At 33.1% G+C, this 64621-nt stretch overlaps 7 protein-coding genes and 1 long non-coding RNA gene across 9 annotated transcripts in view; 4 read left to right on the top strand and 4 right to left on the bottom strand.

Annotated features, from left to right (window-relative positions):
- The window catches only part of LOC140052612 (uncharacterized), a 17205-nt gene extending 10525 nt beyond the window's left edge, over positions 1 to 6680 (bottom strand). For both annotated transcript variants that reach the window (XR_011845636.1, XM_072098258.1), the window contains exons 1-10: positions 6606 to 6680; positions 6059 to 6140; positions 5068 to 5150; positions 4025 to 4201; positions 3820 to 3888; positions 2999 to 3131; positions 2274 to 2368; positions 1478 to 1557; positions 913 to 1045; positions 274 to 326 (exon numbers count right to left, since the gene is read on the bottom strand). Coding sequence is in view for 1 of the 2 variants with exons in the window: in XM_072098258.1 (XP_071954359.1) it covers positions 274 to 326; positions 913 to 1045; positions 1478 to 1557; positions 2274 to 2368; positions 2999 to 3131; positions 3820 to 3888; positions 4025 to 4201; positions 5068 to 5150; positions 6059 to 6140; positions 6606 to 6677 (977 nt within the window). In the remaining variant the exon portion in view is untranslated. The remainder of the gene's footprint in view (positions 1 to 273; positions 327 to 912; positions 1046 to 1477; positions 1558 to 2273; positions 2369 to 2998; positions 3132 to 3819; positions 3889 to 4024; positions 4202 to 5067; positions 5151 to 6058; positions 6141 to 6605) is intronic.
- Positions 6681 to 9016: 2336 nt separating this feature from the next.
- On the top strand, positions 9017 to 13897 carry LOC140052053 (uncharacterized). Its single transcript, XM_072097433.1, has 7 exons — positions 9017 to 9266; positions 9979 to 10230; positions 11174 to 11305; positions 11404 to 11547; positions 12037 to 12168; positions 13234 to 13380; positions 13590 to 13897. The coding sequence occupies exons 1-7, from the start codon at positions 9038 to 9040 to the stop codon at positions 13895 to 13897; spliced, it is 1344 nt and encodes a 447-aa protein (XP_071953534.1). The 5' UTR covers positions 9017 to 9037.
- A 1599-nt stretch (positions 13898 to 15496) lies between these two features.
- Positions 15497 to 19029, top strand: LOC140052459 (phosphatidylinositol phosphatase PTPRQ-like). The gene is made up of 9 exons (XM_072098069.1): positions 15497 to 15660; positions 15790 to 16071; positions 16202 to 16492; positions 16614 to 16895; positions 17025 to 17315; positions 17471 to 17752; positions 17887 to 18177; positions 18316 to 18597; positions 18725 to 19029. The coding sequence occupies exons 1-9, from the start codon at positions 15540 to 15542 to the stop codon at positions 19027 to 19029; spliced, it is 2427 nt and encodes an 808-aa protein (XP_071954170.1). The 5' UTR covers positions 15497 to 15539.
- A 114-nt stretch (positions 19030 to 19143) lies between these two features.
- On the top strand, positions 19144 to 27203 carry LOC140052014 (tyrosine-protein phosphatase Lar-like). The gene is made up of 16 exons (XM_072097387.1): positions 19144 to 19424; positions 19554 to 19844; positions 19968 to 20249; positions 20379 to 20669; positions 20808 to 21089; positions 21248 to 21538; positions 21963 to 22204; positions 22485 to 22545; positions 22866 to 22969; positions 23272 to 23482; positions 24012 to 24102; positions 24592 to 24838; positions 25121 to 25178; positions 25290 to 25395; positions 25923 to 25978; positions 26136 to 27203. The coding sequence occupies exons 1-16, from the start codon at positions 19217 to 19219 to the stop codon at positions 26162 to 26164; spliced, it is 2850 nt and encodes a 949-aa protein (XP_071953488.1). The 5' UTR covers positions 19144 to 19216; the 3' UTR covers positions 26165 to 27203.
- On the bottom strand, positions 26781 to 28554 carry LOC140052015 (microsomal glutathione S-transferase 1-like). The gene is made up of 3 exons (XM_072097388.1): positions 28373 to 28554; positions 27406 to 27488; positions 26781 to 27024 (listed from the first exon to the last, which is right to left on the bottom strand). Exons 1-3 carry the CDS (start codon positions 28484 to 28486, stop codon positions 26781 to 26783), a joined length of 441 nt encoding a protein of 146 aa, XP_071953489.1. The 5' UTR covers positions 28487 to 28554.
- Positions 28555 to 29283: 729 nt separating this feature from the next.
- On the bottom strand, positions 29284 to 31258 carry LOC140052136 (microsomal glutathione S-transferase 1-like). Its single transcript, XM_072097562.1, has 3 exons — positions 31053 to 31258; positions 30526 to 30608; positions 29284 to 29858 (listed from the first exon to the last, which is right to left on the bottom strand). Exons 1-3 carry the CDS (start codon positions 31164 to 31166, stop codon positions 29615 to 29617), a joined length of 441 nt encoding a protein of 146 aa, XP_071953663.1. The 5' UTR covers positions 31167 to 31258; the 3' UTR covers positions 29284 to 29614.
- A 1221-nt stretch (positions 31259 to 32479) lies between these two features.
- On the bottom strand, positions 32480 to 34717 carry LOC140052137 (uncharacterized). The gene is made up of 2 exons (XR_011845584.1): positions 34595 to 34717; positions 32480 to 33342 (listed from the first exon to the last, which is right to left on the bottom strand). It is a non-coding gene; the product is annotated as an uncharacterized lncRNA (long non-coding RNA).
- A 1656-nt stretch (positions 34718 to 36373) lies between these two features.
- Positions 36374 to 54435, top strand: LOC140051116 (kinesin-like protein KIF2A). The gene is made up of 18 exons (XM_072096234.1): positions 36374 to 36513; positions 38161 to 38255; positions 39343 to 39514; positions 42853 to 42963; positions 44055 to 44155; positions 44281 to 44379; positions 45020 to 45074; positions 45698 to 45860; positions 46223 to 46313; positions 46960 to 47115; positions 47796 to 47938; positions 48476 to 48597; positions 48898 to 49097; positions 49742 to 49809; positions 50037 to 50163; positions 50526 to 50627; positions 50897 to 50969; positions 51305 to 54435. Exons 1-18 carry the CDS (start codon positions 36459 to 36461, stop codon positions 51445 to 51447), a joined length of 2076 nt encoding a protein of 691 aa, XP_071952335.1. The 5' UTR covers positions 36374 to 36458; the 3' UTR covers positions 51448 to 54435.
- Positions 54436 to 64621: the final 10186 nt, after the last annotated feature.

The raw sequence follows: 64621 nt of genomic DNA, 5'->3' as shown, positions 1-64621 counted from the left end.
TTGGCGTTGTATAAAGAAAGGCTATTTGAGGACCAGCCAGCTGGTTGGTGAGCTTTTTTAAGTAATCTTAGGGGAGCAGTTACCATGAATTATAGCAGCAGACGTTTGGCTGTGACTGACCTTCCTGTTCAAAACACGGCAGTTAACGTTCATGTATGTCTGTGAAAACACGCATATAAATAGTAGGCGTGTAAAGTAAGAAGGGTTTTGTATAAACATAACCTTAGTTAATGTCCATACACGTGAGGTTTATTGAGTAAAATCAAAGCTCACCAATATGATAGCTTTAACATGTCCAAGTTTGTAACACGTTGCATCATTGAATCCTAAAAAGAAGTCAAATATCTGATAAATGACAATTCTATAAGAAACAATTCTCGCAAAATTTTCAACCATTTATTTGATAGAAATGACACATTCAGATTCTTTAATGATTCAGTTTCTAATTAGAAAGTTTAGCAATTATTTGGGGTTTTAGTGTGACATTTTAAGATATTTTGCTTATAAACAATAAATACCTCAATATAGTTATTTGCTTTATATACCTTTAGTTGAAAAATAATATATTGAATGTCTCTGAAATTGTGTTTAAAGCTCTGTCTACACCAATCAAAAATAGTTTGACAAAAAAAGTGTGATGTGCTCAAATATGGTAGTGATATGCCCAATATGGTAGTGTTATCATGTCCATATACTGTACATGGGAACATCACATTTTGTTGTCACACAAAGTTTGATAGTGTAGACAGAGCTTTAGGCATGTCTGTGTATTTTAGAAAGTATCATTTATAGTATAAATCAAAGTACAGTACTGGCCATATTTGACTGCTTTCCAAACAGTAATTTTTACTGTACTTTCTTTTAGTCACAATGTGTTATGAACAAGTTATGAAATATTTAGTGAACTCTAACCTGTAATTTTGGCCTGATGACCTTGACTAATGGAGGGTAGAAAGGGTAAAGGCCAATGGTGAATTCCAATTGCAGTTCAATGTAGTTGTATCCAAACTTTAAATTTATTTCTTTCAAATCTGCAGCAATATCACTGGGAAAAAATATTGTTAAAAAGATATAATGTTATTAATTCAATTCAAATTTATTTAAAGAGTAGCTCCAGGTCTACAATTTCTACAAAATGAAAAAGTGGCTAATTTCATGATGCTTATTCAGCTTTTGGCTTGGTTCTTATTAGGAGGCAATGTTCTTGTGTTGTGTCCTAGTGGAAACCAAGCTTTCCAGAAGAAGAACAATAAGCAGGGATATTACCAATGTTGTTCTAGAAATACCAGAACCTATTTTTAATTACAATTATGAGCAAGCTCACATTTTTTTTTTATAGTTATATTATGTCTACACTATCAAACTAGTCACAAAAAAAGTGTGATGTATCCATATTTGGGCACATTGTTTTGTCGCATACAGTTTGATAGTGTAGACAGAGCTTTAGAAATATAAAGAATTTATTATTTTTGTTTACCTGTCTTCCTTGAAATCAAACAGTTTTGCATGCCATTTGTAAATATTGTCTTTAATTGGGTCAGCAGAGAACTTTAGTTCCTAAAAATATCAAAATTATGGTGACGTTATGTGACTACCAAGATTGGTCAGTGTATTTCATTTCATTTATTTTGTTTCCATAAAAATGCAATTTACACAACGTGGAAAAAGAACAAGAACAAGAATCACACATAACCAGGCAGAGATGATGTATTTTTGTGGAACTAAATATCCTAGGCAATGTTCTATAGAAACAAAGTATTACTATTAGAACAAAGACTGTGCCTGATCTTGTATTATGGACACTTAAGCATGGTTCCCACTAGAACGCAACGTAATGTATCGATGCAAAGTGTTGTATTGTGCAATCACAAGTGGGAACCAACAACGTAACAGTGCTGCAAACATCGCTACGGGAAATCAAATCAGTTTGCTTTCACGCAACAACGCAAGGCAAAATAACAGCGCGTACTCAAAGGTACATGGGGTGAACCAGGTCAAAGTCTACGGCATGCTAACATTGACGCGCAACAAGCAGGTTTGATTTCACACAGGCGGGGGCAAACACAATTATTTGAAGGGCATTTGCTTATGTTGCGTTACGTTGCGTCGCTAGTGGGAATCAAGCTTTAAACACGGAAAAAGACGAGTTAAAAAAAGACTAAATACTGTATGCTAGGGTTTGTGTAAGACATCCTCAACTCATTTTGCAGTCTTCACAGAGTGAATAAGAATATAATGCAGGCAGGCAAAGTCTAAATAAATAAGTATCTGACCTTTGACTCTAGAATGGAGATGAGATCATTAGCAAGAACTCCTGAAGCAGCTCTAGTGCTGAATATCTGTCTAGTACCTTGACTATCACATTTACCTGCATTAAAATAATTGAATATAAAAAATGATATAGTATATTAATCAATTAATATATGTAATAGATCTCATTAGGAGTTTTTGCACACAGTGAAATCGCTGTACAATCTTGGCGATTACAAAGAAGTTTTCCCATGCAATAGAACTAATATTGAACGGCGGCACATGATACGAAACTAACCCATCTTAAAGCTCTACAGTGTGTCAGATTCATTCACATCACAAGATAGATCTCTGAAGAGATACTGCTATAAATATATTATTATTAATTAAAATAATAATTTGCAAAGAAAAAACGATCACATGATGAATTCAGATACTTTATAATTTAGACAAGCTGGATGTTGAATAAAACCAATGTATTTTATTTTACTGTAGAATTGGAAAAAATTTGAAATACCATGTGATACAAAACCATCCAATCAAATTACCAGGGTATATGAGTAATACACTATAGAGTTAAGCTATGTCTACACTATCAAACTTTTGCCAAAATATGGTAGTGATATTCCTAAATGTGGTAGTGATATTCCTAAATGTGGTAGTGATATGATATCATCATGTACATATATAGGCACATCACATTGTTTTCTCACATAAAGTTTGATAGTGTAAACAGAGCTTAACATACCTGGAGTTAAGTGTGGAGCTTTTGAAGATGATGGCATTGTAATCAAACTGTTGTGAATCGGTGAAGCATTTAAACTGGATGGTTGCTTTTTCATTGCTTCTCGTATTTCTGTTTCCTTTGTTGCCCAATTTTTCTATTTTAAAAGACAATCTCATACAAATTTGTAATCTTTTACAATAACAATGACTTAGTAAGCTAATGACTGGTATATATAATACAAGCATAAGGTCAGAGTTTGAGTCTTGGTTGGAGTGTATAGCGGATTTCTTACTTTTATTATTTTACAATTATTAATTTACAACAATATCAGGCAGTTTGAACTCTCACATTTTGCCTTTTTACATTATTTTTAAAATTTCATATGCATCCAGCGAGTAACTCGCCAATTACAGGATGGATAAACTATTTTATAAATTATCATGCTCATAAACTAAGTCTTATTTGAAAGGCTTGGGAGTGGAGTTGAAATAGCTGTGAGTTACAACCCTGGCAGTAGGTCAGGATTGACCCCTGAACCTTGGGATTGGAAGGCAAGCACGTTCACCACCAAGCAGCTCCACTACTGTTAACTGTTTATATTATGTTGTGATTCCATTTACAGAAATCATGTACATCTTTTAAAGAAAGTTTTGTAAGTATATGCTGGTATATAATTAGGTCCTGGGATATAGTTACAAAGGGGTTACAAGATGTCAATTGAGTGAATTCCAGATTAATATTTAGGTTGGGGGAAAAAACATCTCTACATTGCAGGTAGGATTTTGAGGGACTATTTAAGAAAATTTACAGTGATAACTAGAGAGCATAACCAACAAACTTACCCTCAATTTTGTTACTTGTAATTCCCATTCAGTTGTAAAGTATGAATCATCATCCAGCAAAGAAAAATCCTATTGAATTTTTAAAAAAACATATTTTTGTTTTCAAGAACTACACAATTTGAACAAAGGAAACAAATTGGTAAAAATGAAACGAGACATTTTAAGACAGCTAATTTATATACATTGTGGAAAAGGTTGGACCTACTTCGTCGGCAGTTGTTTCATCTTCAGCTGTTGTAGTTTCATCTTCGTCTTCATCCCCTTCAGTCTGGTCTAATGTCAGATCTATGATTATTGGCTTAGCAGGCAATGTAACATGCAAACTTAGTGCTTTGTCTAAGACATCAGTCAGCAAAAGTTTTCTTTTACTGTCTCTGAAAAACTAAGTCAAGAAAGATAATATGTAAAAGTGCAGCTGCTGATCTTGGAATTAAGACTGTTGCTATTACAAAATCTAAAGCGACACAAATCATCATGGTCTTAAGCTCTATCTCCAAAAGGGAGGTTTCGCAACCTTACGAATACGATAACGAAAAACGGATACGTCATACATTTGTGAAACTTTTGAGCTGATCCACATTTCATATTCGTAAAGCGTATCCGTGTTGACAAATATCACTAAAATGCCAGGTCAATTTTGATAAATAGCAGTTTTTAAAGTCCTCACTCGCTTTGATGTTATGCTAGGCCTAGGCCGCCAAGCAACACGTACCTTCGCTTCGCTAAAAATTACCGCAGTCATATTTTGGACGGCGCCCTCAATATTTCGTTGCCATGCGAAACAGATTTTTACTGGCTTACGAGAACGAATACGTGTGCGTGACGTATCCGTTTTCGTTATCGTATTCGTAAAATTGCAAAACCTCTCTACTATCAAACTAGTTTGATAAAAAAAAGTATGATGTGCCAAATATCGAAGTGATATTCTCAAATATGGTAGTGATATGACATCATCATGTCCATATATGGGCACATCACATGAAGTTTGAGGTAGACAGAGCTTTATATTCAACATTGCATACTATGATACTGATATGTTATAATTGTTCTTACTTTTTTATTTATTTTTTTATTTTTTTATTACCATATTATTATTACCTATTTTTTCAATACATTATTTACTCTTTCAATTTTATATTACCAAATTATTATTACTGTATTAATACCTCATTTAATGATTATTACTGTATTATTACTGTATTAATACCTCAATTAATGATTATTACTGTATTATTACTGTATTAATACCTCATTTAATGATTTTTTCCAGAAGAAATGATCATTTCCTGTATCAACATTGAATGTGCATCCGGAGTTGTATCTTGGATAGTCTAAAAAATTTGAAGACAATTTTATGAAACCTAAAGAAAATAATCTACTGATTATTCTAAAGTTACAGAATTATTTATTTCAGACTCAATTGTCCCCTCCCTCATCTACTGTAGGTAACTGTGTACACCTGTATGAGTTGATGATATTCAAAATCTTTTAAAAATTTAAAGGGTCTCACTCAATATGTATATTAGAGAGTTTTCAATTTTTGTGATTGGTCAGTCAGTTGACACAGTATACATTTACCAAAATATTTGCTAGCTTGCTGGGTAGTCGTGTTGCTAGTTGCGCTAAGTTGCGTTGAACTTTCAAATCGTTGAAAATAAATAACGATGATCGAGCCAGACCGCGAATATTTACACATTTTTATGCGATTGTTCATAGTTTCTTGGTTCTCGCATGCATTGCTGGGACATGCGGACATGAAGTTTTACAAAATCACGCGCAGCCGGGCCTGTATTAAAATTGAAAAGTTACGGGTTTTTTATGCTTCAACCCAGCCTAGGATATGCTTTCGCTGATATCTTAATCTAGGCTTTACACTAAAGACAAACATTGTCGCATTGTAAAAATTCAAGAATTGTCAGCGCATACATATTTTTTCACAAACTATGGCGATGTAATTTATGAACCATTTGATTGGTTAGTTTTAATGATCGTTAAACCTTGAAGTTGAACTCGGTTAAACTTCAAAACAAAAAAATAGAATATTTTAACGATTTTTAATGTTAATTTGTACCCCCTTTTCCTGTAAAATCGTTGATAAAATCATACGTAAATATTATAAAATACAAATTCATGATTCTTTTTGTCAGCAATTGTTTTGTGAATTCATTTTGTATAATTACTAGAAGTCGTTAAAAAAAAATGTCCACAATACAAATCAACAATTTTGTCAATACAATACCTTTCGGACAAAAAAGTTTGAACTCATGTTGACCAGCTAGAAGTAGATTAAGGCATACACTTCCAGATTTGTCAACTGTACTCTGAAAAAAAAATTAACACCTAAAATGTTAAGAATTCTTCAAATCTGGTTGTACGATAATACTTTAATAGAGAATGAAATATTGTATTCATATTTATGGTAAAATCTGCAATCTTGTAGCCATGCATTAAATTTACAAGGAAATATGTACAGAGTAGGCCTAGGCCTAGGCCTAGTGCATTTTATCAAGAAAGTAGGGGGATTTAAAGGCAGTTCTGTGGAAACTGTTCTGGTCTGGTTCCTGGTGGGACACGACGAAATGATGTCTCTGTGTGCTAGGACGGGGTGAGGGCCGGGAGTAGTTGAATGACACACCATCATCACTACACTAGCCTACTCTTTATCCTTTTTTTAGGCTAGCCTAGCCTAGGCTAGGCCTACTCCTGTCAAGAAGACTAGCCTAGTAGTTATTATATTGTGAGCGGAACCTGCAACAATATTTATGCACTGTGATCAATATACTTACATCAATCATTATTATGGTTTCGGTAGGATCTTTCGTGAGACCATTCCATGTCTGAAATTCTTCTTCTAACATGGACTTTTCATCCAAAGCATTCATGCAAGCAGCCATCTTCAATTTGACAGAGGAGAAAAAAAAACATGTTATCCTTGTAGCGCCCTCTTGAGACGATAAAAAATACTTAAAGACTTTGTTGGGTGTCTGAATAATAATAATAAATTACTAAACAAAAAGTAGGCCTACTTGGGACTTGTTGGGTTCTGATATTAAAATAAGTTTTTTCAATCAGTTTTAAAAGAAAACAATGTAGGATATTCCCATGAGGTAGAGCCATTCCGCCAATCGAGAGTAGGCTTAACGGATATATAATTTTTTTTTATTTGGCTCTACGCAGCAAGTTTAATAACGGCTGGTGATTCACAACAACTTTCTTTGGAAATTCCATGTGATATTTATGTAGCTATTAAACGGTAACATAAACACTCCTAAAATGATAAACAGGTTATAAATTGGACATTGGTGTGAAATTTAGCCTAAAATAACAACTTGAAACCTACTAAACACCAGATTGTGGCCAAGGATGTTATTACATTATACACTGATGAAGGGCTAGTGTTGCCCGAAAGCTCTGCTAACTTTTTTAGCTGTTTTAATCCATTGAGATCCAGCCACTGATAACTACAGCATTGTCATTTTTTCAGTATTTTGTCTTTGGATTTATATTCATTTAATTATATATAATCTTCATTTAGATACGAGACTGATACACAGTACAATTCGTTCAATCAACATTGATTGTTTTTACACAAGTTCGTGATATAACAAAATAATCAACCACCATATAAATACGAAAAAAGACAGAAAAACAAAAAAATTTAAAATAAAAATTACAGCAGAATCTCTTCCATCTGACATCCTTATATAGGGGACAAATAGCAACAACATTGTTTTCAAGAAAATGATGAAGGGTGTGCCGAAGGGGAAGGGCGTTTCCAATTTGTCCCGTCAGCTATACTTTTAAATCGCTTATCCAGATGTTATACATAGTTAATACTGAAAATGGTTTAAATGTGTCCATTGGGTATGAAAACATAGAGGTTGCCATAAAAATGCTCATTTGCATATGAGGGCTACCTGGATGGCAGAGTGTTGATGCGTTGTAAATGATCAGGGCAACATAATACATTCATTCAACTGAACAATGTTCCTACTTTGTCCCTTCATCATATTTTTTAGCTACAGACTCAGTAGCCTTTTCTCTCATTGATATTCTGATATTTCATATTTGAAAGAGAAACTCGAATCTTTGGGAATACTTTCACATAAAGACCTTTTAAGAACCAACATTTTATCTCTACTTCCTTGTATAATTATTATATCAAGTTTCATATAATGAGTTTTCATTGTCTTCTCAACACTTCAAGACCATATAAAATAACCATGTCACAACCACGTGAAGCTTAGATGCAATTACATTTCAATACATCTACATGTTTTGGAAGAGAAATATTTCCAACCGTCATCCGTGAGACACAAAGATGATTAATATTTATCATATCTTTATGTTTTCATTTGCCGGGATTGTTCTTAGTAAGTTTGTATTTTGTTGTTATGTTAATGTTGTCATGTTAATATGCCATTTTAATATCACATAGTATATTCAGGGAGTTGAACTCCCTGGTATATTCACTTTGACTAAAAATTGAATCGAAAAATCTATTTAGGCCTACTTAAGAAACTGTCATTTAAATTTAAAAATAAGTAAAATTTCTCTGTCAGACAATGGGGTTTTAGTTACATTTAAACGTTTTTTTTTGTCTTTTTATAAATGAAATCATTATTTTTATTCGTTTTTAACTTTAAAAAAAAACTATTAGGTTACGAAAACTACAAAAAGGCCTATTCAACGTCTTATTTTAGTAATCTATATTTTTAATGTTTGTGGGACAACACATATTTAAAATTGTGCGTAGGCCTATACTATCAAACGATTTTATTGACTGGTGACTGGTCACATGCCATACCTGATAGCTATAGATCTGAATGTTGTATATACTTTACTATATTTAGGGATTGCATCAAACATGCAAATTGTAAGTAGTCTTCATTAGGCCTTAATACCACAACATTGTTTAATTAATAATTATCCTTTCTTCAAAGATTATATTTCCTTCGCTAGATAGGATTAAACAAAAATTGAAAACAGATTGTTTGTAACAATTAAGGATAATATATTCTTATACTGTATATACTAACAGGCCTACACAATAATTATTTTGTATACATCCTTTGTTTAAATTAAATTTTATTCTAACATATTCTTTATATCTGTTTTACTAGGCCAAATTCCGGATCAGACATGTTTTAATTCTAAGCCAATTCGCTCACTGGATTTAAACAAGGATACATCCGCCTTTATTGGTAGCTATTTAGATATGAAGGAAACAGAAGTTACCACATCCTTTGGACGAGTAGTTGATACCGGCAGCGGAATGGATTTACCGACGGGTGACGGTAGTGTGTACACTAGATCTTTTTCAAACAAGCGGTATGTTAAACGTCAATACCTGAACGGAGATAAAAGAGTTGGTGCATTTTTTTGTGAGTCAGTAAGATCAGCAGGGACCTCTTCATACATTCCTACAATCACGTTGGCAAGCGATGGTTTGTATCAGTAATTCTATATATCTAATCAAATATTTATTCATGATAATTCAGTCATTGTAAAAGAAGATAAGAAGACCGATAATTGGTTTGCAAAAAGAATATCTCGATTTCTTTTTTACAATTTGTTTTGACATATTTTTCTTGGGGTGGGTCAAACTTAAAGTCTTTCTGATTTATATGACTCTCCCCACACATGATAACTTCATTGCATTTATGTATGTAGGCCTACGGTATGTTATCATATTGTGGAAATAAATTAAATTGAAATTGAAATTGAACTGTAAAAATACATAATTTATTATTGTTATTGCTATATATTTTTTACTAATGTATACTTGAATTGAACAGAAACCCATTGTCAATTTGTCATAGACAATTTGACAATTTAAAAAAAAAGGTAAATAATTTTGTTTTCGATCAGTCAAAGTGAATAACTATTAGGCCTATGTAACATTACAATGTCGTATTCAACAACAAAAACTCAACAAATTAACAACATTTTTCAAGAGGACAATATATCTTAACAGTAACTTTAAAAGAAAAACAAACATACCGCATGTTACTTCAAAAGGCTCAACAAAACAATGATAGGAGGTGATTTGCAAACCTCACCGATTTCCCAACACATACATACACACCTCTGATCCGTATCATTAAAAGCAACCGAGTATGTACCATCAACATAGCATCTTGCTTTTTAACCTTTTAGCATATATTACACCAGGAAAACAGACGCAATCTACAAGTTTTGGTGAAACAGTTACAATAGAAATGAACCAGATACGTGGCAGCGCCTCTGATTTGCGATGGCGGCTGAATGAAAACATCATCGAAAAGTGGTCAGGATTGGATACTGTTTCAATTCCATATGTAACGAAAGCTGATGCTGGGATATATGAATGTTATCTAAACAACAGAAGAAGTGAAGCCAAGCATGCTATCATGAGGCTCATAGTACGAGGTACATATATATTTGTCTACTCTAAATAGGTCGGACAGAAATTATGTAGTCCTTCCTCATGTTCTTAATCTTAATATATTTTATGATTGTTGCCTCGAGACACTCGACTGATGTCACCTTGCTTGGCGACCCAGTGTGGGCCTATTTATAAATGAATGTCAAACAAACTAATTGAGAATTCGCAAATCAGTGAGAATTAATAAAAATATTCAGTGCGGGTAGGCATATTAAGCAGAAAACGAAATAGATCAATTAATAAATAAGCAACCGTTAGAATTAGTAAAATTATGATCGAGGAAGGAGCAGCAGACGCGATGTTACTTGCTTTTCTTGTCCAGCACTCGGAAACAAAAAGTAAGCCTAGCTTACTCTCAAGTGTTAACTATTCATTCAGTTAAGAGTCTTTCACATCAGAAGCTGCTCTGGTTCGGCTCGGTTCAGTTTGCATCAGATTGCGCGTACAGCATTTGGTTAGTCTGGGTTACAGACGGAGTTTTGACATATATATTAGTAAAAAGATAAATATTTAGGCACATATAGCGTTTCATAGGTATACTACTTGAGACAAATATCGAAAAGCCTCGAAACTTAAACCTTAAACTACAGACTACAAGTCTAAGCATTTGGTGTGAAAGACGTACCATCTAAATAATGTAAACAACAAACTCGTTGAAATAATTTTAATTGACATACTGTACGTGTGACCGTTTTTATCGGTCTTCAGAAATGACATGTATACTAAAATTCATTGTTAAAGATATTAGGCTAAGTCAATGTCATTTCCAAGTGATGCGGTATCATTATCAATATCGCAATAATCCATACGATGGTAACACTATTGATCCATAAGCGGTTTTAACTCGAAGCTCAAGAAACTGTTCGAAATCGCATGAACGCCCAATAATACGAACCTTTAATATCTGTTTTAACCATTTCCATATAGGCTGCTCAGAGTCTCAATGGGGACCAACGTGCCAGAACCGATGCCCTACGTGCTACAATGGAGGAGTATGTGACGATGTTACTGGTCTATGTGTCTGTCCGCCTGGTTTCAAGGGTAGTAATTGCGGTGAAGGTAGGCCTATTGTATTATTGGAAATATCATACAGATGCTTGAATGCCATTATGATTACGGTTTTATTTTTTTTTCTTAACTTTCCCCCGTATGATTAGGTTGTGGTAACAACAATTGGGGTTTGTCGTGTCGTAATGTTTGTAGCAGTTCTAACCCGGGTTGTCCTAATGTGTTGATGTGTGTTCCAGACCCAATTGGATGCTCGTGTATGGCTGGTTATACAGGTCTTGGTTGTACAGAAGGTAAAAATACAAAAATATACAAAAATACAATTTCTTTTTTTTTTCAAATCCAATCAAATGATATTATTAAGAACAATAAAATCGTTGTATCGTCACGATATTATTGCCCTTAATCATGACGTCATTTGATTGGACGTGTGAAAATATTATTTTCATCAAAGGCAGCATAAAATGGTTATTCTATATATAGTTGTAGGCTGAAAACCTTTTTTCTTTTGTTTTATGTAGGAAAAATGCATATTATTTAGCGTCGATCGTTATCGTCCTAGTGTAAATGGGCCTTTAAATTAGGACACAGAATGTACTGTAGTTCTGCTGCTTAGATTAGTTTGTTATGAATTGTTTTTTTCTGTCTATTTGTCGCTACTTCGTCGGTTCATTATTTCAAAATAAAAAAAGATAAATACATTCCAAAATATAAAGTAGCAAATATCGATTATGTAATTATAGTTGAATTGTAAAGCATAGGCCTACTCCGTTGTCTTTCAGGATGTAAAACTGGCTATTACGGATCAACTTGTAGTGAAGTATGCCACTGTGCTCCTGGTGTGACATGTGATCCAAGCAGAGGCTGTCCAAATGGACCATGTGAGACTGGATATTCTGGAACAAACTGTCAAGGTTTACAATCCCAAAATATGTAGATTAATATTATTATATTTACTCTTCCCTGATTATATAATAAGCGTTTCACAAGAAAAATATATAACGCCAATGTTTTACCACGCCCTTTCGTCATTATAACGTGAAGGATTCGACTAAAGGCCAATTTACACAGCGAGCGGTAACGGTCAGAGAAAACCGCGTAACTTGTCCCACATAGAATCTGTATCTATTCTCAGCGTGTTTTTTTTTGCTCAACCGCCTGTCTGCTTCTGCGTTTTGTGTAAATGATCATAAGAAATAACATAGATCATATATTGTTGTTCTCCGCCTATATTAGAGAGGTTTCGCAATCTTACGAATACGCCACGCACACGTATTCGTTTTCGTAAGCCATAAAAAAATCTGTTTCGCATGGCAACGAAATATTGAGGCGCGTCCAAAATATGACTGCGGTAAATTTGAGCGAAGCGCAGGTTCGTGTTGCGTAACATCAAAGCGAGTGAGGACTTTAAAAACTGCTATTAATCAAAATTGACTTGGTATTTTAGTAAATTACTTTAGTAAATTACTTTCAATAAATCTATAATTATATTATAATCACGAATCATTCCTGATTCAAATGCAAAATGTGCAAAATAGATCAAAAACTATACTCGTTTTGTAGTTACGAATATGACTGGTGATATTCGTCAACACGAATACGCTTTACGAATATGAAATGGGGATCAGCTCAAAAGTTTCACAAATGTATGACGTATCCGTTTTCGTTATCGTATTCGTAAGGTTGGGAAACCTCCCTACTACCGTTTACTGCTTACTGTTACCGCTCGCCTGTTTAAATTGGCCTTAACAATTATTTACGAAACCAAACAAACATGGTCTACAGAAGTAAAGAATAACATATTCCACAGTTAGATTAAACTCAATCAGGATATGCTTGTATATAACAATGCAAATGTCTTTTGTGTAGTTCATCAACGTTGTACACTTCACATGTTATTGAAGGCAGACCTTCCAAACATTACAAACAATACAGTACACTAAATGCCAACTATAGGTAGCAGTATTTTTAATTTGTAGTGCATAACGTTTGTCCCAATGGATGGCATGGAGAACTATGTCGATATCATTGTCACTGTACCGATAATAGACCATGCGATAAAGACACCGGCAACTGTGGAAGTGTGGGATGTAAACCTCCATGGACAGGGAATAATTGCCAACTCGGTAAGGTCTAGTATTCCACTGATGATTTATAAACAGAAACCCTACTGCCCAATCTGTAATACTGTAAAATTACTTACTGATTATATATTCAAACGTAAAGTATCCCCCCCCCCCCAACCACAACGCATAATTTTGGCGGACAATAATAATTAATTTAATTCTGCTGAATAAACCATTGGGTTACTACAAATATATTTGATCAATTATAGATGGAAGAAAACCCACAACAGTGGAACTTATCATTCCTGAGAGTAATCGCGGAGCTTCGATAACTATCACGTGTATTGTGAAGGCTAATCCAATACCTCCACTTGGAGATATACGAGTACAGAAAAACGATGATGTAATCCTTGAGAATGGTGTGTCTATGGTATCACAAAGCAAGAATACAAGAACCGTAGAGTTCCAAGATGTTAGTGTTGAAAAAGGAGACGTTTTCAATTGCCAAGCATTTTCAAGTATTTCCGGTGATGCTGATGCTAAAATGGGTGTCACAATTTATGGTATTACAGCCTAATGCTATTCCTTTTTTCAGAATTATTAAAAGAAACATACAATACAATAATGTAATAACCTCACTAGTGGCCGTTCGTTATTCTCACCATTCATATTGACATGCAGTAATTCCGACATTTCGTCAATATGCCATTGTCGATGTTACTTCGTCCTAAACCCCGGCTATGCCTGTATTTGAACTATAATGTTTGATCTTGCTAAATACATATTATTATTAATTGCATTATCAATGCTTTTTCAATTAAACAAACTGTTAAAATATTAAATGTTGAGCAGAAAAAAATTAGCAAAACAAAAATCTTCTTAACCGTTAGATCAACCTATAATGACCAGTCAACCTAGAGTAACGGCGTCAGATTCCACGTTGACAATATCATGGATTCCATGGAGTGTTGGCAGAGGAGATGGTCCAGTGATAGGATATTACGTGACATATTCATCAGTGACTGGCAGAACTTACTTGACTCCGTTTATTGAAGGTTCTTTGAGTTCAACAACCAATATTGTGATAGACAGAAATTTGCAGCGCGGGAAAACATACACATTTGATGTACGTGCCGTGCGACCCGGTGTTAAAGGAACTGGTCCACCAAGTCCGTTGGTTAATTTTACAGTGCCCTGTCTTGGTAAGAATCATGTTCATAGCTTTATTGTAGGTAGGCCTACATGATTATAATTATACAAACCAAGCAGCACAAACTAAACATCTATTTACACGTATTTAGAAAAAGAAATCGTCATGTCCAAAATGTGAAATGCGCCGTGTGGCTTTTCGTATAATGAATAAAGAAAGACATGTTTGTGGAATCGTCTAATTCCTAAAAAAAAAATAGTAGTTTGTAATTTGTTATTTGAGCCGTTAGTTTCAAGATATTTTATGTTTAGTTCCAAGCCATGTAGAAAATATTGTTAAAGCTCAAACCAACTTGATGTGGACCGCACCTTCGCCGTTGACCTGTAAAATATCACAGTACCACATTGGTTTAAGATTAACTGTAATAGACCAGTGTCAACGAACAGACAGACAGAAGAAAGTAACAGTTCAGGAAACAGAAATGGACATGTTAATTTTGGAACCATATTCAACATATCGCATGACTATTAGTGCTGAATCAGCTGTGGGAATTGGTCAACAGACTACTGTGGAAGTTACAACTCCACAAAAAGGTAAATACAAAAAGAAATACTTACTTATTTCACGAATATGTTTCTATATATATGTTTTGAGCCGCACTATTACACGTACACAAATAGTTCTTTGATGCTGCTACTGCATGAAGATATTTACCGGTAAAATTATGATATTAATGAAAAACAGAAAATAATGAAAAGAGGTAGAAAATGTTTAGAAATTATGTAATGAAACATTGAATGAATAAATGTTGTGGTGGTGAACCACAAAAGAAAAAAAATACTTACAGGTACATAATGTATTATAATAAAAATCCTAAATTACAACTTTAATTTACTTAGACGCAACGGCACCGCCTGCAAATGTCACACGCAAGAACTCAACAAATCCACGAGAATTGATGTTTTCATGGCAAGAGATCCCATGTGGAGAAAGAAGAGGCGTTATACAAAGTTACAATTATACATTAAGAAACAACTCCAGTGTTGTAGAACAAAATGTGGTCAACACTATGTCTGTGACGATAACACACTTAATTCCATGTACATCTTATACATTCACTGTTAGTGGAAGAGGTTCTGGGAGACAGGGACCAAACAGTGAAATATTTACAGCAATAACTGCAGCTGAAGGTATTACAATTTAATTACAAGATATTTATATTTTCTTTATATATATATATTTCGATAGTTCGATTCCATAGTTTCTACAACTTTACAATCGTTCACACTTATTAAATTTAACAAACTATTTATGTTTAGTTCCAGAACGTGTAGCAAATATTGTAGTAATCGAAACAAACTTGGTATGGGATGCTCCTTCACCTTTGACCTGTGAAATGTTACAATACCACATTCATTTAAATTTGATAAAAATAGACCAATGTCAACCATCAGATAGAAACCACAGTTTTACAGTGAAGGAACCTAATCTGGAGTTGTTACGTTTAGAGTCATATTCAACATATCACGTGACTATTAGTGCAGAATCAGCAGCGGGAATTGGTCCAAGGTCTACTGTGGAAATTACAACTCCACAAAAAGGTAAGTTACCCTTTCAAACAATTTAAATACTATCAAAACAAAAACGGTAAATATGTACATACAGTATTTACCGGTAAATAATGTATTAATACCCATAAGACTTCCTTAAATACAACTTTATTTTGCTTAGACGCAACTGCATCGCCTGCAAATGTCACACTTAAGAACTCAACAAATCCACAAGCATTGGTGTTCACATGGCAAGAGATTCCATGTGGAGAAAGAAGAGGCGTTATACAAAGTTACAATTATACATTAAGAAACAACTCCAGTGTTGTAGAACAAGATGTGGTCAACACTATGTCTGTGACGATAACACACTTAATTCCATGTACATCTTATACATTCACTGTTAGTGGAAGAGGTTCTGGGAGACAGGGACCAAACAGTAAAACTATTACAGCAATAACTGCAGCTGAAGGTATTTCAATTTGATTATAAGATATTTATATTCTTCTCCGATTCCATAGTTTCTATAACGCAACTGTATGCTTCTTTTTTTTTTAGTAATTTACAATTTTAAATGATGTTTCTGCTTTTAGTTCCAGAACGTGTAGCAAACATTGGAGTAAACGAAACAAACTTGGTATGGGATGCCCCTTCACCTCTTACCTGTGAAATGTTACAATACCACATTCATTTAAATTTGATAAAAATAGACCAATGTCAACCATCGGATAGAAACCAAAGTTTTACAGTGAAAGAACCTAATCTGGAGTTGTTACGTTTAGAGCCATATTCAACATATCACGTGACTATTAGTGCAGAATCAGCAGCGGGAATAGGTCCACGGACTACTGTGGAAATTATAACTCCACCAAAAGGTAATTTACCATTTCACACAATTTAAATACTTACATAACACAAACGGTAAATAGTAACATTTTTTTCGGTAAATAATGTATCATTATCATTGTAATGATTTCCTGATTTAAAACTTTATTTTTTCTTAGACGCAACGGCATCACCTGCAAATGTCACACTTAAGAACTCAACAAATCCACAAGCATTAGTGTTCACATGGCAAGAGATTCCATGTGGAGAAAGAAGAGGCATTATACAAAGTTACAATTATACATTAAGAAACAACTCCAGTGTTGTAGAACAAAATGTGGTCAACACTATGTCTGTGACGATAACACACTTAATTCCATGTACATCTTATACATTCACTGTTAGTGGAAGAGGTTCTGGGAGGCAGGGACCAAACAGTGAAATATTTACAGCAATAACGGCAGCTGAAGGTATTACAATTTAATTACAAGATAATTATGTTTTCTTTATATATATATATATATATATATATATATATATTTATTTTTACTTTTACGATTCCATAGTTTCTACAAACTTTACAATCGTTCACACTTATTAAATTTAACAAACTATTTATGTTTAGTTCCAGAACGTGTAGCAAATATTGTAGTAATCGAAACAAACTTGGTATGGGATGCTCCTTCACCTTTGACCTGTGAAATGTTACAATACCACATTCATTTAAATTTGATAAAAATAGACCAATGTCAACCATCGGATAGAAACCACAGTTTTACAGTGAAAGAACCTAATCTGGAGTTGTTACGTTTAGAGCCATATTCAACATATTACGTGACTATTAGTGCAGAATCAGCAGCGGGAATAGGTCCACAGATTACTGTGGCAATTACAACTCCACAAAAAGGTAAGTTACCATTTCAAACAATTTAAATACTTACATAACATAAACGGTAAATAGTAACATTTTTCATTTTTTCTGTAAATAAAGTATCATTACCATTATAATGAGATCCTCATTTAAAACTTTATTTTTCTTAGGCGCAACGGCATCACCTGCAAATGTCACACTTAAGAACTCAACAAATCCACGAGCATTGATGTTTTCATGGCAAGAGATTCCATGTAGAGAAAGAAGAGGCGTTATACAAAGTTACAATTATACATTAAGAAACAACTCCAGTGTTGTAGAACAAGATGTGGACAACACTATGTCTGTGACGATAACACACTTAATTCCATGTACATCTTATACATTCACTGTTAGTGGAAGAGGTTCTGGGAGACAGGGACCAAACAGTGAAACTATTACAGCAATAACGGCAGCTGAAGGTATTACAATTTAATTAATTGATGTTTATATTTTTATTGACTTTTCCAATTCCATAGTTTCTACTTTGCAACCGTTTACAATTACTGCATATCATTTTTTTTGTAAATTATGAAATTTAACAAACTCTTTCTGTTTAGTTCCAGAACGTGTAGCAAATATTGTAGTAAACGAAACAAACTTGGTATGGGATGCTCCTTCACCTTTGACCTGTGAAATGTTACGGTACCACATTCATTTAAACTTGATAAAAATAGACCAATGTCAACCATCAGATAGAAACCACAGTTTTACAGTGAAAGAACCTAATCTGGATTTGGTACGTTTAGAGTCATATTCAACATATCACGTGACTATTAGTGCAGAATCAGCAGCGGGAATTGGTCCACAGACTACTGTGGAAATTACAACTCCACCAAAAGGTAATTTACCATTTCAAACAATTTAAATACTTACATAACAAAATGGTAAATATGAACATATATTTCCGGTAAATGATGTAGCATTACCAGTATATGTCTTACTGAATTACAACTTCATTTGTCTTAGACGCAACGGTATCACCTCCAAATGTCACAATCAAGAACTCAACAAATCCACGAGCATTGGTGTTTTCATGGCAAGAGATTCCATGTGGAGAAAGAAGAGGCGTTATACAAAGTTACAATTATACATTAAGAAACAACTCCAGTGTTGTAGAACAAGATGTGGTCAACACTATGTCTGTGACGATAACACACTTAATTCCATGTACATCTTATACATTCACTGTTAGTGGAAGAGGTTCTGGGAGACAGGGACCAAACAGTGAAAACATTACAGTAATAACGGCAGCTGAAGGTATTACAATTTAATATTAGATATTTCTATTCTTCTCCGATTCCATAGTTTCTACAACGCAACTGCATGCTTTTGTTTTTTTTTTAAAGTAATTTACAATTTTAAACAATGTTTCTGCTTTTAGTTCCAGAACGTGTAGCAAACATTAGAGTAAACGAAACAAACTTGGTATGGTATGCCCCTTCACCTCTGACCTGTGACATGTTACAATACCACATTCATTTCAATTTGATAAAAATAGACCAATGTCAATCATCGGATAGAAACCAAAGTTTTACTGTGAAAGAACCTAATCTGGATTTGTTACGTTTAGAGTCATATTCAACATATCACGTGACTATTAGTGGAGAATCAGCAGCGGGAATTGGTCCACAGACTACTACTGTGGAAATTATAACTCCCCCAAAAGGTAATTTACCATTTCAAACAATTTAAATACTTACATAAAAAACGGTAAATATGAACATATTTTCGGTAAGTGATGTATAATCATTACCAGTATATGACTAATACTGAATTACAACTTTATTTTTCTTAGACGCAACGGCATCACCTTCTAATGTCACAATCAAGAACTCAACAAATCCACGAGCATTGATGTTTTCATGGCAAGAGATTCCATGTGGAGAAAGAAGAGGCGTTATACAAAGTTACAATTATGCATTAAGAAACAACTCCAGTGTTGTAGAACAAGATGTGGTCAACACTATGTCTGTGACGATAACACACTTAATTCCATGTACATCTTATACATTCACTGTTAGTGGAAGAGGTTCTGGGAGACAGGGACCAAACAGTGAAAATATTACAGTAGTAACGGCGGCTGAAGGTATTACAATTTAATATTAGATATTTCTATTCTTCTCCGATTCCATAGTTTCTACAACGCAACTGCATGCTTTTGTTTTTTTTAAAAGTAATTTACAATTTTAAACAATGTTTCTGCTTTTAGTTCCAGAACGTGTAGCAAACATTAGAGTAAACGAAACAAACTTGGTATGGGATGCTCCTTCACCTTTGACCTGTGAAATGTTACAATACCACATTCATTTAAATTTGATAAAAATAGACCAATGTCAATCATCGGATAGAAACCAAAGTTTTACAGTGAAAGAACCTAATCTCGATTTGTTACATATGGAGCCATATTCAACATATCACGTGACTATTAGTGCAGAATCAGCAGCGGGAATTGGTCCACAGACTACTGTGGAAATTATAACTCCCCCAAAAGGTAATTTACCATTTCAAACAATTTAAATACTTACATAAAAAACGGTAAATATGAACATATTTTCGGTAAGTGACGTATCATCATTACCAGTATATGACTAATACTGAATTACAACTTTATTTTTCTTAGACGCAACGGCATCACCTGCTAATGTCACAATCAAGAACTCAACCAATCCACGAGCATTGATGTTTTCATGGCAAGAGATTCCATGTGGAGAAAGAAGAGGCGTTATACAAAGTTACAATTATACATTAAGAAACAACTCCAGTGTTGTAGAACAAGATGTGGTCAACACTATGTCTGTGACGATAACACACTTAATTCCATGTACATCTTATACATTCACTGTTAGTGGAAGAGGTTCTGGGAGACAGGGACCAAACAGTGAAACTATTTCAGCAATAACGGCAGCTGAAGGTATTTCTATTTAATTATTTGATGTTTATATTTTCCTTGACTTTTCCAATTCCATAGTTTCTACTTTGCAACCGTTTACAATTACTGCATATCATTTCTTTTGTAATTTATTAAGTTTAACAAACTAATTCTGTTTAGTTCCAGAACGTGTAGCAAATATTGTAGTAAACGAAACAAACTTGGTATGGGATGCTCCTTCACCTTTGACCTGTGAAATGTTACAATACCACATTCATTTGAATTTGATAAAAATAGACCAATGTCAACCATCAGATAGAAACCAAAGTTTAACAGTGAAAGAACCTAATCTGGATTTGTTACGTTTAGAGCCATTTTCAACATATCACGTGACTATTAGTGCTGAATCAGCAGCGGGAATTGGTCCACAGACTAGTGTGGAAATTATGACTCCACAACAAGGTAAAAAGTAAATGTAACTACTACTATATTTTGTCAAAAGCAATGACATGTCAATAGTTGTCATTGTGTAATGGTATCCAAACGAAACGATGTGACATACTTGGTGATACAGAGATCACTAACAGTAACAGCTTAATATAATTGTCTTTGTAATGTAGTTCCAACAAGAGGTCCACGGGTACGCATTACATCGGTAACGGCAGATTCTGTAAGCGTTGCATGGACAGAAATAGAGTGTGGATACAGGAATGGATTTGTCCAAAGCTACAAATTGAACGTTCTGTCTGCTGAAGACACGCTTATATATTTTACTGAAGTGGAAAGACCAGGATTGAACTGTTCAATTTCATATCTTACACCATTCACGCAATACTTTATCTATATATTTGGATTAACATCTATTGGAAAAGGTGTAACAAGTGAACTACAAATAAAAACTCTTGAATCAAGTAAGAGAAGTAGAATTGAATTAAAATACTTTATTTATACTGGGCGACCTCTTCAGTCAAAGACTGGTCTCCCAGAGGGCCCAGATATGATCAGTGGCTGTGATGTACTAATACACCGGAATAATCCTCTACTCGTCTCAAAAGATGTTCTACTACTAGGTTCTTTAAAGTACACATGAGCTAGATGTGTACACTGGACCTACGGTCTATATTTCTTATCCGAGAAGACTCGTTCTACCACCTCGAACCCCTGCCGATGTTATGGCTACGTAATTAAGCCCACGTAATTACGGCCATTCACTCACAGTAACATTCACACATTTCATAAATATATATATGAAATATATAACAGTTAGTGTACCCTACCATGCAAATTAAACTATACAAAATAAATTATTAATAATAACATTTTCTATTTATTTAGTTCCAACGGTACCAAGAAATGTAATAATTTTTAATATGACAGCATTTTCATTCCGTCTGTGTTGGATATCACCAAATCCAACAAATGGTATAGTGATCGGTTACATGATTAACTACATCACGCTAGACAAAAGGAATCGTACCTATCAACTCAAATATGATACCATAGAACACCATGGTGCTAATACCCGATATTGGTACACTGTTGACAACCTACAGGCAAATAAGCATTACGCCGTTCAGGTAATGTTAATATTGGTTGGTAATGTCAATGACGGTGATGAAACGGCATTTACGTGGGTAAGGATAGCGAGGATGGTTACAATGATAATGTTAATAACAGTGGGGACAAGATAACGATTACTTTAGTGATGATGATGATGATGATTATAGTAATAACAATTATGACAATGATAATTTGTTGGAAGTAGCGGAAATATCAATACCAATTTATTCAAAGACTTTTTACTAATTTATTACTTGTTTACTTTATATATATATTATTATTATTATTTTGTTCTAGGTTGCGGCATTTACATCTGTGGGAATCGGACCAATGAGTCTTGAAACTAAAATTTATACCAGTAAATACCTTTGTTTTATTGTTATTTTCCAGTAGTCCTAGTTTCTAGTTGTCTCTGAGCCTCCCTAAGTTAATCAGCTTATTGAAGTTGAATTATTATTATCTCAAGAAATAGTTTTTTTAAAAACAAATAGTAGGCCTACTTGTGTTTTTTTTAGTTACTGAACTCTTGTTAAAGGGAGGCTCTGCGTTAATATTTGATATTAAACTTATGATTACTTGTTTCTTGAAAATGATAACAATTTTATTTTGTACAAGTCAGTGAAGCACATTTTGATAAGGTTTGAATTAGGCATAATTACAATGTGTTTCTGTTTTTAGAACCAGATATTGTTTACGTAAGTGTTTTATACACGAATGAACAGGCTGTAATGCTATCATTAGAAAATGAACTCAACCCAAGGGGTAGAAACGTTACCTATTATGTAAGTAATTATATTATTATATTTTACATTTATATTAATACTCCGGGAATGGAAATTTTAAGTTTGTTAAAGCGTAATAATAAATGTGTTGTGTGGCTGCAATGCCGGGTTATTGCTATTCCCTGGTGTTAGTGAAAATAAGCAATGCAAAAAACAGCGACTCAAAAAAAATAATTCACAGTTATATGTATAGGCCTAAACAAATCTTCAGTCGTTAATAACATTTATAATGTCTACAATGAATTGTAATGTTTTACATTTTATTAAAGTAATTAATAAATATTTTGTACATTTTTATACAGATTAAATATAGGCAGTTGCAGAAAATATTTGAGCCTAATGGAGAAATATATTTTGACTGGTTTCCAACAATATTGCTTAATGAATCTCCTGAAACGTATTTGTTGAAATATTTGGAACCAGCAACGGTTTATGAAATAGAAATATTTGTCAGAACCTCCGCAGGAGAAGGAGAACCAGTGAACTTCACTGTAACAACTCTAGCCCCAGCAGGTTAGTCTTAGTTTCTGAGATTAGGAAGCTATTCGAAATTGCAACGAATACAAGGACCAGTCATGCATTATTCATTGTGCGCATGCGTAGGCATTGAGATGAGTTTTTACGCTTCATTCCTCATACAGCTTTGTGGATTCTAGGTTCAGACGACAAAACAATAAAGCAATATGCGTGGTCCTACTGTAGGTTTTAATTAAGGTCGTCGCAAATCGAAAGCTCCCTAGTTTTTAAGACCAAAACATATTAATTGAATGTGCGCATGTGTGGGCATTGAAATGTGCTTTTACGCTCCAAGTTCCTCACACAGTTTTTGTGGATTCTAAGTTTAGACGACAAACAACGAAACAATATGCGTGGTCCTAATGTAGGTTGTAAGGTCGTCACAAATAATCGAATGCTCCCTATTTTGAAGATCAAAACATATTACTTAATTGTACGCATGCGAGGGCATTGGGATGTGCTTTTACGCTCGATAGTGTATAACACTATATTTTCACTATATAATATCGTTAATTTTTGTGTATAGCCAAAAGGAAACCGAAGATGACAATAGTTTCCAGATCAGATACGACCATTACAGTAAATTTGAAAACCATTGATGATTATATTTATGTAAGGTAAGATGATTTAGGCTTAGGCTGATTCACAAATTACAATTCTGTATGTTGAATTACCCCTGTATACTCATTTACCGATCGATAATCACAATCCATCTCATATACAGATACAGATGCAGATTCATTTATTGTCCAAAATATTAAAGGAATTTACAGTGCTAATAAACCTTGGCTTGTCTAAAATAAATAATATAAATAAAAAGGGGGACTATCATACTATCTATCGTACTTTACTAAACAACTAACACCCTATTTATAATTAAGCATGACATATGAGAAAATAAAATTAATACTTCAAATTTTAGAATAAATCTATTAAAAAAGAAACGAACACACATTTATTATGAATTGAGGTAATTTATTATTACTAATATTGAGGTATTAATTCGTATTAATTATAGTGTACTGATATGTGTGGACTTTATAAGATTAAAATATTTGGTATTTAATTGTGTCATTGTAATCAAGCAATTATTTGTTATTTTTTAGAAATTATTCAATATTAGTTGAAAAGAAAACTGGTGGTAAACGACAGGGTATTGTTGACGAATTTCTCCTGAACTACCAAGAAAACCCTAATCGTTATATCACGGCTTCTTTCGCGCGCAACAATGTACCCGTTGAGTTCATTATTGGTAACGGAGAAACTTACGCTGACTACTACAACGCTCCTCTAACCGAAGGTTCAAGTTATTATTTGACATTTTTCATTGAAAAACATGGTTACGAAACTGAGGTATTTTTTTTTATTATTAAACATTCTTCTTTCCTTGTTTTGTTTCCGTAAAGTCAACTTTTATTATTATTTGAGATGGATTGCTGGTTAAACGTTTCCGAATTTGCCAATAAAACCTGATAGGATCGAAATAGGCAATCACTGTTTAAAGTACGGTAGTGATCACACGGAATTGAACCCAAGCTGATTCAGTTCCATATGTTCCTATAACCAAAAATATTGAATAGTCTTAGACGGATGTAGGACTATAATGTGTTATCTGTTTTCATCTTTGTTTAACAGGAATTATCACCGACTGAACGTGGAACTTTTCTAAAAGCAGAAACTATAATAACCACAGGTATAAAATACATATGTATTAAATTGTCCAATTGTCATGTCCACCACACTTAAAATTATCGATAAATAAGTATACAACAGATTTATTGTTTTCATGCATTTTGATCCACAGATGAACAATCGCCTACAAAATTTGGAATAATCATTGGACCATCGTCGTTGTTTGTTGCTGCTGTTGTACTTATTTTAATACTGGTTCTTGTAACGCTTAAGAGAAAGTAAGAACATTCATGATATATGTATTTGTATAACATAATTTTAAAGCCCTATTACTGAAATTGACAATCTATAACCAGTAGTACAGTATTAAACGATCATCTGACGAGGTAGAATCAAAGGGAACTGCAGTATCAACATTCATATTGGCAATTTAAACGTTCCATACTTCCATGTTGAGTGATAGAAAGACTGAATTAAATTTCAAAGTTCTTAATATTTTGCGGATAACATTAGGCCTATGTGTTACTACAATCCCATTTGACAAAGGAAATATAACAGGATGCTGAGCTCCGGAGATAAACGGGTTTTTGTGCCTGCGACAGGATCAGTTCCACGCCCCCATAACCGGCACCGCGCGTCGTGGATAATATATACATAGCACGTAGTATTTTGTCGCAGCCAGACATAAGATCAAAGACTGTTACGAGTAGCTATCGAGCGCAATGTCTTTTTGTTAGATTGCCTTGGTTTGACTAACTTGAATTTTATTAATGACCATATTTTATAAAATTATTATTACTTTCAGACGTTACTGTTCTTTTCCTGTAAACCAAGATTTTCAATTGGAACCTATTAAAAAAGGCAAGCTAGTAAATTAAAGTGTAATTATTATAGCTTTAATCATTTCTTCTAAGTAAGTTTAATAATAACATGACGGAATAATCCATGGTAATTCAATGGTTTAGAGTTCATGGTTACATGATTTGGTATTTTTAGAAAATACTTTTTTTTATTACAGAACCAAGTGCACCAGTAAATCTTGGATAAAGCAGTCGATATATGAATATATTGGAATTGGCAATAATATTTCACCATAAAGAATATGATCTTAATTGAAAAAAAATTTTAAAAAACACACAGCTGAAACATAGTGTTTTGAGAACAGTTTTCTAATTTTAGTTTTGTTTCTTATGTTACAATTTATTCAAACTTTAACGCTAATTTTTAGTCTGTACAATAATCTACCCAAGGTGTGGGTAATAAAATGAGGCTCTACCTCCAAAATGTAAATTTTAGCAATTAAACCTCACGAGTACTTTGCAATTAAACCTCACGAGTACTTTCAGAAAGTAGAAGTAATACATGATCTTTATTTTGTACCATTTCTCTATTATCGTTATGTATAATTAGCCCTTAGTGACATTTAGGATCAAACTTCAATTTAAATACGTGCTATTTTGGTTGGTAGGCCTATATTTATTTCACTTTCATTTCATACAGAATGACATTTATTCAAATAATATACAATTCGTAATACAACATTGAAGTAGTCAATATACGTAATTTAAAAAATTATAATTGTAGCAACAACCTATTGAATGTTACACTTGAATCCAGGTTATTGGTAGGTTTCGTTATGATGTATATCAGTAGGCCTACTTATCTAAAACATGCCAAAGTTAATCAATGTCCAAGCCATTGATGCATTAACAAACCAGCCGACAAAAAAACAAAGTGCCCTAGATGGTTGAGGAATGGGTGTCAGGTAGGAGATGCTGTGAAGAACACGTGATGCAAAGAATATTCGGTAATGCATTGTTGCTGCATAAACACTCGGGTTGGTGAGGGTGTACAGAAAGCCTAAAGTAAGAAACGGCACGATGTTCTCTAGATCATTTAGATGGCATCTGAAAAATTACAAAAATAATGTATAGGTCCTCTTTGTTTTGTTGTAATTAAGAAAATTAAGCTTAAATAAATGTATGCCAATACAAGAAATTGTTATAGCACCGATAATTGGGACTGAATCATATCCTGCACCTTAATATAAATGCCTCCATAAAACGACCACTTTTGTTTAGTAAACTTTGACAAAAAACGGAGTAAGTAAAGGATTGGGTGGCAAAAGCTCATATCAAGAGAGGTTTTATGGCCCCCATCACTCTTCAAAAGTGCTCGCTATCCCCTCAAGACGGATCTGCGCAGTTTGGTGACAGTGACTATGAAAAACATAGATAGTGACCTAGATAGTGGTGTCAAAGACGTTGAAGATGATACAGATTACTTACCGTCGTACTCTTTCTACGTCTTCATCAACATTGACCCCAATCTTTGAGTCTTTACTCACTCTGTCTTCACGGTTTGCAAACGCCTATAGGAATTAAGTGTTGTGCTTTTAAAACCAATTGTCCATAAAATATCTAGACCAATTTTCTCCTGAAATATCCGATATATTGCTTGTAAAAACTGTGCCTTAATGTAGACCTATTGAATCTTTCTTGTTTACCTTAAAGGCTTTTAGTAGACCTATATGCCTACTATATTCGCTTCGGGCCGTTTACAAGGTGCGTGTTTTTCAAAGTATCAGAGATTTTTCACAATGGTCAGTTTGTCTAAAAGCCGACGGATAATAGATTGACTGCCATCCATATCTATAGGTTCCACCTTCCATTTTTTTTAAAGTATTGGATTTTCAGTGGTTACGTTGCAATGGTTTTATCCATAAGTTTGGTTCCCACTAGGAAGACGCAACACAAGTACGTAACGCAACGCAAGTGAATTGACCAATCACAAGCGATGGCTTATTCGCTTGTGATTGCTAACTGTCTATAACTTCGCTTGTCATTGGTTAAAACGCTTGCGTTGCGTTTACGTCCTTGCGTTACGTTCTAGTGGGAACCACGCTTTTAGATGCAACGCAAGGACGTAGACGCAACGCAAGCGAGTTGACCGTGACAAGCGACAGTTCGAATCATTCATCACTTGTGAATGGTCAAATCCTTTACGTTGCGTTACGTCATTGTATGGTTTCTCTAGTGGGAAAATAAGTAAGAGTTTTATTTCAATTGTTACAAAGCGGCATAAGAATTTGGTATCTTGTTTGCTATAAGCAAGGCATAACGATATGAATTATGTACCGTATCTTGTTTGTTGTCGCATGGCATGACGTTCGTTTGGACCTTGGTCTTCTCTACGTGATAACCCATATTGAAAGTAGGCCTAGAATTACAGATGATCTTGTTCTGACAAACTTACATTCTTTGCAAATCGAAATCTTGCAGTGTAAAAAGACAATAGCATCATCTTCAATATTGTTAGTGCTGCATATGTGCAGAATAGTCTGAACACATCTTCATCATAAGAAGACATCTTAAATTATCAAGATCAGCTTTAGTAAATGTAATCCTGTTGAAAGCGAGCCCGAAACGTATAGAATCTATAGCAGTCCCTGAATGAACGTTATACCTAGGTAGCGCAATCTCGGCATATTTAAATAATAATGACTATATTAGATAACAACTATTATATATTGTTTGAAGGTTTGCATGGCGAAATCAAATGTTGATTTAAAGTTAGCGGTACACCACGTATCTTAGTTCTGAAAAGAACTGTTGAGTTCCTCACTCCTGAGGACGATCTAAGTATATTGATCGAAACGTCGAGAAACTCAACAGTTTATTTCAGAACTAAGATACGTAGTGTACCGCAAACTATTATATAGGCCAAGTTATTTAAAGTGCATCTTACTACTAGACTGATGTCGAGTGTTACGGACTTCTTGTTCAATAAAATAGCATTATATATATTATTATAATCCATTTTCTTCTATACTTTTTCAATTACCCCTCAAACGATAAAGATGTATTGAATTTGAGTGTTTCCCATTTTTTTGTTCAATCTATAGAATGTGACTTTTTTGTGTTAAAATATCATATATTATATTTTAAAGGCAAATGAGTGGAAACTTGATTTTTTTTCGTAATGCGTCACACCACATTCCATAATGATTCTTTCTTATTTATCATTAACAAAAGTGGGATATTATTATTTTAAACGGGTTCTTTTCAAGATTTGTAACACGTCAAAACGCTACTATGCATTTTTACTTCGTTCGTGTCTGCACCTCCGATAATTTGATAAACAAACACAAAATACGCATACAAATAGTACTAGCACTAATTTGTTTTAATCATTAATTGCATGAGTGTAAAGAATTATCGCATTCAAAAATTAGTTTATCAACCACTTTGAGTGCGAACGCTCAATTTATTATAAAGTAAAAACTTTCTTACAAAGTGCAACGGGTATTCATATTGAGACAGGTACTGTATTACAAAGTATGACAATTATAACTAAATGCGACTTTTACAATGGTCACACTATAAATCAATCTGCATTGTATTCGCATATATTCGCATGTAGGCTATTGCATGGATCTAAATTAATGTGCTATATTAATATTTCAAACAATGTTGTTCTTCATAATATTAACTCTGTTTAAAACATACCAAAGCTAATAATGCCCCAAGCCATTGTTGCATTAACGAACCAGCCAACAATAAAACAAAGTGCCCTAGATGGCTGGGGTAGGGGCGTCAGGTAGGCGATGCTGTGAAGAATCCGTGATGCGAAGAATATTCGGTAGCACATTGTGGCTGAATAAACACTTGGGTTAGTGATGGCATACAAAAAGCCTAAAGAGAGAAACGGCACAATGTTCTCCAGGTCATTTCGATGACATCTAAAAATGAAATAATTAAATGATTATAAACGCCATTGCTGAATATGTAAAGTAATGATTACGTTGATGTAAACAATGACGATGTAGTTGATAGAGGACGGGACGATGAAATGTTTTCACTTATAAAATGACAAACTAAATTCAACTAAAAATCTATTGGCTGACAGCCAATTTGACTATTATTCAGTTTTTCCAGGTAAATAAATTTGTTTTTGATCTAATCTTTGGTCAAAGTGGAAACTATTATGTGACATTAAATGGCATACTGTATTTTAAAAAAACAATTCAAATTTTAATACTATTTTTTCAGGGGGACAATACATCTTTAACAATATTATACTGTTAGAAGCGACGATACCAATATCGAAAAGTAGCGTAACACCGTGATGACGATGCTATACTAAAAGTATAGGCCTTTTTATCGTTCAATTCCAAGTGCCAATCTATATTTCCGAAGTATCATAAGAATATTTGGAAATAGATATGACAATGACAAGGTTATTAGTATAATGATATGTATATCAATCGTCATAACCGTCGTCGATTATCACAACATTGCTGTAGTAATTATGAATCAATTTCAATTTCTTACTAATTATTATCGGTGTTTTTTGTGTGTTAATTAGGCCTAAAGCCTTCAAAAGTTTAAATAGATTAGTAAACTCACCGTCGTACTCTTTCTATATAGTCATTAATATTGATTCCAACTTTTGAATCTTTTGATTGTTTGTCTTCAGTATTCATAAACACCTGCATTCAAGAGTAAACAAATTGCATGGCATGTTTTGCCTTTTAAAATAATTAAGCTGTCTACAACTGGAGTAAACAAAATACCGGGAGCTTGTTCAAGGGAATTAATTTTGCATAACCGGTTTTGTATTCCAGGCCTTCCGGAACGATTTAACCCTGACTTATATTTATAATCGGTCCATTGTATAAAAGACAATAATAACAGGAAAGAGGCTTGTAGTGCACACAAAATATATAGTTCATCCATTACTAGATCATGTCTAATACTATAAGTACAGTATATTAGTATAGTACGGTAGGCCTATATAAGTAACTGGTTAAAATGATTAATATAGCTAGGCCTATAATTGCGCAGCACGCCGATATTTTTTTTAAAGAATGGACGCACGTTTATGACCTGGCTCACCGTTCTTTGTCGTTTAGGCGTAAAAAAGGTTTACTTACGTCATTTTTCATTCGTAACATTATCGTGTACACAGATAATGACATCATCTTAACTGTCGTCAGTCCAGCATATGTGCAAAAAACTCTAAACGCATCATTGTCATGAAAAGACATTGTCTCAATTGAATAAATCCCCGGTCTAAACTGATACTATATGATACTGTATCGATATTCCTCAATAAGTAAATGATCATTGACGAACCTACGTTACCGCATTGTTGGGCATGCTCAGTGACTATTCGACTAAGTCTTTGGTAGAAAAATTAAAATAAAATAATATTGTTTGTTATTATTATTGAAATAAAACTCACATGATTTCAGTTGGTTTGTTTTTATTGATTATATTGATCACATTCTATTAATTTGAGAACGTTATGTAATATTTTAAATACACTAATATATTGAACTCCTTAATGGTATCGACCAAACTACCTCAAGCGTGAATTCTTCTGTTTGAATGAACCCTGGTATTATAAGTTGAATAATGGAGAAATAAGTAATTAACTTATTTCTCCATGATTCAACTCTTGAATTCCTGTTTTGATGGTGCTTTTTCATTTATGACGCCATCATTCAGTTCTGTTGCAAAGTGATGCGGTAATGGTTGCTATGGGCGAATAGAGACAACTTACAGAATAGTGTAAAACAAGAAATTCTACAAAAACGCCGCTCGAGTTTTAACGTAACAGTTTTAATTATTGTTCTTTCTTCAATCAATTATCTTTCTTTAGTAGGCCTACCTACTATATTATAATACATAATACGAGCCAGCGAGGAATACAAATGCATGCAATTCATGCGGCCATGACGGTAATTCAACAGAACAAAATTATAAAATACAAACAGCGCGAGCCACAAAAAAGCCTAATTATTAATTTTGATATCCAGATGCGACATCAAAGTGGGGCTTTCTCTACTTAAAAACTATAACGCGGGTGTTCTTAAAATTGAGGGCGCTAAACATAAAATTTACAAGATCGTAAGCCACAGAAAAAAAAGATGTTATGGTGTGCTTTCCCAGCTTCATCACTACCACACCCTGGGGTCGTTTCCACGACATCAGATACATTGATGTTACCGCCTCATGATGTGGTGGAAAGAGGGACGTATAATTCTGTGAACTCCAAACACAGTAGCTCGCATAGCTTTAACTCTATTCCACAACGACATTCGTGTTGTTAACACGACGCCAGTCGACTGAGCTAGCCGGTCATCTTGTTTACAAAAATTTTAATACAAGATTTGTTCCCTCAAGATGACGATGAATTGCGTAATATGAAGCGTTTAGAATAACGTCATGGCATGGTCACGATCTGGAATGCAAAATCTGCATAGATCACATGTGATAAAAAAGTTTTATTTAGATAGAATTTAAATGAGAAAATCATAACATGCAAACTGTACAATAAAACTAATGCCAATGGAGATAGAAGAAATAATTGGATATTTATTGATCTTTTAAAATTGTTAATACATGAATGCAATACACAAAGTTTTCATGATTAGTTTTCACAATTATCACGATTATACAAAGTTGGAGTCTTGTGAAGCAATATGCAATTATTGATGGGCAGTGTTTTCTCTGTACCACCGGGGTACAATAATCATAAATGCTGAATCTCATAACGCTAGACCTAGATCAACTGGTGGATGTGTTCAGAAACTGAGGTTACAAGATTTTGACAATAGGCTCTAATTGAGTCTCTGACATCAGATCAAAAAAATTAAAAGTTCTTTAGTCAAACTAATAAGACAAAAATAAACATTCAGTTCAGCACCAGATGTTTTTCTAAAGTGGTAGTTAGTTAAAAACAGGAAACACATCGTTAAACAATTTCATTAAAAGTTTGTTCTGCTTTTGTTATGTTTCATCCTTTTTTATAAGTTGATAATGCTAATTATATTTGTCGATCCCATAATCCCAAGAAAGAGCCGGAGGCCTGTTCCAGTTGCTGAAACACATGATACTGGGTTTGTAATCCTTCTCCCAAGCATTACAATAAGTGATGGCTAGCCTCGATACACCACAAACTGGGTAGAAAAAAGGCCAATGGATGCCGCATCCAGAATCATCGTAGCAACAGTAGGCAAAGCAACACACGTATTTATTGCCTGGTTCGGTATCTTGAATATTGATCATGTATCTCATACGTTTGATATTGTAATCGCCTTGCACTATATTTGGAGCTTGACAAATCTGCCAATAATTGCCAGCACTACAGAAAAATGCTGTTGACGGCTTTACGGCAAATGCCAGTAGCAGCACTATCTTTAACACGTACATTATTTTCTGAAAATAAAACAAATCAAAATCGTTCAATCATGTCAAGGAAGTTTCTTTACTTCCTCCATTGTTTAATCATGGACCTATAAATTAGAGGTCCATGGTTTAATTGACAATGTTGATGGACATGTAGGATGAGAAATTAAACAACAGTAGCACTAGGTCTCTGACAAATGATAGTGACAAACCAACTATGATGAAACATGGAGACATGCCAATATAAAATCGAGGAGGGCGCTTACATCTCGAAACACACTCGCAAAAATTAGAAAAAAATTGAACAACCACAGTATTAGGCTATATGGTGTTTTTTTTTAAATTTATAATATTAATGATATGGTGACAATACCAACCAATGATGCGGATGAGAAATGCTAACTATACAACCATCAGGATCGGGCATACAGTACATCACTCAAAACATACTCGCAAAAATTAGAAAAAAAAAATGAACAACCACAGGATTATATGGTGTTTTTTTTTTTTTACAATATTAATGATATGGTGACAATGCCAACCAATAATGATGAGAAATTCTAACTATACAACCATCAGGATCTGGCATACAGTACATCACTCGAAATGATTTAAAAAAATGAACAACCACAGAACAAATATTATGGTGGTCATAAAGGTTTGATAAAGGTTGTAGGCCTACAGCATTTACAACCTTTACTCGTTTATCATAGCAACCAACTAATAAATAGTGATCATGATATTAAAAAGATTGTAAGTGTAATTGATAGGCCCTCTAATAGGCCTATTTGTCAATTATAATAAAATCGTATTCACCAATCACACTAATACGTGAGCTACTTTCCTTAAATATTAAGTATTTCACTTAATTCAATAAGTATTTAAGTATTTCACTTAAATTGTATTCACTTAGATAGGAAATTTGTTTAAATGTCAAGGGTGGTGTTTCCCTAGCCTAAGTCAGTGTGAATGGTGAATACGACCACTAGTTCATGTGACCATCACTGTATGTTTAATCAGTTAGAACAAAATCGGCCGAATACATCTCGAAAAATACTTGAGAGTTCCTATGTGTTTTAACATAAGGATCGTACACAACAATCACGTTTTGAACATAAAAAAAACTTTTCTGGTCAGATTCAATACAGACAAAAAATGAGCATGACATTTTTTGTGTCAATTGTTGTAACTTCTACTTTCAATTAAACAATAACAGAGGCAAAAAATAATTCTATAATATAACATAATTTTCTTTTAAAACAAACATGAAACTAGCACTTACCCTTCGTCGTTGTTCTGTCTTCTGACTCATATACAGAGTCTTTTTAGAATAGGACAGTGTCTTTCCGGTTGAATCAGTAGTCTAATTGATTTTCCAGAAAGCCTGTACCTGCAGCTACGTAGCCCGCAGCCTTGTACTGGCTGTTATGGATTAATATTCGTTTTTTTATGATTGAAAAAAAAATCAGTCAGTCTCACGATAATATATTCCAACCTAACCCTAACCCTGCTCCACCAAACTCAACCGAGCATATATTCCTTTTGTTTGGATGATCTGAGCAAATGTTAGCAAATATAAATTTAATGAAAAATAAATACTGTCGAAGCAGTATATTGCTTAGTTTGTTCTCAAATGCTTCAAATATCCAATGTGGATCGGTAGGCCCAAACAACTTTGAAAAAAAATACGTGTGAATACTATTATATAGGGTACTAATTTTTCACGCTGCTGCTCTAGCCCGCTACGTCACATGAGATGACTCATTCATTAGATGAAATCAAGCAGCTTTATAGTACTACACTTTGACATTTTTGTTAAAATGGAAACTCCACTATAATTTATAGGTACCACCTGTTGAATCCAAAAACGGCTGGGAAAAGACAAATCCCAAAGCATTTCTGGTATTTATGAGTCCCATGATATTACTATAATTCGCTGTGAGATAATCATTGAATTATTATCAAAACAGTACATTGAAGTTTTTGTTTGTAATAGGATACTTGAAGTATCTAGGCGTGATGAAGTGACCCCCAGACTTGACTTTAGCAATAACAATAAGCGAGCAGCGTTTTTTGTAAGAAATATTCTTGTTTTATAGTAAACAAGGCCAACAGCCATTAAGTCGCGTGCTACAATGCATAGTGATACCGGACCGACAGACAGACCGACAGACCGACAGACCGATAGACAGACCGACAGACAGACAGACAGAGAGACCGACCGACCGACATAGTGAACTATACTGACCGAAATTACTGAACATGTTTAAAAATGTTGAAATGTTTAAAAACATTTATTTTTGTTTAATTTACACGTGCGTAGCCTGTCACTTTCGACGTGCTCGTATAACGTAATTTCGAGTTGAAAAGTAAGTCAAGAAAACAGAAATCGGGCAAAAAGAGTGCGCAATAACATTTAACGCGCAGTGCGCGCGCAAAAATATGCGCACTCATGGCAATTTTGTAAACGCTTAAAATTGCCTGAAATGTACTCTTATTTCATCGAAAATAAATTTTGAAAATGTTAAGCGCGCGTACGCATGCGTTACATGCGCTACGCACGTAATTGTATTGCCATATGTTGATTTATGCCCTGAAATTTATGAGTACCAAATGTTATTTAATTGTGATTCATGGTTGTGAAGATATGATTACAAACGTGATTTCGTTAAATCGTGCGTAGACCGCGTAATTTTTTATTGCGCACCGTGAAAACATAACCACATTGATTCCTGGCCATAAGGAATATACTGTGAAAAATTGACCTAGCTAGATTAAACTGATATCAAGATAAGGTCAGAAAGCGATAAAACGCATAGTGATACCGGACCGACAGACAGACAGACAGACCGACAGACAGACCGACAGACAGACAGATCGACCGACCGACATAGTGAACTATAGAGTCGCTTCCACGCGACTAAAAAACAACTGTACATAGGCCTATATAAAACTTTGCATGATGGGAAAACACGTCTAAGAATTATACGCATGCGCAGAACGGCTTTCGAGACGTTCAAAAATAAATGTTTTTCAGGCGATTTTCTAGGCTCCGCTGTGTGATGGGACCAATGAAAACAAACCTAGAACATTGGAATTCAGATTTTATTAGTTTTCAGTAATTTTCTCATTAAATAAATATCACTATGGATTATGCAAATTTGAAAGTTGGTATGAACGTTGACATTCAACGAAGTGATGGTAAATATGATTACTTTTTTATTATTTGATGTGAGGTGTAGGTGCCAGCCTAGCTAGGCTAGGCTAGGCTACTAGGCCTAGACCTAGCTAGGCCTCCTAGCATAGCCATACAGTTAGGGGATAGAAAAACGGCGGGTAATCTGGGTTTCCTTCCTGCAGCAACATTCAATAGGTTTGTGTCAAAAGGGCTAAGCTGGTCTTATACCCCGATGTCTGACAACTGCCAAACAAATATATTGATGGGATTTTAAAATAACTTTCACTTTTGTGTAGGCTAGTAGTAGGCCTAGGCTAGGCCTAGTAGGCTAGGCCTAGCATTAGGAAGGACCAGTCCCCCAGCAGCCCCAGCTCATATTCACTGTTAATGTTATTCACAAAAAAAAGAATATAGCCTAGGCCTAGCGTAGCTAGGCCTAATTTAAAGAGAAAACTCTGAAAATAGCCAGACATCAGCAGCAGGCAGACAGACCACAGAACACAGAGATGGAGCCGTTCCAGTCAGCAGCCCTAGCCTAGGCTAGCTAAAGAGGACACTAGTAGTTAGCCTACAGTACTACTAGACTAGGCATATATTGTGGGTCTACTAGGACTGGGCTACTAGCCTGCTACAGTGCTAGGACCTCTATACTATTGATATTCTATATGTGTATAGTGTACTATTACTACTGTAGCCTACTATGCCTATGCTTTCTTAGTTTCTTATTTTTGTGTGTGGTTAAGTACGATTCGCTATGGATATATACATTAATAGTTAATGTGTAATTATTTTGTTTATGTTTATTAATTAATATAATTTGATATTTTTATTTAAGAATACTACTGTATATTAATATTATTGATTTATTTTCATGTATACGGTGTACTTTTCATATTCACTGTGGTGTGAGTCACCTGACAGCCTTGTGAATAACAGTATGTATGATTCACGCAATAAATTGAATTGATTACAATCTGGATCTCCCTAATAATCAATAATTAGGTTGAAATTCCCAAACTAAGATGACCAACAAACTTCATAGAATTCAGGAATTCTAATTGCATTACCTGAGGCTAAATTATGTGTCTAGTAGAATTTTGTTACACATTTAATTCTGTAATTGCCAATTAGAGAGGTGGAGACCTTATTTGTTTATTAAGCATTCAGTAGCATTTAGGTCTCTCTTTTTTTTATTACAGGGCTATACCTAGTTTTATATGTTGGCCATAAAAAAATACATTTTCTTTAAAAGAATATAATTATTATTACATTTCTCAACCAAGCCTTCCAAACAAGTATGTACCACCACTGGAATTCTATCTACATTATTCCACAGTTCTGTAACTGTATTTTAAAGAAATAATACATTTTCTGATATACAGTGGTTACCGTAGATCAGAAGATATACGGTTTGTAAATGGTTGCTACTGTAGTTGATGATGAACAATTTGCTTTTCTTGGCAGGTGCATTTGAAATCAATTGTTACTGACTTGAGAACTGTTGAGTTAAATCTATAATTCATATTTGTGTAATTAGTAAAATTTAATATCCTGTTATAGCTACAGTACTGTATATAAATGTATACAGTATGGTAATGAAATATTAATTAACTTTTTAAAACAGTATAGTAACTATAAGTATTGATATTTAAACAAATTTAATTTTGTAGGCCGTGTCCATTCAGCCTGTATAAGTGGCTTAAATACCAATACACAGAGTGTTACCGTTGAGTGGTTTGAAAAAGGAGAAACCAAAGGAAAAGAGGTAAACTGTATTTTATAACAATTTTTGATAACACATCAATTCTAGTTCCTACCTACTGTATGTATTGTTAAACCCACATTTATTTATACAGTTTTATCACATATCACAAGATATTGAACAAAATAATACTAGCTTTACAAACACTGTCTGTATAATGAACTGTATATTAAGCAACATTCTTTCATAAAAACATTAATTGTATGCACTGTAAATATTTGATTAACTATGTATTCTAAAGCTGGACACCCAGGAAATCTAAAACTTGTTCAGTAAAAAGTCATAAAGTCTTTAAAATCCAAATTGTGCGACAGCCCAAGAAAAAGTGGTAACTAATCTACTTAATTTATATGTAATCGGTAGCGTGTGTTTGTTTGTTTGTTTGTTAGCAGGATTACTCAAAAAGTAATTACAAGATCTTTACCAAAATGAAAATACAGATAGATATGTGGTCAAGGACCATTCCATTAAATTTTGGGACCATTGTCCCAATTCTGGACCACTTTTTAGTATACTTTTCAGACCTGCTAGTGTTAAAAGATAGGACAGAATTTTTCAAAAGCCGGCGAGCAGTCTTAAAGTAACAAGTATACTGAAATTGCATTTTCTCGAGAACTACTTGTCCAAAAAACTTCATTTTTGTACAAGAGGCAAGAGTTATAATTTGTGATTTGTAATTTTAAAACATAATTTGATTTAATGTGCACGTATTTTGATGCCAGTAGTTTAAAAAACCTATTTTCTTTTCAAATTCACTTGTTTGATTTTCGCGATGCTGTTCTATTGTTAGTCAACTGAAGCTATTGTTAATTGAAAGGCTTGTTACATAACCATTACACCAAACTCGCATACACATGCTTGTAGTGAAATTAGCCTAAATCACAAACAGCATTAAGACACACACAAATATATATATATATTTTTTTTTTACCGGAGAAATAGAATTTTACAGTAGGCGGAGGTATGCACTCTCGGAGTGGCTTTCCAGTTCAGGGAAGAGTTAGATAATTTAAATTTCGCTGCTTAAATATTGCACTTATTTACTTAATATTTATAATGTGTAATTTATATTCATGTATGAATACTGTAGATTGAAGTGGAACAAGTTTTTGCCTTAAATCCTGAGCTAAGTGTACCTGAACCAATTGCACCAGCTCCGGTACAACCAAAGCGCCAGGTTTCATCTGCCAAAGTTAGCCGCATCACCAATGCACGCAAATCTGCAATATCTAATAACACGCCAAGACAAGAAGAAACTCGAAGTAAGTACTGACTGATCAGAAGATAGTTAATTATAATTATAGTAATTACTGAATAACTTTATTGTTTCTTTACAGCTATATGCACAATTCTCAACAATGGACATTTTTTTTGTTCAAATGTAATAAGTTTGGTTATTTTTTTCGGAACAAATTTGTATCATCAAAAAATTATGAAATTTTAAAAAATAATGAAAATAGGGTTTTCTTAAAAATGTATGGAATTAAAACCCAGTAGACTGAATTCAAATTATTTTGCCTGAAACTAAGGTTGGAATTTAAAAAATTGACAGCTTGCAAGTAACTTCGTCCTTGTGTTTACTCACCTTACTAATTTGGGTTTTGTATATTTTGAAACAAATTATTTCTATTATTATTTAGTAGTAGAAAATCTACAGTATCTCTGGTCATGTTAGAGTCACAAAGAAGTTCGGTCTTTGACTTGAAACAATATTGACAAGAGGGTCCCGAATAAAGTTAGAAATAGTAAATACAGTATTCAAAAAACTTTTCCGTGTGATGATCATTTTTACAAGATGGTAGATAGAACCATGAACAAGGAGCAATAATTTTGTAAGAATTTGGCATATAATACTTAATAGGCCATATTCAGATTTGAGTTTAATGTTGGGAAAGCAGTTTACTGCTTACATACTGTACAAAACCACCATCAATATGTTAGGGAAAGTTAACTTTGGTGAGGGCAAGTACTGTATCTGATCTCAACTTTCTCTGTTGACCACCAAGAAAAATCACACCACCACGCAATATATTCATCCTATACAGTTACAAAGCGAGAATGTGTCAACTGAGTCTCAGTAATTACTGTGCCATCTATGAGATGTCTAGTACTAGTAGTTATACTGTTTAGTTTGATTTTTTAATAATATTTTTATCCCAGCTGACATATCGCATCAAGGTACATTTACCAATAACCATTGCTGTTTTTATTTGTACTGCATAATTTCTTTGATTTCTTTTGTTGCTGTGCAGCCAATCATAACATTTGTCTTCACTCAACTGTTCAGAAATACCTGTAATTGACCTTGTTTTAAGTCTGACAGTGACAATGGGCTATCTTGTGGATTGGTACAGTACCATCATGCTACTGTACTATACCATAGCCCAAAGATTTGTCAAGACAAGGGTGGAGAGATTCACACTTTATTATAAATCCTTCCAACCAGCTTTTGACTTTCCACCCATCTTCCAAAGCCAAGTGTGTAACATACAATTACTGTAAATATTGTTCTAATTTTAGCTGGATTGCTAAATTACCTGTATGCTGGTCTGAAGTGAGCAAACTCTCCCATCCATTCTAAAACTCTCCCATTCTAAAACTCTAAAGACATTTTTCTTTTTTGTGATTTGCATTTTGATTTTATGCATAGTCCATGTATAAAAAAAAAACAGAAAATTTACAGCGATTGAAATATTAAGTTGAAAACAATATATTTTTACCATTTTTTCATGCCGTTAAAAAAGCAGATGATGTTGAAAATGGTAATGTTAATTTGCTAGCTTTTATTTTGCATGTAAAATTTTGATGGTTTTTATTTGTCATCATTTCTATGTTGTAGTTTAGCATGATGTTTGATGTAGCAAAGTAACAACATTTTAAAGAAGTGGAAATGCTACTGTATCATATCCTGGGTGCACAGTTCATAAAATCATTCTTTAATTACACATGCTTCAACGGTATTTAGGGATCGATTTTACTTTTCACTTTAAAATGTAATAATACGTTTTATTAAAATATGTTACTTGATAAATGTCAGCACAATAAGCTTTGTCTATACACTATCAAACTAGTTTGACAAAAAAAGTATGGTAGTGATATGTTCAAATATGTTTGTGATATGACATGTCATGTTTTATGTTTTTATCACCTAAAATTGATAGTGTAGACAGAGCTTTAGCATTCATTCATACAAAACATGATTAATTATTTAATTAGTTTAATTCAATTGTTGCTGATTTTTAATGTGCGAATTGAATCAAAATTGGACACAAATACAAATAAAAACTACAGTATACAGTACAATCTTCAAATGAACAGATTTTAAGAATACCCATGTATGTTTAGTAGTAACATATAGTACAGACTTAGAGTATTATAAAAATTATGGTTTTCACTTAATAATACATTACATAGTAATGTATTAATGCAGATCATAATGAATTCAATTGTTGAAATATTATAAAATAAACCGGTGCTCCCTGCTATAGTAGTTAATTTAAATATATTCTATTGATCAGATAATTCACTGACATTTATAAATGTTACAGTGAATACATAGCATGATCTGTAACTAATTCTCGTCATGTTGACCCTATTGCTGCTGTACAATACAGTAGTCATGCTTTTAATCATGCAGTCCTCAAATAATATTTTTCAGTCTTAGTTCATCTTTTTCAAGTAGGGATCTTCTCAACACCTAATTTGATTATACTGTAGGCGTTCTAACAAATTATTATTCGGAAATGGAAAACATTCCGATGTCTATGATCTCTTTTTTTTTGTGAATACAGTTAGTTACTATACATGCATCAAAGCTCATTAGAGGCATCTCTTCATATTGATAAAAATACTGATAATGACATATGAATATTGTTTAAATTTGTTAAATTCAGTTGAGAAATTAAACTTGCTTATTAAAGATTTTTTTTTAGAAACTTCATTTTTTAACTAATTAGCACACTCTCACATGTGATTTTTAAGTAAATTAACATGCCAAAATAAATTAAAGATTATACAGTATAGTATTTACACATTTTTTGTACAGTCACTATAATAACAAACGGATATGAGCTTGGTATTTGTATCTGTACACTGCCTGCTATATAGTAGCAGTGTTGTTTGTATTTTATATGTATTGCATCATTTGTTGCTAGGGGTGATGGTTATTTGTATCTTGTAAAATGTAATGCATGGTATGATAACTGTTTAATGCCATTAATAAATGTGTCATATTCATAAACAACTATACAGTACCACAAATATCAGACAAAATTTAGAATTATCAATTTAAGGATACTGTAAAAATGAAACAATGTTTATACAGTAGTACTGTACAGTATTAAAGGCAATCATTTTCATTTCAATTGGTGAAAACATTTCCAAAACAGCGAACTTAGTTGGAACGCCCTCTTAAAATACTTAACCTACTGTATACTAACTGCTGTAATAAAAATAAAAGCTACAAAAATAAGACTTTAAATTACAGTTGTCTTTTAATATTTTTTTATCTATTGTCTATTTTTTTATCTAATGTACTATCTACAGTATTTTAATTTTGTTTTGGAATATGAATAAATTATTGTGATTTTGTTTCCAACAGTACCGTCAGCTCGACTTAATGTTGTCCGTGCTGCTAATCAGAATGGTAACGCAAACAACCCGTCTCCTGCTGGCCCTGTTCAGAATCTAGTAAAGCAATCCATTCCTGCAGGTAAGGGTACTAATACATTAAAGGAGTGATAATTAACTTAATAATTATATAACTCACCATAATTCTGGTTATAAATATACTCATACAGGTATGTCATTTAAATTCTTAAATCTGTATTATTGTACTCTTTAAAAACATAGTTGTACCATTGAAAGATGGACAAAAGTATCACGGCGGTAAGAATACTGTGTGTTGAAAACTTTATGGTGGAGGAAAGAAAATCTACTATTAGAAATTAGATACAGTACCTCTTGTCAAGAAAATCTATGCACATACTGTAGTTGCCCAAACATTTTAACTTAACTGTGTACAGTACATGGGCAATACAGCATGAACTGTAACCCATACAATATTACAATTTACTGGCTATAACTGTGCATGAAAGAATATGAAAGAATGATTTACTTAAGTTTCTGCAAGGCTTTATCACAAATACAGTACATCATCCCTCTCAGAGAAGGTGATGTACAGCAAACATGCAAGAAATAGAATTGATTGCTAGTTTAGCAAAATATGCTTTTTTAAGCAGCGCCTAAAATAATGAATTATTATAATTTGCATGAGTGTATCCTTGCCAAAATTTGATGGTTGTTCAATCTCCCATTTCAATGATTGAAGGTACTATTGTACGCTTGCTTTAGCCTTAATATTGTGCGACAGGAAACCCACCTGAGTGCGCCGTCTATACTGTAACTGCTCTGCTGAGGGCCATTTTTTATTCATAATGGGAGCAGTTTATTAATTTAATAAACGGTACTGTATATAGAGGTTTTATAAAATAAATAATTAATGTATGTTTTGTATTCAATTTTATATTCAGTCAATGTTCCAATCCATGAATATATTTTCCGCATTCAAAACATTCATTATTTGTATATTTAAGTTGCATCTTCCTGCTAAGTTACTCAAAATATTTGCAGTAAATTCTATTTTGGCAAGTAATAACATGTCAATGAGTGTTGTTTTGGTCTGGATCTGGATGGATACTGGCGAAGGACCACATGGGTATATGCGCCAGGGGGTGCGTCTCTCGGTGTGCAAACATCATACTTAACTGAATTTATTTTATTTTTTTATTTTTTTGGTAATAGCTCGAAGAAGATCTAATGTTGTAAAGGAAGTTGATAGAATCAAGAAGCAACGAGAAGAAAGGAGAGCAAAACAAGAGGAACAGAAACAGCAGCGGAACAAAGTAAGGGTCTTTAAAATCATTTCTACCATAACTTATATTAATAATTTAAACAGGAAAAATAGTTGTTTTAATTACAATATTCATATAATTATCAAGTTGGTTCACAGTTTATTCTCATTTTCTAGGATGCTGAACTTGGAAATCACCCTAATTGGGAGTTTATACGTATGATTCGAGACTGCCAAGCTGACCTAGAATACCAACCAATTAGTAACCATGATCGGGTTAGTATAGCACATACCTCTAAATTATTTCATTATCAATTGTAATATTTGGGGATGGTTTCAGACCTCTGTCTACTATCTAGTTTGACAAAACAAATGTGATACTGTATGCCTAAATATGGTAGTGATATCCCCAAATATGATAGTGATATGGCATCATCTTATCCATAATATATGGGCACATTGCATATTTTTGTCACATAAAAGTGTGATAGTGTAGACAGATCTTAACTTTGTTAACATTTTTGTATTTACTATATTTGTTGAATAGTAGAACTTGCTTTGAAACTAATAATAACTCTGTTGCAAACAATTTGTAATATTTTTTGTGACTAAGCTGGTTCATATAATTGTAGTGTTTTTGTGTTAGGATACCACTAAAATAAAAAAAAAATTAATAAAAAACAGCACATTATGAATGAATAAATAACTATTTTTAAAAACGAAATGTTCTTTTCCAAATCCCAAACAATTTATTTTGTTACTTAGCATTTAACTATACACAATGTTTTAAACACATTAGTACTTAGATATGGCGGATGGATGGCTATATTAACAACGGTCTAGTACCCTATAACAATAGTCCTCTACTCGTTGATCTGACAGCAGTAACCCATACTCTTTATTGATTCTCATTCAGGTGGAAGACCACCAGATTACAGTCTGTGTGCGGAAACGTCCAATGAACAAAAAAGGTAGGTGTAACCATAGAGCAATATCCTCCAGGTAGTGATAACATTTTCGTCATTCATCTATTGTTTCATTGCAGTGGTAACTAAAGCCTGTTTTCCTGTCGACGTTATTCGACGCTATCGTCGTTGATCGTTAACATTTCAATGACGATCGTTTGAAAGCGATCAAGTTGAAATGATAACGATAGCGAGTACCTTTTCCTGTAAATCATTAACATTTCAATGTTTACGTAGAAGATCTCCGGTTATTGTTAACGATAGCGTCGAATAATGTTGACAGGAAAACAGGCTTTATACCCAAGACTGATAACATTCTATTTCCACTCTAAACAATTCAAAGCTGCTGATACATTTTATACATATTTATTATATTGAAATGGAGTAGATGGTTTTACAATGATCATGTATATTTCCAATTAATTATTTTCCATAATATAAATAATAATTTCCAATAAAAATAGGTCAGCCACTTGTAAATTGTAATGTCGACTTAATGAGTAATGTTATTGTTGTATTTTAATTTAGAAAGATATCAACATCAATCAATACATTATTGTTATTTGTGTTGTTATAGGAATATGAATGATAATAATAACTCAATATCAAACTTCTTCACTTACTTTCAGAGATGAATAAAAAAGATATAGATGTAATTACTATACCACAGAAAGAGTCTGTGTTAGTACATGAACCAAAACTAAAAGTGGACTTGACTAAGTACTTAGAGAATCAACATTTCAGATTTGACTTTGCCCTCGATGAAAACGCCACAAATGAGATGGTTTATAGGTATATAGTTAAACATATTTTTTTCTAAATCAAAAGTCTGATCTTTGTGTAATTTTGTTTTAATACAAAGAGTTTTGTATGTCGGTCGTAATTGTAGGCTTACTTTAGAATTAGTGTGGATAGACAATGGGGATGGAAACCCACCAAGCCCGCCCTCGTTTTACAATTTTATAGCCCTGTTCAACTTCCCAAACCCCTATGTCATATTGATTAATGTATTCAAATTCAGTACTCTCCCTTCCCACTTTACAGAATCCTGGATTTGCTACTTGTAATATGATGGATGATTTTCTGCATCTATTTTATTCAAGTGATTGTGAATTCAGTTCAATAATTGTTTTTCTTATATAATCGTTCAACAGATTTACTGCTAAGAGGCTAGTGGAATGTATATTTAGTAAAGGTATGGCAACCTGCTTTGCTTACGGTCAGACTGGCAGCGGCAAGACTCATGTAAGTCAATGTTAAAACAATGGGTTCTAAATCTAAATCTTTTGTTGTAGGTAAAACAATATAAATGTGAATAAAATGATATCATTATCACCGTTATGATTATCATCACTAATATCAATATCATAAATTGTGTTTCATAAGCTTCAACCTAATTAGTCCTCAAATTCTTCATTATATCTTTTATAATTCTTGGAATGGTTAGTGAGGTTATGTACCTGTAACAATTAACAAATATTGAACATATCTGAGAGTTCTTTTCTCTTTTTCTGTAGAAACCCTTAAAGATATATTGTCCCCCTGGAAAAATTTTACAATTTTTTTTTGGAAAAAGCTATTTTAATGTCACAATAGTTATCCACTTTGACCAAAAATTGGATCTAAAAATATTTACCTGGAAAAACTAATTTAAAGCACAAAATGGTAAAATTGGCTGCCAGCCAATGGATTTTTGGTTGAATTTATTTTATTAGTAAAAACTTCATTTTTGGGGGGTTTTTTTTCTATGGAAGTGATTAACTTGATTAAAACTACAAAATAACCTTTTCAAAGTCTGATTTTATGAATATTCATAGTTTTGGGAGACAATACATCTTTAAAAAATGTTTGAGTTGAGTAAAAAAAGTAAAAGGCAAAACCTTTTTTTCAGACAATGGGAGGTGATTTTGATGGTAAAAAGCAAGATGTAACAAAGGGAATTTATGCACTCTCTGCCCATGATGTATTCAAGTTGTTACAAAAACCAGAAAACAAGAAAAAGGACCTAGTAGTGGGCTGCAGCTTCTTTGAAATCTACAGCGGAAAGGTGCGCAAATCTAATAAATCCCGTCACACACTGTAGCTATCACATTCTGCTCAAACAATTTTCCACAAACTGTGATCACGTTCTATCGTACACGCACTAAACGGCTTTAGTACCCGATTTTCTAATTGGATAATCACTTAATACGCTATACAACATCTTGTGTACATGTTTGTCTTGTGAATGGGATTGCCACCTTTTAGAAGGATAGTGAATGAATTCACTTGTGTTTATCCTTGGCAATTTGCCTAAAATGAGAATAAAAAAAAAAAACAACGTGCGCTGACATATTTTAATAAATTAGAATATGTCATGCACAGTGGAATTTTTTAGTAAGCTGTTCGGCACACACACAAAATGACATGCATGACAAAAAATATTTAACACGATAGATATTTTCCGCACACAGTGAGCCAGTTGGCTCAGTCGATAGCTATAGTGTGCGTCGGGCTTTAAGGGTATCGAAGGGATTCGTCGAATCAATCTCTCAAAGCCAGCTCCCAATTTATGTTAATGTGAAGTTAATGCTTTGATACAAAAGACTGATGAAGCTATAACGACCATGTCTCCTCAGACATCAGTAAGAGGAAGTTGACATGTTGTCAATGAAACAGTAAAGTTATAATATAATGTTTTATTGATTCAACATTAAATTAAACAGTTATTCAAATCCTTTGTTTTAGGTCTTTGATCTTTTAAATAAGAAATCCAAGCTGAGAGTTCTTGAAGATGGGAAGCAAATAGTACAAGTTGTTGGTTTGAAAGAGGAACCAGTTACTAATGTGGACAATGTACTCAAACTTATTGCTCATGGTAATAATGTTAGGTAGGTATTATAATATATTAGTATAGTATTATATTTTCATCATCAAAGATGATATTAGGAACTTTACGAAACATGACGGTTAGGGGAGAACGACGAATATCCTGTGTTCGCTAGAGCGTAAAATCATATACAGTCAACATAGCCGTTTTATTAGTTACGCTTCGTTTTGGAAGACGACGACCGGCAGTCTCTCCCTCCCTGTGTCGTGGCGTGGGGCACTTTTCAATCGCTTGGCTTTGGTGATAAAGCATAGGCCTAGCTTCCCGTCGTGTTTCGTAAAGTCCCTATTATGACATAATAACCATCAATATCATAATTTTACCAATATGAAACGTCATTAAGAATAACATTTTCAACACACCATCTTGTGTGATGTGCCTAATTATGGTGGTGATATGCCCAAATATGGTAAATATATGACATCATGTCCATATATGAGCACATCACATTTTGTTGTCGCATAAAGTTTGATAGTGTATACAAGGCTTTAGGACTAACCACTCTATGTAAACAAATAATGTTTCAATTTTGTTGCAGAACATCTGGAACAACATCGGCAAATCAGCATTCGTCCAGGTCGCATGCCGTTTTCCAGATAATCTTGCGGTCACGCAAGAATAATCGCCTTTTTGGCAAATTCTCGCTTATTGATTTGGCAGGTTAGTAGTACTATGTAACCCATCGATACTGTATAAGCCAATGTGAATAGTAAAAGTAACCTCATATTTCTAAATAGTTATTGTATATAATATAGCTATGTTTGCCCGCATGTCAAACAGTTGATAGACCCTAGTTTATGATTTGACTTGACTTAAGTTTGTGAATTTTACTGCTGTAAAAATGATTATGAGCATTTGACAATGATACTTTATTCACAAATGCACAGTTATAGACAGTTGGTGTACATCAATTATTTGTTTGAGAATAAATAATTATTCACTTATACTTTGTACTTCTAGGAAACGAAAGAGGAAAAGATACACAGAGTTCTAACCGTCAGACCAGAATGGAGGGAGCTGAGATCAACAAGAGCCTGCTAGCACTCAAGGAGTGTATACGTTCACTTAGTAATAAAGGTGTTCATGTACCATTCCGAGCCAGTAAGCTTACTCAGGTCCTACGAGACTCGTTTATAGCAGAAAATGCCAAAACATGCATGGTTAGTTGTTATTTCAAATGTTTTTTTAAAAAGCCAGTCTTGAATTATACCCCTTTCATGTCGCCTAGCAAAACTCCAGAGAAGTACTAGTCAATAATATACAAATAATGAATGTATATGAGTGTAATGGTACAAATAATGGCATGAGGTGAATGATGAAAGATTATATATCATGTGAAACTGCTAAACGATTGTTTAAATAATAGTGCAGACTATTGCACGCCATGTGACCCACAATTGTCCAATAAAATTACAGGAATTTATTTAGGTGCTATACAGTATAATAGAAGTTATTGTTATTGAAGTTGTCTGTAAAATAGTTGTATCTGATAAACGCAGAAGCAGTTAAATACATCATTAGTGTCAATAATGTTCACCTTCCAACTTTTATATAATTTTTTGTTTACAATCCTTTACCCAACATCTTGAAGCGCTTGCATGTAACTGATTGTTTGAAATATTCTATTTATACTGAGCGACCTCTTCAATCAAAGAGTGCAGTTATGATCAGTGGCTGTGATGTACTAGTACACCGGGGTAACCCCCTACTCGTCTCGAAAGATGTACTAGGTTCTTTAAGGTGCACATGAGGTAGATGTGTCGATAAGATAGATAGTAAAGTCATTGTTTTTCTTCTATTTCAGATTGCTACTATATCACCTGGAATGAGTTCTTGTGAACATACCCTCAATACGTTACGATATGCTGACAGGTAAGTCATTTTATGCACCCACCCATCTATTCATTCTATTATATAATATATAACTTTGAAGGGTTGCAGCCTGATGATTAAGGTATAAAATTGTGGTTGATTATGCAATTCATTAATACCAATGCTTCTCCACAAAGTCTTCTCAACCCTGTTTGCATCAATATATACTAATGAATACAATACATATGAATAATATCTGTCATAATTAACTTTGTTTTAACTTTCAGAGTAAAGGAGCTAGGCCCAGGTAATCCTTCAGCAGCCAATGGAGAACCAAATCTTGTACCTTTACCTAGCCCAGAGAAGAGCCTTTCACCAAGCAACAGTGATTTAGCTATGTTATGTACACACAATGTAAGATATTGAATATGATGCTTATCCATTTACCTCTGTGCTACATCATAACACAAAATGTACCACTGGTACGGGCATCATAATGATTTTCTTATGTCTTAGGTAATATGAGTAAAATATATACTTGTAAAATATTAGATCTAAGTATATATTTTTATTGTTTTTGCTTAATTTAACATCAGTTATTTACTATATTCCAAAATTTCTTATTCAGATTTTTCACTCATGTAAATTATTTTATTTATCAGCTTTTGCTTTTCTTTAACTTTACTGTTATTGTTGTATTTTGTGTATTGTATCTGTTTTGAGACTTTACATGATTTGTAGTGGCTAAATATATTATGTACTCTTATTGATTTTAGGAAGAGGAGGTTTCTGCTGAAATGTATACATTCCATGAAGCTATGAACCAATTACATGAGATTGAAGAACAGGTTATTGATACACACAGGACATGTGTTGAGGTAATTTATATTATAACAATGTTGTCTACCCTTCCTCCTCTCTCTCTCCCGAAAGCCTGTAGCTGTGAGTTAAGCTAGTTATGCCTTTTGTATTTACCAACATTTTCGCTGCTTGTCTATATAGTTTAAAAGGCCACTTCAGAAAAAAGGTGCATTTTATGATGTCTATTAACACTTGGTTTGTATGATGTCTATTTACACTTTGTTTGTATGGTGTCTATTTACACTTTGTATGGTGTCTATTTACACTGTTTCTCTTGACATTATAGGAAAGTAAACAGATGTTGGCTGATGAAGAGAGATTATTAGAAATGACTGATGAAGTGGACTATGATGTAGAAGGTACAATATGCTTGATAAACTTGCTAACCATCGTCATCACAGTTCTTCCTTGCTTCCCAAATCACAGGAGTTTTTACATAGCTACCTAAGATGAAATAGATAAGATATTAAGATGCATAAGAAGAATGTATTACATTTAATCCATTTATTTCATATAACAAAATATACATACTGTATTCAAGCTTGAAAGAAATAAATTGCAGGGGCTGCGTATACACAATTTCAAAAGATAAAACAAAAAACACTGAAATACAAACATAAAAAATAATAAATAAATAATAATAAATTTTTTATTATATGTTCATTATGTTCAACTGTTAATTTCATGATTTCAGAATACTGCACCCACCTAGATGATCTTCTGACACGCAAGATTGACATGTTAAGTAGGTTACGTGAAAAGGTCAACAACTTCCAGAGAAATCTGCAAGAAGAAGAGAACGCCAGTAAAAACATCAAACGCCCACCAGCCCATTAGATATATGAGCTACCATTATCAGAGACCACTATTAGAGACCATATTCAAATCCGCTTACCTTGCAAACATTTTACAATTTGTTTATGAATATATGTGAGGTGTCGTGTACTCGGGAGATGGGATATATTTGTGTGTTTATTCATATTTTGACATTCTTGGCATACCATAGATATGAATTAGTACATCAGTGTGTATATATAGTGTGGTAGTTGAATACTTCAATTCCAAATGTCCGAACATGCATAGAATAGATATAATTACTATATTGCATTTGGCAGACCAAAGACAATGTTGTGTACGTGCTTGGTGTGTCGTATAAATGAATGGTGATTGTTACTCAACCACCATGACACAATTACGAAAACCCAAGAAATATGTTGTTTATTGTGCTTGTTATAATGTGGTACCCCCCCCCCCCCAAATGTTCTTTACCACTATTTATCATAAACAAATTACCTTGTTTTTTTTATCTGAAGAGTGATACAAAATTCTAGCAAATTTAATTTATTTTACTATTCAATAGACGAATCACTTTTCATTATATTAATTCATCTTTATATTGGTTGAATTAGTATTAATTAATTATATTTGATTTGATGACCGTTCCTACAAAGTAGATTGTGATAGCTTTTGCAAATTGGACCTTAGAAAATGTGAACACAATCCGTATCATGTGTGGTGGTGAATAGTATTTTTCTGGTTGTTGTGACACTGTAACTGTTGGGAAACAAAATGAATTCCACAGCTTTACAAATATTTAAGGCATGTTGTATATATAAAGTAAAAAAAAAAGTGTTAGTGCTTATAAAAATCTGTTAGATTTACCAAAGATTCTTTATCTTTTTTTATTTTAAAGCTGTTTATATTCGCTTCTCACTTTCGTTACTAGCACTTTCCTTGCAGTTAAAATACACACATTTTCAGTTGTCATTATTTGGAATAGGTTACCTTGTATGTATACAGTTTAAAAAAAACCTTGGACTATAGACTAAAAAGTCTGATTTTCTAAAAAGTTTGGTTTTTATAAAGCTTCAAGACTTGTTACTGAGAGGTTTTTGCTATGAGCTACAAATATCTATTATTTAAGTAAGGTTTATAAAACCATGTTACAGTGTGGACGCAAATTTTTTAAAAAACTATTTCCTTGCTGCTTGACGTGTTAATGTTATACTGTTTGTATTTGTATGTATATAATTATTATTATTATTATAAAAAGATTGCACCTTTTTTTTTTGTAACTCAAGTCTTATGTATTGGCAAATTTCCGTTTTCAGTATGCGCCACTAGACCACTCAGCTATTGATTCTGCTATGCTCAAATGTTTCTGACTTTTTTGTTATAGCTGCGTAGTATAATGGCGCGTCATGAAAACGAAATATCGCTACTATGTATTTGAAGTGTGGCGTCCATGTTTCTATATTTATTCATTAAGTAAAATGCATTCCAAGAGATTTGGAGCCAATAAAGCCTTAGTGCCAGCTTCACCATTTAGTGTGAATAACAATATTTAGTTTGGGCATTCAACCTGTATACGTTTTCAGTTTTAAGACAGATTAGAAACTATAGATTGTTTTTGTGTATGTTTCTTTTTAATTTAAAGTAAAGAAAAACTAAAGTGATCAGAACGAAAAGACAAGGTATTTCTATGTTACACGCAATGAGCATATTATAATATACACATACTGTACTTCTGTGTAGTAGGCCTACAGTATTACTGTAATTAAAATGTCTGAGAATACTAGGTTTAGAATTTAGTATTATCAGGCCTATTTTCTTTGCATACTTTTTACCCATCATTGCTTTTCACATTAATTAACTGTCAAACAGTATATTTTGTAAAGTATCATGCTAACATGAACATGTATATACAGAATGATATTATGCAATCAAATATCTATATGTGAACACACAAATGAAACATTCAAAGAAATATATACATAATATATTGAAATTGACCAGCCAAGTAAAGGATATTAGATAAAGATTTTCTTTTCTGCTAGAAGTGGTTATAGGCATTGTGTTTTTCAACAACAGTCAGACTTTTTAAACTGTAAGCATATACCTTCCAAATACAACTTGCATGTGCTAGGTGGAGGATCTTTGACAACTGAACCTGACTTAACATTACTGTAAAGTCTATATACTAAGTATATTTGATGATATTTAACAAAAATAGGAACTTTTTTCATCGATGTGCTATTAGATCTTTTGAAAGCTATTGCTAGATCCTTGAGAGTCTGATATTTGACATTTAATATTGTACTTCAGTGTCACTGATAAATGTGTCCTAACTATTAAATTAGATGTTTTAAAGTCTGACTTGGCATTTAATATATTGTACTTCACTGACTAACATCTTATAGGGAATATGTGTACTTTAGGTGTTGGGCTATACGTCTATGAAAATTTACCATATACCATTTACTTAAGAATATTCAAAACTTCATATTATATCTGCTATATTAGGTATTACGTGGTAGTTGCCTCTTAAATATTTAAATACGCCAAGACTAACCTCCATGATACAACCGTGGAAGAATACACAATACACGTATACCAAATGTGATATTGTTTGTTATATAAGAAATATAGCAGTGTATAATATTCTCTCTGGTTATAATTGATGCCCAAAGTGACTTGCTTGTATATATTATTGTATTGGTCACATGGTGAAAGAAATTAAAACTCATTGATGTTGCTGTTGCTGCTCTTCAATTTGAGTGTGGTGTTTTTTTTAAAATAATTGTTTTAAGTTATAGGCTATATGTTACACTATTCTTTATATCATAGAAAGGCGAGTAAAATATCTCTGTTCTCTGATTATATTGAATGCAATACTGTACACTTTTTACATCAAGGCTTGTCGGAAAGCGCCAACAAAATACAAACGTCCTTCTATTATGAATTCTAAAGCATGGTTCCCACTAGAACGCGACGTATTGACGCAAAGTGCTGTATTGCGTAATCACAAGTGGGAACCGACGACGCAATAATAATAATAATAATAACTTTATTGAACATACGCCTTTAAATCGTTCTTCTGGACGGTGCGTTCTTACATATATTACATACATTATGTTAGCCTGAAGGCTAAATAAAAGTATAAAGAGAAAATAAAAGAAAAAACATTTAAATGAAAGAAAACGGATTGTACAAAAAGAAACTAAAGAGCAAAAAGTACAATACTTAACTTTGATGGAGTGTTATTATTTATTATTAGTATTATTATCAATGTTTTTAATATGTTATTTTTAAAGAAAATATTATTAGACCTATTATTAAAAATGTCATTTAATTTAAATATTATATTGTTTATTATTATTTTATTATTTATGTTCTTGTTAATACTGTATATCATTTAATTATGTTATGAGTTATGATCTTTATTTGTTATTTAGTTAAAGTAGTATTATTTTTATTATTATTTCGATTTTCCTAATTTTAATATTTAATCTTATTTTTAGTGTTTTATTAACCATCATACCTCAAATTATAATCCTGATTTAATTGTGTTTTTAAAGTTTTGTAAATATAAATTTAAAGTCTCCATGCAGCAGTTAAGTGTTGTTTACAATGATGATACAAAATACAGATATAAATAAAAGGCCTAAAATGAACAGAAATTACATTTGCAAAATTAACAAATTACATTATAAAGTTAAACATAAGAAATAAATGAATGACAAGGCATTTTAAAATCAACTGATACAGTAAAAAAAAAAACAACAACAGAAATTTACACTATGCAAGTCTTACTCTGCAATACAGAACGGAAATCTGGTACAATCTCTAGATCTATTAATTGATAATTGCGGAGCGCTTTTTCCATGCTCTTTTGGCATATATTTTGCAAAATGTATCAAGTATTAGATGGGTTTCTTTACTGAACACATGATAGTCACTTCCAAGTGTTAGGTGTATTTTAACATCAGTATTAGAGTTTATGAATAAGTGCCAAATATGATTAAGGTTAGAAGATTGCAATTGTAGTTTTAATCTCATGGTTTCTTCTTTTCTATGTCGTCAGTGCTGCAAACATTGCAGGTTTGATTTCACGCAGGCGGGGGAAAACACAATTATTAGAAGGGGATTTGCTTACGTTGCGTAGATTGCGTAACGTTACGTCGCTAGTGGGAACCAAGCTTTAATCAGATGAAGTTAACTCGTGTGTTCATTACAAATATAAATAAGTAACCACTTACTAACTATAGTGTATATTTAACATGCTTATAGGTAATTTAGTTCATTTTAAAATGTTCTTGAAAATATGAAGTTAGTTACGCGAATGTTTCACACTATAATTCTATGGTTTTTACTATATTGGATGATTGTTTTATATCAAAATACCTATAACCTTGCACGAGGTAGGGCTTCTTTTAAGCCAACACTCAGTCTGGTCCGATTCACTCACTAGCCCACACACAATCACCTTTCTCCGACAACGAACTGTGTTTTTCTTTCTAGAATATTGCACCGGTTTGTAGAACATAGTTTGTTAGTACTGCTAGACCCATGGTGGGCTCAACTTGTTAAGAAAGCAAACTTCGTTGTGAACGTGTTCTATCATAGGTCTTGAACTTGCATCTAAATGTTCTGTTATGTTCATAGTCATTTTAATGAGAGAATTAATGGTTTAGCCTATTAGAGTATTAACTGCAGTCATGTCGAATGTGTACATTAATTGCTGCACCACATCAAATTAAAATAGCCCTATGAGAAGTTTACATTTTGTTCTGTTATTTATGTATCATGGGAACCAATTTTGCTAATTCTTTTCATATACCTATTAACTATTACTGATATAAATAGAATTTTAACGAATGCTACTAGTTTTTACTGTGTATATTCTATTAAGGATGTTAAACTATAGAACTAAATGTTGGATTTTTCATCCTCTTCACGCTTTCTTGTTTGCAAAAACACATTGCAGTTATATATTACTATTACTATATAAATCCAAATGCAAATTACTGAAAAAAATGACAATGCTGTGGGTATCAGTGGCTGGATCTCAATGGAGATACAAAAATAAAAAGCGAAAAGCTAAATCAAAACGATAAAGTAAACAGCCAGAAAAGTTAGCAGAGCTTTCGGGCAACACTAGCCCTTCATCAGTGCAAGTGAAGGAATTTGGATAACGTCATAGTATAAAGCTGGCAAGTGCTGCCTGGGTGGACAGGAATAAAAGAAATATAACAAAGGGAGCCATTACTATTACTATTACTGTATATATATATTGTAGAAACAAACATAGATGTGTTTGATTTGAAGAGTCTCTCATTCCTAGTAGGCTACACCAACGTTTAAACAGTTACCGATTTTATCTAATTGAGCTTATCCGTAACGAACTAATGTATTGTAAGTGTGCTATGCGAATTTAGAATTTAAATTACTGTAGGCTAGTTAGTTAAAACAGGGAGTTGTAAAATAAGCTCCCTGGTTAAAACCTTCTAATTTATTAGAATGCATTTTTCATTTTTCTTGTGTGTGGCCGAAAATGTTTAAACTAGTTTAGAGGTGTCAGTCTGTACTTTGCAGAATAAATAAATGAAATAATACTCTACGACGATCATCTTCATTAAGGCCGTCACGTCAATCATCGGAATTGATTTTCTAGCGTTCAAAATCCGTATATTGTGTGGTCGAGCTGTACGTTTGGATGGCCTTGTGAACCCACGGCGCGAGAGGTTGCAGTCTGGTCATCAAACGCAATTCTCATGTTCTTATTATACAGCTGAAATAATTCAGAGCTGTTCGTTTTCATATCGCCAGTTAAAAGTTCAGTTTAAACAATTTGGAATTAAATTGTTTTCTTCGTCAAATCTATTTTTTTATATTTTATTTTCTTTACTTACTAGAAATTTTGAATAGAAATACAACAGTATTTGTGGCAAGTTCAAAGTTCACCAAAAATGTAGTTTTATTTCTGTCTCTTTATTATAAAAATAACATTGCAAACATTGCATGGAATTGGAAAAAAACGTCACCTATGAAAAAAGCTTCCCCAAATGCACGAATTTTTTTTTATTACGTACCTTTTTAGACTAGAACTAACGACAATTGTGTCTCTGGCTAAATTGCAATATCTACTTTACTTTTAGCGCTCTTTTACTATAAGTTATTTAAAACTAAGTAACTTAACAAAATTAAGTCTTTCTTGTATATATTTTGAACAACTGTCACTTGTCAATTTGTCAATAATAAACGATAATGAAAAAATATATACAGTTACTTAGAAATAAATCAAATGACTCATTCTACGTAGTTGTTAAATGTGTTATTTATTTCAATTAATTTTTACAGGAGGTGTTCCCTTCGTATACATTCAAACGAGATACAAACAATACATATACAAACACTACAAAATTACATAAACATAATTATATTTTTTTGTCTTCTTTTCTTTCATTCATTCATTATCTTTTATCAACATTTATCCCACTTTTATTACAAATTCCAAATAATATAAAGATTAAGGAATAAACATTGAAAGTATTGATGTAACTTTTTTTCAAATCATTCTAAAGCTCTGTCTACTCTATCAACCTTAATGTGAAAAAAATGCAATGTGCCCATATATGGACATGATGATGTCATGTCACTACCATATTTGAGCATACCACTACCATATTTGGGCACATCACACTTTTTTCAAACAATGATAGTTTTTCTTTTCTTCTTTCGTTGATATGTGTTTCTATTGATTCACCATGAATCAAACTATATCTTGCAATAAATTATATCACGCGTCCATCCTTGTAGGCTACTCGTGTAAAAAATGACAGATTGAATGATATATTAGACGAAGATCCTACATTCCAACTGCCTTTTCCTTCCTCATCAACAAGCATTGATTTATTATAATCTATTTCCCCAGTCTCGACAAAGCGACGCTGGGCTCTTATGAAAACAGGTTTCCACAGAGGTGGGGACCATAGTTCCGTCGTAAAAAGGGATGGGAAACGCGCCAATTCATGTGTGGTAACGTGTGTGTATTCTATTATTTTAAACAATCTACTTCGTGTTTCAGGAAAAACGAGATTTGTCCGTTTGATTATATTAGCTTGCAAAAGGGCGGGAAAGTAGGCCTACACTGCATCGGACACATTTAATTTTAAAAAGAAAAACAATTAGATTAAAAAACAATAGACACAAAATACAATACCGGTACTGTATATAAGCCTACTTGTATTTAATAGTAATAGTTTGTTCTAAATTTTGCTAAATTGTGGTTCTAAGCTTTTGTGACGTTCTTATATATATATTTTTTCTGTGTGTTTTGTTTAAGAATTCTTGTAAACGTTAGAATGTCTTGTCACCATTTAACATAACATTTCAGGACTTTCAGTTAGACTATTTTCTAAAAGTTTCGAACGTTCTTCAAATATTTTATAACATTACTCTGAATGTTCTAAAACGTTCTTCTTAACGTTTAGAACATTCTTCTGAATTAATTAATTAATTAATTATGAACGTTTGTGAACATTTCGAAAACGTGTGATTGTTTTCTGAAGAGCTTGTTCAAAACGTTGTTCTAAACGTTTGTGAACATTTTTCATTTCCGAAAGTTCTTCAGATCGTTGATGTTCTGAAAGTTTCAGAACGTTCTTTAAAACTTTCAGATCGTTGTTTTGAAAGATCCAGAACACAGTTTTCCTGAACGTTTGTGAACATTCTTGAAAATATCGATCGAATGATATTCAGTTAATGTATACCCTGCAATTGATGGTGCCGCCATGTATACAGTACAGGTATTCAGACTATATTTCATTCTTAAAGTGACATTTATACATTGCTGTTGGTAACACTTGTAACTGTTGTTAATGTGAATTAGAGGATAAATCAACATGTCGAGTGAGTATGAATTGTGTAGACATTTGTCATCTTAACTACTGCATTGGATTTGTTTATGCGCAAGCGCATCAATCAATGGCAAAGCGGCTTGCTTTTGATCCATTGCGCCCTCATGCAAACTCGTTATGAAAAAAGCGTTATAACGTCAGAAAATGTACCAATTTAATACATGTTTATTTAGTTTTTTATATTATATAAACTCAGCAGGCAGAACATGAATTCTAAACCGCCCGTTGATATACTGAAATGTAATTGATTAATTTGAAACGATTAAGATGAGGAAATCTGTAAATAGAAAAAGTCGGCCATTATATTTTTCAAAATAGGCCTGTTTTATTGTTATCAATATTATTTGTGCCTGAGTGTTTATATTCAAAATAAAAACCATGGCATGGCAATTTGATGTATTAAAATATTGTAGGCATTACACGGCTGAATGTTTTTCTTATAATGATTTCATTCATTTCATTTATTATTTTCCAGTCACACACATTACATGGTTTGAAATTGTAGGTAGGCCTATTTGTTCAAGAAGTTAAAGTATCATAAAGATGACCTACAGAAAAACAAATTCCATGTTAACTAAAAAAATGCTATAAAATGTAATTCATATAACACCACATTGATTTTTTTTTGGTGAAAGATTGGGTGGTCTCGTTCTCTTTACCAAATGGGTTTTTAAGCGAGTGGGTGACTTGGCTTGGAGCCGTTTGCCACGCATGATATAAGAGTGCGTTTCGAGGTGTTCTTTACCTTATTTATACCCGAGTTTACTTGCACACGCTTGGCCTAACCACAAACGGGCCTCAAACTCCCTCACCACTAATTTCTACTTTACCATTCTTTAAAAAGTCAAAACACTTTTTAAAGTGTAAATTATATTTACTGATTGATTGGTTTAAGAATGTCGACATATCACTAAAAACCAACCGTTTTTATAATTATTAAGTGTAATATGATTGTACGGTTGATTGTAAGGGGTCATAGGTGAATTGGTGTTAACACTGGATGTTATGACCATGAACGTGGGCCTGTCAAATTGATGAGGAGATCGGTTCGATTGATGCTAGTCAAGCTATTTCACTCGTGTTGACGTAAAAGTTACAACAATTAGAATCACATCAAGTAATTCGCCACCCACGTCGTTGTAATAAAATCTAGGCCTATTCGTTCTCAGCACTGAGTTTGACCTTTGACATTAAGAAGCTTCAGCTTATATAGGTCTATAATATAACCAACTATTTTATTATGGGGACCTAACAGTTCACCCTTTATCAAAACACTATTTAAATAACCTTTATATAGAATCCTATGAAATCATGCACCTATAAATTATTCCATTATAGACGAAGTGTTACGACTTTTGTAGGCCTACGTGCGCACACCAACTTTGCGCTACCAAACGATAACGATAAATATCCGAATGAGCTTACATTTGAGCATGTGTGCACATAATTTAATATAACGGGTTTTTTTTCTTTAGGCCTAGCTAACAGTAAACTTGTATTTGGTTTATTAATATTTTTTGTGGAAATTGTTCTAATATAGTCTCCATCTATTAACACCGTTTAAAAAACAAATATCATGATTTTCAAATTTTATGTCTAGTCGATACGTGATGTACCCTGTTGATTACAGAAGTTAACATGACATTGACTGACGTAGATCAGCGGACATCTCTGTGACAGAGCATGGCAGCTGCTGTCACTGATGGCCCATCCATTCACCGACCTAGGAAATCCAATACTATTTCTTTTACGATATTTGCCTTTTTCTTGTGACTGACAGTGTAATGGACTCCTGGTCCCCTTCTTGTTATTCTATTTATCTTTGATCTAAACTTTCCCATACATCAATTTAAAACAAGGACACGCTTGTTGTGCAAGGGTGAAAGTAACGCTGTGCCACAGGCTGAGTCGACTAGCAACAGCAGATAATGTTATGCATGTTTCTTGTTTTGTGTATATTTGTAATTCTTTCCAAGAATAATCTTACACCATAGAATCAGACGTTGATGATTTAAATAATTGTAGATAAAACATAAGAACAAATAAGAAATGAAACTGGAATCGTTTACAAACCTTTGCAATTTTACAAACGAACAAAAAAAAGAAAACTATTTAAGAACAAACCTTTACCAAATTGCATTGATGTTAATTACGTTTTTAAAGTTTAATCTAAAGTTTTTACAAAATATTCATTGACTATTTTCACTTTCATTAACCTTGCTTTCTTGTGTATTGGTTAACAGGAAATGGTGTAAAAACACGCACAATATGAATAAGTGCATTTTTTAGAAATGAGGTAATAATATGAAATTATTGTCCAGAATAGGGCCTTGAATGTCCGACCTGGCGCCACATGAGTCATACCCCTATATTATGTAGCGAGGTAGCAATAAGCAACTTCACGCCCATTTTTGTTGGAAGATTGGGAAGTACAGTATACATGTTATTGCGTCCCATATATCATAAGAAGAGATTTATAAGAATGAGGAAATCATGAAAAACAAATCATTATAGATAGCTGAAGTTCATTAGCATAGTTAAATGCCTCGTTCATGTTTGAAACTTTCTAAAAAAAAAAAAAAAATGAATAACCATAAAATAAACAACTAGTTTATAGATAAAATCTAACTTAGAAAATCCACAATGTAAGCATTATTAAGTACAGTATTTCATCAAAAACCCCATAAAAAGATATAACATTAAGCCCCTTTCACACAGAGCTGTAAGACGGTAATATTGCGGTAATTCGCGAACGCCGGCTTATAGTCATCTATTGTGGTGGAAGGTCTTCACCTTTTTCCACTAGGCCTATGTGTGCCTTGTAAAGTTTAATAAATAATTGAAAAAACCCGGTGTATGCCTATTATATATATATATTCTGGAGTACAGTAGTATTTTGTGTACAAATGTCTAATGTAATATTTATAAAAGCAGCGCTGTACATTTATTCAGTAATAATAGCAATGTGTTTTGTATTTGAATTACATTAAAATACAGTAAAGTATAATCAATATACTGTACCGTATTTTTACTGTACAGTACTTAGTAAAAATGGTAGGCCTACTGCCTACTATTAGTAGCCTACTTTAGTCAACAGCACCCTCTGTTGACTTTTTTCCACAAATCACAAAATGTTCATTATTAATTTGTAATGAAACTAACTTTTTTACTTAAATAAATAAGTCAATCACGTTACTTTGTATAATTATAAAAATATCGAAGTTACAGATAAATTCTTAATAATGATATAGGTACTGAAACATTTGTTGTAGTGGAGCGAATGTATTTAAAAGACGTTTAAACACTTCTCACATACTACCGGTACACTGTGAAATAAACGACCCTCAACAAACTTCTTAAAATCAATAAGGAGGAAGAAGTTACTTTTTCAACCAGTTTTTTTAATTATTCGCAGTCAAATCATCGTCGTCGACGCTTTCGATGCTTCAGATAACTAGACGTATTTTGTGTGTTTTTTTTTTTTTTTTGTTAATGAAAAAGAAAATAATTGGCTAATGCGTACAATTTTTTAAACACTTTCCAATTTTTTAATCAAAATTATTTTTGATTTATAGCACAGATAGATACGCTGTGTAAGTGATAAGTATAATTAAATATATCATGTCTGGGTTGAATTGAGTTGTGTGTCTGGTGCACGATTATATCTTGTAGTTTTTCCTCAGAAACACACGGAATCGTAATTTACGAGTTCATTTTGTCTCTGACATGAATGGCACAGTCCGTTTTATCCATGTATTGTTTGGTCTTTTTAAAGATGGAATAGACACAGATTTAATTGTTATTTGTCTTAAATGCCCAAATGTCATCAACATTTAGAAAATAAAGATGTCCAAGATGCAAGTGATCTTATAATTTTACAGTATATTAAAAATAATTTAACTCGCTCATCCCATCCAAGCAGCATTACGTTTTTTTACTATTATAGCTATAATTGTTATTTTCTAAAAAAGCTGGTAATCAATAAAAAGAAAGAGTTCAGATCCTCAAGTGCTTGAGTGTTGCTAAAAAAGCTAAATCCCGGACGTAAATGTAACATTTTGTATTTGGCCTTATCAATTTTTATTCTCAAGTCTCTTTTATGTTATTATCGATGGATTTAAACTAATACAAAGTATTCGTTTTTACTCTGGTCCCTTCCCATATCTTCGTTCAATGTTATTGGCTAACTACGGTTCTAAAAAATATAGATTCTCCTGTTCACTCACGCTCTTTCATACTTTTATTCGTAACGAATATTCGTGAAATATTTATTAATTAATCATAATATAATAATTATTATATAGTTATATTACTGGTTTAAAAAAACCAGGAAGTTTTTCTCTACAAAGCTCCAAAGTGGTCCCCCACCCTTCACCCCTCATCGTTTCTCCTTCAACGTCTTCGTTAAGGCCTTTACTCCGTCTCTTTTATAACCAATTGTGCGCAGATTGTATAAAACTTAAATCGTGCCACAAGCGCGCGCTTGACTGTGAAGGTCAGTAAGTATGAACATCATTCGCAATGTGCTAAGCAAGTCCATCAACTTGTGTGGTCGCCGGAGGTAAACAATGTTTTAATGCCTGCTGCATTGGTCGTTCAACCAGGCGTATCGGTGTAATTCTCACTCACTCGTGGATGCCGTCGAAAGTGGGAGGTATACGCAATCTTGACAAGCTTTTTATGTACTATCTTCTACGAAATCGTGTAGTGCTCATTTAAAATAGCATCACTGACTAACAAATTATAGCTCAGTACGCTTTACAGGACTTACAGTATTTCGTATACGTATACCGAATACTTTTTTTTTGGTGGAAATTTTATACAGTTTGTACATTCTACGCATTTATCTTCAATTCTTTACGTTGTTTGTGTTCAATATTGTATGCACACTCTGTTGTTTGATAATGTGTTTAAAATGCATTCGAGTATTAGAAACATATTTTGTCTTTTATCGATTGATAAGTGATCGATTTATCAACTAATTAAACTGAATGGGTCAGTGTCTTTATCTGGATTTGTAATAGACTTGATATTTGAAAGATTATGGGGTTTTCAGCTGGTATTAAGGATTACGTCATTAAACATGGACATCCACAAGTTCGGAATACTTCAAACATTACTGAGGTAAGATATTAGGAATACTCATTGTTTGATCTTCTTTCTATACTACTTGACATGGACTAAGAACGTTCTTGCACATATTGGATTGGTACTTTTTAACTGACCAAGACTATGTAGGCCTACTCTGTCGTACAGATTAATTCTATTAAGGCATATTTTGATTCTAAATTTGAAAAGCTGTATGATGTTGA

The sequence above is a fragment of the Antedon mediterranea genome, chromosome 6 (genome assembly GCF_964355755.1).
Source record: "Antedon mediterranea chromosome 6, ecAntMedi1.1, whole genome shotgun sequence".
In the NCBI taxonomy this organism is placed as follows: domain Eukaryota; kingdom Metazoa; phylum Echinodermata; class Crinoidea; order Comatulida; family Antedonidae; genus Antedon; species Antedon mediterranea.
The sequence above is the reverse complement of the archived record's forward strand: the minus strand, read 5'-3'. Positions and strand labels throughout refer to the sequence as shown.

What these genes read in the sequence shown, in the direction of transcription:
- LOC140052014 (XM_072097387.1), top strand. Translation starts at nt 19,217, where the DNA reads ATGTTACAATACCACATTCATTTCAATTTGATAAAAATAGACCAATGT. An exon ending in AATAAAAACTCTTGAATCAA is followed by an intron (nt 21,539 to 21,962) that starts GTAAGAGAAGTA and finishes CTATTTATTTAG; the next exon opens with TTCCAACGGTACCAAGAAAT. An exon ending in AGAAACTATAATAACCACAG is followed by an intron (nt 25,179 to 25,289) that starts GTATAAAATACA and finishes TTTGATCCACAG; the next exon opens with ATGAACAATCGCCTACAAAA.
- LOC140052053 (XM_072097433.1), top strand. Translation starts at nt 9,038, where the DNA reads ATGAAGGAAACAGAAGTTACCACATCCTTTGGACGAGTAGTTGATACC. An exon ending in CATGAGGCTCATAGTACGAG is followed by an intron (nt 10,231 to 11,173) that starts GTACATATATAT and finishes ATTTCCATATAG; the next exon opens with GCTGCTCAGAGTCTCAATGG. An exon ending in AGGGAATAATTGCCAACTCG is followed by an intron (nt 13,381 to 13,589) that starts GTAAGGTCTAGT and finishes GATCAATTATAG; the next exon opens with ATGGAAGAAAACCCACAACA.
- LOC140052459 (XM_072098069.1), top strand. Translation starts at nt 15,540, where the DNA reads ATGTCTGTGACGATAACACACTTAATTCCATGTACATCTTATACATTC. An exon ending in AATTACAACTCCACAAAAAG is followed by an intron (nt 16,072 to 16,201) that starts GTAAGTTACCCT and finishes TATTTTGCTTAG; the next exon opens with ACGCAACTGCATCGCCTGCA. An exon ending in AATTACAACTCCACAAAAAG is followed by an intron (nt 17,753 to 17,886) that starts GTAAGTTACCAT and finishes TATTTTTCTTAG; the next exon opens with GCGCAACGGCATCACCTGCA.
- LOC140052015 (XM_072097388.1), bottom strand. Translation starts at nt 28,486, where the DNA reads ATGTCTTCTTATGATGAAGATGTGTTCAGACTATTCTGCACATATGCA. An exon ending in GATTTCGATTTGCAAAGAAT is followed by an intron (nt 27,489 to 28,372) that starts GTAAGTTTGTCA and finishes TAATTCCTATAG; the next exon opens with GCGTTTGCAAACCGTGAAGA. An exon ending in GACGTAGAAAGAGTACGACG is followed by an intron (nt 27,025 to 27,405) that starts GTAAGTAATCTG and finishes GTAATTTTTCAG; the next exon opens with ATGCCATCTAAATGATCTAG.
- LOC140051116 (XM_072096234.1), top strand. Translation starts at nt 36,459, where the DNA reads ATGGATTATGCAAATTTGAAAGTTGGTATGAACGTTGACATTCAACGA. An exon ending in AAGACAAGAAGAAACTCGAA is followed by an intron (nt 39,515 to 42,852) that starts GTAAGTACTGAC and finishes TGTTTCCAACAG; the next exon opens with TACCGTCAGCTCGACTTAAT. An exon ending in AGAAACAGCAGCGGAACAAA is followed by an intron (nt 44,156 to 44,280) that starts GTAAGGGTCTTT and finishes CTCATTTTCTAG; the next exon opens with GATGCTGAACTTGGAAATCA.
- LOC140052136 (XM_072097562.1), bottom strand. Translation starts at nt 31,166, where the DNA reads ATGTCTTTTCATGACAATGATGCGTTTAGAGTTTTTTGCACATATGCT. An exon ending in TGTTACGAATGAAAAATGAC is followed by an intron (nt 30,609 to 31,052) that starts GTAAGTAAACCT and finishes TCTTGAATGCAG; the next exon opens with GTGTTTATGAATACTGAAGA. An exon ending in TATATAGAAAGAGTACGACG is followed by an intron (nt 29,859 to 30,525) that starts GTGAGTTTACTA and finishes TTTCATTTTTAG; the next exon opens with ATGTCATCGAAATGACCTGG.